Source organism: Perognathus longimembris, chromosome 28 (genome assembly GCF_023159225.1).
Source record: "Perognathus longimembris pacificus isolate PPM17 chromosome 28, ASM2315922v1, whole genome shotgun sequence".
Lineage (NCBI taxonomy): Eukaryota > Metazoa > Chordata > Mammalia > Rodentia > Heteromyidae > Perognathus > Perognathus longimembris.
Window position 1 is genome coordinate 40,816,383 of NC_063188.1, and position 72,089 is coordinate 40,888,471.

The following is a 72,089-nucleotide window of genomic DNA, read 5'->3' on the forward strand; positions in this document are numbered from 1 at the left end:
TAACTCATTATTTCCATCACATGATAGCATAATAGTGATACTGTAATGTTCTGGAAAAATCAGCTGAATGTTGTTTTTTTGAGAGCCAAATTAATATTTAGAATTACTTTCATTCTTACTGTCATATTTTGAGAATTTAACAACTATGTTTTACTTTGAAGTTTTATACATTCTGACTTTAGTATGAGTATTGCCTACCAAACAATTTTCTGTAATGGTAAGAAATCTAACTGCCCACATTCTGCTGAACACTCTGGAGTTTGCATGTATTTTCTCTGAAATTATCCTACTTTAGCTTAAAAATTACTCAAAATATTTCACTTAAGTTTTGTATAATTTTTGACTCATACCTAATATATACCTCATAGAGGAAGCACATCACACCCAGTTTATTTTGAAAATAAGAAATCAAAACAAAACAACATCAATATTTTTCGACATTATAAACAATGTCTGAATTCCTTTCTATTCTAGCATGACAACTTCAAGACTCAGTTCATTCCAAGAATAAACTTTCTTTAAGCTAAAATATTTCACTTGCTTTTGCTTGCTAGATCTTTGTCATATACTGGGAAATGGAAAGAACTTGTGTAGGTGTGTTGGGGCTGCTTTCTCTGACCCGGCTCAGAGGCTTATTTCTTTCTCTCTTATTACCCTCGTATCGTCCTCTCCCCTAACCCTCAGCCTGCAGGTCTGTCAGGGTGGGACGTAGGGGTGACTCCGGCCTGGCGTGCGCGCGACCCGCGTGGTAATGTGGCCGCTATCCTTCTCTGGGAGCTAGCGTACATAGACCACGAAGTAGGCTTCTGAGAGCGAACTAACTTTATTGAGAGAAGGACAAGGGGAGATGATTCCGAAGGAAGGGTGTTGGCCAGGATTCCGATAGGCCATGAGCTGTCACGTGACTCCCAAGGGGCTGGTCACTTGACCTCCAAGGGGCTACGTCACTCTGAGGGCGCCAAACCAGGGCGGGGCTGGTAGGCGCCAGGCTGGCTGCCAGCTAAGTCGGGGGTCTATTTGCCCAACCGGTTTCTCCGGATTCCAATGTAGAGAGGATGGAAGGGCTGCATTCCCCAGCTGGGGGAGGTGCATCAAGCCCCTTCCATCAAGGGGAGAAAGATGGACCCCAACATCTGCCTCTTTTATATTTTTTTCTCGAACAGCAGGAGGCACCCTACTCGAGAGCGCGCCATGTCTTAGGTTGCCCCCCCCCCAAGGGGAGTCTTACCCGTCTTGGGCTAACGCCCTAGCTCTTCAGGCTGACCTTCCTGCCGCGCTGGCGGGCCCGATGAGAGGCCTTGTGGAGAGTGGGATTGGCACTCGAAAGAGAGCCTGATAATTTTTTCCCATGCCGGCGGACCTTACTGAGCAGCGGGTCCTAGGGTTTGAGTGACGAGCCTCTTGGGGTTCTTATATGGCTAAAAGGCCAAAGGCCACTTGGTACCTAGACAGCTCTGGCCCATCGATTACAACAAGAGACCCAATGTAAACATAAGGTAAATGGGAGCATAAAGCAGACATGAGCATAAGCAATCGTAATACAAGGCAAATGCAAACATGAGCAACTGTAACACATGAGCGATTGTAACACATGAGTAATTACAATAACGCACAAGGCAATGGAGGGTCTCTTATCGGGGTCAGTCCACGGAAAACAGGAATTCTGCTCCAGTCTGGTGTCGCTCATGGCAGCGCAGATGGCTCTTCCTTCCCTCGATGGTGAGGTAGAGGGGCAGGTTCAAGTCCTGGTGATGTGGCAGCCAGGATGCTGGTAACTTAACAACTGAGGTTAGTAAACACTTCATAGTAAACATTGCAGCAAGGTGCCAATACCTTACTTATTATAAACATTTATAATAAAACATTAAAGTGTACAAGTCCTTTAGCTCCTATTTCCCCCCAATGGGGACCCCCGAGATAAGCAGCAAAAGGGGGGAGCGAAAGGGAGGGACAACCGTGCAAAATTTCCCTTTGGTCCTTGTGCAAGGCTGTGGGCCACGCTGCCACAGCAAACGTTACTCCAAAGGGCGTCAGGCAGGGTCCAGGGAAGAAACAGGGCCGACACTGGGTCCAGGTCCATCGCTGGTGCAGGCAGGCTTTCCAGTTTCTCCTTAGAAAATTCCACCTCGGTCTTTGCTTTCCTGAGAGGAAACAAGGGGAGATATCCCTCAAGGGCAGGTGCCCTTGGGTGGTCATTCTGTTGGACAATATTTTACATCTCTAGCTGGTATCCAGATTGGATTCAGTTCCCCAGTAGGGAAGACGCAGGCGAATCCCCTTCCTGCGCTGATAATTGGGTTGGGTCCACGCCACGCCCCTGTCAGAGAATCCTTCCACCGGGCCTCCACTTTTAAGTAGGGTGTTTGGCTTGACCAGTGTCTCTGGAAAGCCGACAGAGGTTGATCCTTAGAGAAATTTAAAATAGTCAATGTAAACATCGCTGTCCTCAGCTGGTCCTGGGGGCTTCCCCCCCCTTTTTGTTTTAATAATTGATCCTTTAGGGTCTTATTATGCCTCTCAATTATGGCTTGACCCTTTGGGTTATAAGGTATTCCAGTGGTATGTTTAATATTCCACATTTGGAAAAATGCCTGTAGAGGCTTACTGGTGAAACAAGGTCCATTATCTGTTTTAACCTGTAAAGGCAGCCCTAGGATAGCAAAACATTGTAAGAAGTGGCTTTCAGCATGCCGTGCTCTTTCACCGGTATGCAGAGAGGCCCAACATGCACCGGAGCATGTGTCAATGGACATAAATATATATTTTAGCCTTCCAAAGGGGGCTTAATGTGTCACATCAGTCTGCCAAATTAAATTAGGTCTTAAACTTCTGGGATTCACACCTGGAGATTGCAAAGGAGGGACTTGCACGAAAGGCATACATGATTTGCAAGTCCTTATAATCTTTTTTAAGTCTTTTATAGGAATTGAAGGAAATCTCTGATGTAACCCTCTCCAATTTAAGTGAGTACGCTCATGAAGCCCTTTGGCCATTTGGAGGTTTTGAGGTTGTACAATGGCCAGAGCTATGATGGTTCCATTAGTGGCCAGCTGGTCAGCCATACGATTACCTTGTGCCAGGTCCCCAGGCAGTCCTTGGTGTCCACGAAGGTGCTGTAAAAAAATAGGCTCACTCCGCTCTTTTAACAGAGACCTGACTTGGATCATCAGAGGAGTGATTGGGTTTCCATCCAACTTGATATGTGAACATACCAGGTTGGGTAGCAAGTTAACCACATATAGACTATCAGAGAACAAGTTCATTGGCTGTTTAACATGGGTCAGTGCCAAGGCGACTGCATACAACTCTTTAAATTGTGCAGAGCCAGTGACGGCTTCAAAGTAATGGGTGTTATCTTTCCCACCGGCAGGGGGCGAGGCGGAGCGCACCACTACGGCAGAGCCGGCTCGCCCACCATCTGTAAAGACATTGGCAGCCTTGACAAGAGGCTTGGTAGAGAAAAGCACAGGGGGTGTCCATTGTAGCCTGGAAAATGAGGTCACCCATCTTGAAGTGCCATAGTGGCAATCTATCTTACCCATAAAGCCCTCCAGGGCACTAGACACACGTGAATTATTTCTCCTGACCCATTCAAAATCTGACAACCGGTAGGGAATAGTTAGCACGTCAAGATCTCTTCCATAATGTCTCAGGGAAGTATCCCTGCCCTTAATGACCAAGTCAGCTAGCTGGTCTAACTGGGAATAAACCCTGGGAGCTCCTCCCACTGATGCGTGCACCCATTGAAGGGGCTCGCATGATTGCGTAATTGCAGCTGAAGAAAGTTCGGATCCGGGGAGGATCCAAAGGCAAAGTGGGCACTTAGGTTTGTAGCTTGCCAGCTGTGCCTTATTTAAGGCCAATTGGATTTTCTGGAAGGCTGTTTGGAGTGATGGAGTTATTGTAATAACATCAGTGGGCGCCTTGCCCTTTAAAGAGTCATGGAGGGGTAGTAACTCCTCTGTAGGCAGTTGAAGCCAGGATCTTAGCCAATTAATTTCACCTAACAGTATTTGCATCTCCACCAGCGTATAAGTTGCCTGGAAGGATAACTGGGGCTTGAGTGGGCATACAGAGTCTAGTTTAAGCTCTGCTCCCAAGATCTTGAAGGGGTATACTTTCTGAACCTTGTCACTTGCTATACGCAGCCCTCCTCTTTGAAGGAGTGTTTGGGCCTTGTTATAGGCCAAGTCTAGTACTTGGGCATCTACTGATCCAATAATAACGTTGTCCAATTAAATGCATGTGTTCCGATCTACTCCTGTATCAATTAAGAATCGGAACTTTTTTCCAAATATCATGATTACTGTCTCTGGCAATAGGGACTGCCCAGCAAGGGGCTTTAGGCTGTTTATTGCCTTGGTTGGTGGGAAATCTGAAAGTCAGGCTGTAAAGCAGATGTTTTGTCCAGGACGCGTTCGGCCTGCCTCTCTCAAGAACCATCCTCCTGGACTCATGAAAATCTGTAGTTTCAAGGCCTCTGAATTTAAAAGTGGCCAGGCCAGTTTTTTTGGTTTTTTTTTTTTTTTTTTTTTTTTTTTTGCTGCGGGGCTCCGCCGCCGAAGAAAAGCGGCTCAGGGCTGCCAAAATCTGCATATGTATAGAGTCAAGCTGAGTCTCACATGGGGGAGGGGTAGCAAGCCTGCGGCTGCTCTGCTCATCTCCTGCCGGCCGCGGCTTGGATTCCTGGGTACCGAACGAGCTTTCATCCCAGGGCTTCTCGGAGTAGGGCATCGGGGCCCGCTCCAGATAAAAATTCCCTCCGGCTTCCTTCTCCTGAATCCAGGGACTCCCCACCCGGGTCCCAAGAGAGGCAAGCCTTGAGAGTCTTAATGGCTCGCAGTGGGAATTTTCCCCATTGTGCTGTTTGTAAATCCCGCTCTAGTCGGTCCCAAGTTTCCCATGAGAGTGGGTTGGCTCCAGTTAGCCACGGGACCCTGTGGGTCAATTCCTCCCAAATTCGTATAGCGCAGGGCTCTGAGATGTTAATCCCCGCGTTTTGGAGGGTGAACTTTAGGATCTTAAGGGGCGAATTGTTTCGCCGACTCTGGACTTTTCCCATCCTCTTACCTGGGGTGGGAGGATCGCGAGTCTCAGGATTTCCAACCTGTTTCCGTCAGGGCCAGTCGGGAGCCTGGCTTTCTCGCGTGGATTCGTGCAACCCACGCTGGGCGCCACTATGTTGGGGCTGCTTTCTCTGATCCGGCTCAGAGGCTTATTTCTTTCTCTCTTATTACCCTCGTATCGTCCTCTCCCCTAACCCTCAGCCTGCAGGTCTGTCAGGGTGGGACGTAGGGGTGACTCCGGCCTGGCGTGTGCGCGCCCCGCGTGGTAATGTGGCCGCTATCCTTCTCTGGGAGCTAGCGTACATAGACCACGAAGTAGGCTTCTGAGAGCGAACTAACTTTATTGAGAGAAGGACAAGGGGAGATGATTCCGAAGGAAGGGTGTTGGCCAGGATTCCGATAGGCCATGAGCTGTCACGTGACTCCCAAGGGGCTGGTCACTTGACCTCCAAGGGGCTACGTCACTCTGAGGGCGCCAAACCAGGGCGGGGCTGGTAGGCGCCAGGCTGGCTGCCAGCTAAGTCGGGGGTCTATTTGCCCAACCGGTTTCTCCGGATTCCAATGTAGAGAGGATGGAAGGGCCGCATTCCCCAGCTGGGGGAGGTGCATCAAGCCCCTTCCATCAAGGGGAGAAAGACGGACCCATACCTAAAATATACCTCATAGAGGAAGCACATCACACCCAGTTTATTTTGAAAATAAGAAATCAAAACAAAACAACATCAATATTTTTCAACATTATAAACAATGTCTGAATTCCTTTCTATTCTAGCATGACAACTTCAAGACTCAGTTCATTCCAAGAATAAACTTTCTTTAAGCTAAAATATTTCATTTGGTTTTGCTTGTTAGATCTTTGTCATATACTGGGAAATGGAAAGAACTTGTGTAGGTGGACCATGGAGAGATTTGGATTAAAAATTAAGATATATTAAGAATTAGGTTCTTGGAGACACAAAATCAGTTAAAATGTCTTATAAGATTTTTTGAATTTTTTATTGTGTTTCAATGATTTTTACTAACCAAGGCTCTGAAGAGAAATAAATGAATATGCTGGATGAAAGTCTAAGTGAAAATACATTATCAGTGTGAACTAATTACATGCTATATACACTTATTATTGGTTTGGTGTTTGAGACAATTTTAAAATATCATGTTCCCCTAGGGGTAAGACCAGATTAGATTTTGTAATAGTTGTTTCTATCATTTATATGTCAAACAGATAGAAGATATGACTAAAACTTTATGAGTGAAATTATTCTATCACAGATAGGGATAAGATCCCATTGGAACTTGCAACATAGGTGGATTATCAGGATAGATGGAGACCTGGGAATAGCAAAACTTGAAATATAGACATGATGCTCCTAGACTTAGTGTACAATGACTCAGAAAAGAGTAGAGCACAGTGGAAGTATAGTCTGGATGATGTTAAACATAAATGAACAAATCATGTTTACCTATCAATTAAATATGCTCAAGCTTATTTTAATACAGAGAGGACAGGCAGAATGTAGAAATACATGGTCTTTGTATAAACAGCACAGCATAATTTTTAAGAGTGGACTTGGAGAAGTGGTGGTAGAAGAAACTTTTATAATATAGCAAAATACATTTTTAATTATTTTTAAGTTCAGTAGTCAGTAGTCTTATTCAATTAAGTCACAAGTATACTTTCAGTGTTCCTGGTAAATCAGAATCTAAGACTCAGTTATGATGGACATCATTTAAACCATCTCTAAATGTTAGAAGGATTCCGAAGCCAGGGATTTCTGCAAATTGTTAGATTTCCCATTTGTACTTTTGTACTGTTTTTTTCTCTATTTGGTCTTTGAGAAGCTGGTCATCCTGGGATACAGCACTACTACATTGGTTCCAATGAACCAACTCTCACTTATTCCTAAGCCATCAGTTCTTGGAGACTCCTTATATGGCTTGTTGTAACATTGAGGCTCTTATTTGACTTTCCATAAAACAAAGTGATACAATGATGATGGGAAATACCCTCTTGTAGGGTCATACCTGTTTTTAGCCAGTACTGGGGCTTGAACTTAAGGCCTAAGCACTGTCCCTGGTTTCTTTTTGCTCAAGGCTAACACTACCACTTGAGGCACAGCACAACTTTCAGCTTTTTCTGTCTATGTGGTGCTGAGGAATCAAATCCAGGGCTTCACGCATGCTAGGCAAGCACTCTACAACTGCGCCACATTCCCAGCCCTGATGATACAATTTTGCTCTTTAAGAATATTTATTATCAGGTTACTTTTCACAAAATTATTATACTGAGTTCTATACTAATAATTAATTACCACAGAAAGTCTCAAGACTAATGAGTTTTAGCATTTTGGCTTCATATACTTGAGGCTATTTTCTATTATGTATATCTATTTTGGTGATTTTCATTTTGCTATAATGAAAATCATGAGTTCCTAAATCAAACAGCACTTGTGAGATTGCCAGCTTTCTAAATTTCATTTTCTTCATCTTAATATTGAGAACAAATATTACCAGATTTGTGTTTTTGTTAAGAATATGGTGTGGTGGTATATACTTATACCTCTGGTCCCCTGGCCAGGGACCCTTAGACAAAATGTAAGTTATGAGCTACAAGAAAGAATAAATTTCGGAAATCATTCCCCAAACCACGACTTCATTTCTGGGTCAGCAGCACTACTAGGAAGGAAGAATTAGTCACATTGCTAAATTTTCAACACAGCCCTTATCAAACTATGAACAAAACTGTGGTGGTAGATAACTAGGACCTAACCAGCAAGCTACCAGATTTATACCTAGGACTCCAGAACAAGGCAAAAACATTTACTACGAGGTATATAAGAGGTATAAACTGCAGAAGAGATGAAACTGCTGAAAGTTTGTATAAATTCAGGGCTTCATACCCAACATCATTGTCCCACAGAATGAGAGAGTAGTAGTGAATCAGACACATTACAAGGCAGAAAATACAGCAGACAGTGAAGTGTGAGCAGAAAATGCAGTAGCAGAAAACCACTAATCAAAGACTCCAAGCTAACTGGTGGTGACCTTTGATTCCCTCTCCTAGAGGAAACACCTCAAACACAAAGCCAACAATCTAGAACAGAAGTTAGCTCCCCTGCCCAGAGTAAGCCCTTGAGGCACTTTCAAGTTGTTAACAAAGGGCCCAGCACAATCATTGCCACAGACAAACAAGAACAACTTGGCATTCTGAGTTAGTGGCCTAAGGTTAAGAGTAGACCTATTGATCAGCTATGGGATAGAGCCTACTTAATAAAGCACATCTTTACCCACTAGTGACCTAGCATAGTCACTGTCACTCTTTCCTGGTTGCTGCTATAAACACATGAAAATTCCCCAATACCATTAGAACTACTACAAAGGACATTTCCTCCAGAATAATTCTCCTAATGGAATCTCTGATACTTCACAAGACCTGTCACACAGTCCCATGCAGCCATTACTACTGGCTGTGACCAGTCAAGAAGTATGCAAATGAGATATCAAGAAACCCTAAACAGAGTTGATAACCTGGGAGAGAATACATCAGGAAACCCATAGATAAAACACAGAAGGCCAGAGACTGGAGAAAATAATCTGACTGATTACTGAATAAACACAACAGGAAAAACACTCCCTAAGTGCCAACTCTTATTTTGTTTGATATTGTGGTTTTTAATTTTTCATTTTATTTCACCGTTTTATTACTCATAAATTTTACTCTTTTTAATTTCCCAATTATATTATCTCCCTCACAGTAATTATATTGTATTTAACATGTTATTTTTTCACATTATCTCATCTGATATACTTTACTCTTCTCTTTAAATTTTCCTTTCTCCTTTCCTCAAAATCTACTTTTTAAGTTTCTTCACTCTTAAAGAATTAATCCTTTAATACCCATAATGTTAAGACTGACCAAGGAAATTAAAGATGACACATATAAATAGTTCAATAAGTTTAAAGAAAATACAAGTTAACAACTGAGTAAACTGAAATATAATCAATTAAAACTGAATGAAATAAGGAAAACAACTGAAGGATATAAAGGAAGAAATTAATAAAGGTATAGAAAAATAAGAAAATAGGTGTCAACGTTCTGGAAATAAAAAGAAACTCAACACAAATAAAAAACCAAGTGAGACCTTCATAAATGAAATAGATGAAGGTGAAGATACAATTAAAAGATAAACATTAAAGATGGGCATAGAAGAAGAAGAGGTGAAAGTTAAAGACTCAAAAAATATTCAGTAATGTAGTCCAAGGAATTTTCTCGAATATTGAGAAAGAAATGGTAAAATAAATAGTATAGACTTCCAAGACATCCAACTGGCAAGACCAGAAAAGAGCCTCTTCAACATATATTTGTATTGAAACATTAAATACACAGTATAATAAAGGAATAATATAATCAAATAAGAAGATCATTAAGATATCTGTAAAACAAATCACATAGAGTAACAAATTTCTTACTAAAACTAAGGTAGTCACAGAATAATGAAGGTCAAGCCCTGAAATAATGCTATCACCCTAGATTGTATTTTCCATAATTATTATCTACCCTTCATCACTGATGAAGAAATAAAAGAATATAAAAATTAGCAAAGTAATAACAACAAACCAAACTGCAGCGGGAGGTATTTAAAGGAATCCTAAACAGAGAAGAAATCACATAATGCAACAGGGATGTAAAAAATCTTATTAGACAAGTAGATAGCAAATGAGGATTCAGAAAGTTCCAACACTACAACAACAAAATTACTGGGTTTAATATATATCTTTAAATAATAACTGAATGTTAATGGTTTCAGATGTACAACCAAATGACAAAGCAAATGGTACATATGGATTACAAAACAGTGTTACTTTCTGTAGCCTATAAAAGCTTATTATACTGACAAAGACAAATTACAAGATTATATGAGTGTGAAAAATTGAACTCTAGTTTGCTGTTGGTGCGAATTTAAATTTGCTCAACGTCTCTAAAAATCAGAATGGAAGTACCTCAAAAAAATCCAGTAAACATAGAATTATTCTGTAATGTAACAATTTTATTCTAGCTAATTTATCCAAATTATTAGAAACTAGGATACAGTAATGCCACCATAATGGCCATGTTTCTTGCAGCACTCTTCACCATAGCCATTGTATGGAATCAGCCCAGATGACTCTCAATAGATGAACGGATCAAAAAAATGTTGTGTATATATACACAATGGAATTTTACTCATCCATTAGAAAGAATATTTTATAATTTTCAAAGAAATTATATAATGGGAAATGATGGAAAATATATTCTAAGAAAACAAAAGTCACTTTATTTTGAGGGAAGTCCATGTAAATGGTAAAACAATTGGAAATACAAACAGCATATATGGATGCCAAACTATGCAAGTTTATAAAACAAACACCAGTGAACATACAGACACAGATAAATTGCAAGATAAAATCGAACGTTACCTCATTACACATTCTGAGTAATATGTCATCTTGACAAAAAAAAAGCAAAGAAAATTCATAATTCATTAACATTATATAAAATGGAATAGACAATAGAAAATACAATCTAGAGTGATATTGACAATATTCAAAATTATTTTTTCTTTATGATAAAAGCTTTGAAGAGACTGGCAATAATAGGTGCATCATAAAAGCTATATATGGTAAATCTACAGCCAACATTTTATTACAACAGGATTAAAAAAATCTCTCGCTCTGTCTCATTAATGAGATAAAGTGTCCACTCTTTTCAGTAGTACTGAAAAATTGTGCCTGAATTTTTAGCAAGATTTCTCTGGCAAAAGAAAAAAGTGTAAATGATAAAATAGGAAAAGGAGAAGTAAAATAATCCAGGATAGTTATAACAAGATCCTATACTGAAAGAATCATAAGGACATCATCAAAAATTTAAGTGTGATAAACACTTCTGATAAAGTAGCAACATACAAAATTAACATATGAACATCAACAATTTTTCTATATTAACAACAAATGAGTTGAAAAAGAAATCAGGAAAAATTTCCATTCAAAATAACCTCAAAAATAAAATATTTATGTATAAATTTAATTAAGTTGTATAAGATATATACAATGAAAATGATAATATATCGAAGAAAAAAACTGAAAAAGACACTGGCAGATGGAAAGTACTTTCACATTCATTGTTAGAATCATTTGAAATAGTTAATCTGCTAAAAAGAAATATACAGATTAATGCAATTCTCATCAAAATCCCAGTATCATTCTTCACACAGAGTGAAAAATCCTTCCTAAAATTTGCATGGAAGCATTTAAGATGCGTAACAATCAAAACAATTATAAGCGGGCTGGGGATATAGCCTAGTGGCAAGAGTGCCTGCCTCGGATACACGAGGCCCTAGGTTCGATTCCCCAGCACCACATATACAGAAAACGGCCAGAAGCGGCGCTGTGGCTCAAGTGGCAGAGTGCTAGCCTTGAGCGGGAAGAAGCCAGGGACAGTGCTCAGGCCCTGAGTCCAAGGCCCACGACTGGCCAAAAAAAAAAAAAAAAAAACAATTATAAGCAAAAATATCAATGCTAGAGATATCATAGTACTTTACATTAAATTATACTACAAAATAAATGTAACAAAACCTGCATGGCACTATAACACAGACACACAAACTGACAGAATAAAATAGACCAAGAAATTAACATGCACAATTTGTCATCTAATCTTTGATAAAGTACCCTCAAAACATACATGAAGAAAATACAACCTTGTCAATTAATCTTTTTGAGCAAAACTGAATATCCACATGTATATGACTCAAACAAGACCTGTACCTCTTTAACTGTCCAAAAATAAACTCAAAATGCATCAAACATCTCAATGTAAGTCTTGAGTTCTTGAAACTATTATAAATGAAAACAAAGGGCAATTACTTTGTGAGTAGTACCACTATTCTTCAAGATGTAAGGCTAAAACTTAACAAATAGAAAGATACTAAATTAAAATACTCCTGCATATCAATGGAAACAATCACTAGAATGAACAGACAACTGACAATATGTGAGAAAAATCTCACTAAGCTATTCAAAGTGTTAGTATCCACCATATGTAAAGTAAAATTTATACTAGAAAAGATAAAATTAATTCAATATTTAAATGAGTAAAATAATTGAAAATACAGTTCTCCAACTATGAAGTACAATAGGCAAATAAATATTCACAGAAATGTAAAAGATTGTTATCTACAAGGGATGTTATCTACAAAGAACAGAAATATTCAAGACTGTTATGTATAATGGAAATATAAATCAAAATAGCATTATGGTTCCATCTCAACTAATCAAAATGATCAAGGAAAGAAACAATAATAATTACTAGTGAGATACCAGGGTCTCTGTTATGTAATGATTATTGCTGGAGGGACAGTAATGATCTTCATTTGGGAACTTACAAGCAAATGACATGATGAGCATTTGTATTTTATACTACCTTATTCATGTCTCAAGTCTATGGTTAAGAAAATTAACCCAGACTGGTTAAGAAATTAACCCAGTGGAGACAGGCAGCAGACAGACTCAGTTCACAGGAAGATCACGGACAGTCTGAAAAGAGAGAGGAAGCACGAGGACACCACAAAAGACATTTTCCCTCGTGCTGACACCCACAGAAGAGCATTTGGATGGTAGTCCTCCCCTCTGTGACAGTAGTGAAATGCCATCTTTCATTCTGGCATAGACCGGGCCAGACTGACAGGAAACGATGCGCTCCAGGGAAAAGCAAGGGCGAAAGATCCATCTTTCTGCTGCCTCCAAGAGCCACATCTTACCAGCAAACGCAAGCATATTCTAAGTGAAAGGATGGAATAAAATCTATCAAGAAAACAGCCCCCATAGCAGGCTGGTGTGGCAATCTTAGTATCAGATAAAATTGACTTCAAACTAAAAAGAATAAAAAGAGATAAAGAACATTACTACATACTAATGAAGAGATCTCTCCTACAGGAGGATATAACCATCCTAAACAACTATAAACCAAATACAGGACCACCCAGCTTCATTAAACACACACTACTGGCTCTAAAAAAACTCATAGATCCAAACACATTGATTGTTGGAGACTTTACCACACCACTGTCACCTCTGGAGAGATTAACACGCCAAAAACTGGGCAAAGATACCTCAGAACTGAACAACTGCATAGACCAATTAGACTGAACAGACATCCACAGAATATTACAACCAGCAGCAACATAATATTCATTCTTCTCAGCAGTACATGGAACATTTTCCAAAATAGATCACATTATAGGGCACAAAGCAAATTTGTACAAATTCAGAAATATTGAAATCATTACCTGCATTCTCTCAGAACACAAGGGAATAAAATTAGAGCTCAACTTAAAAAGCCACCACAGAAAATCCTACAACTGACTGAGATTGAACAACATGTTGCTGAACCACCAGTGGGTCATTGAAGAAATTAGAACAGAAATTCAAATGTTTATGTCATTAAACCAAGTTGAGCACACAAATTACCAGCTCCTTTGGCACACAGCAAAGGCAGTACTCAGAGGGAAATTTATAGTTCTGAGTACCTATATCAACAAATTGGAGAAATCTCAATTCAACAACATAAGAAAGAACCTTAAACTCCTTGAAAGAGAGCAACAAGCAAAACCCCAAGCCAACAGATGGAAGCAAATAATTAAAATTAAATCATAATTAAATGACTTAGATGCCTGAAACTGTAGAATCAACAAAACAGAGTTGGTTCTTTAAAAAAATTAACAAAATAGACAGATCCCTACAAAATCTGACCAAAAAACAAAGACACCACACCAAAATAAGCAAAATCGGAGACAAAACTAGAAACATCACCATAGAAACAGCCAAGACTCAGAATATAATAAAGGACTATTTTGCAAATCCATATGCTAACAAATTTGAGAATCTTGAAGAAATGGACAAATTCCTAGCAAAAACTGATATGCCCAAACTTAACCAATAAGATTTAAACCTACTAAACAGACCTTTATCCAGCAATGAAACAGAAACTCCAATAAGACATCTCCCATCCAAGAAAATCCAAGGACCATATGGATTCACTGCAGAAAGCACCAACATTCCACAAATTCTTCAACAAAATTGAAAGTGAAAGTATGCTACCAAACACATTCTATGTTGCCAGTATAACCCTTATCCCCAAACCATACAGGGACTCATGAAGAGAAGAGGATTTTAGACCCATTTCCTGGATGCACATTGAGGCAGAACTCCTCAACAAAATTCTGGCCAATCGACTTCAACAAGTAAAAAAAAAAAAAAATCATACACTGTGATCAAAGGGGATTCATTCCAGGGATGAAAGCTGGTTCAATATACACAAATCAAGTAATGTAATTCAACACATCAATAGGAGCAAAGTCAAGAATTGCATGATTATTTCTTTAGATGTGGAAAAAACATTTGATAAAATCCAGCACCCCTTTATAATAAAGGCTTTGCAAAAACTAGAATTTCAGGGAATATTCTTGAATATAATAGAGGCTGTCTATGACAAACCCACAGTGAGCATCATACTTAATGGCAAAAAATTAAAGCAACTTCCTTTAAACTCAGGAACAAGAAAAGGATGTCCTCCCTCTCATCTCCCTTTCAGCATAACCCTAGAATTCCTAGCCTGAGCAATAAGGTAAGAGGCAACACAAAATGGATCCAAACAGGAAAAGTTGAACTTAAACTCTCTTTCTTTGCAGATTACATGATCCTGTATCTAAAGAACCCCATAGACTCTACTCCCAAGGTACATGAGCTGATCCAAAATTTTGGCAAAGTAGCAGGATACAAAACAAATCCTCAAAAAGTAGTGGCTTTTCTATATGCCAAGAATGTGAAGAGCAAAGCAACTCTGTTGGGGTCCAGCCTTTGCAATTGACGGGGGATGGGCATTGGGAGCGCGCCCGAGATGCCGCCCTTCTCCCAGCCCTGGGGAATGCGGAAGCAGGCCACAATTCTCTGGGTCTGGAACCAGATGAACCGGCTTTGGGAACAGCCCCCAAACTTTCTCTCCAGCCCATGCGCCACCAGTCTTCTCCTGGCCTGGCACTTTCCGAGTGACGTTAGCTCATGAGGGGGTCATATGGCAAGCTCGTACCCTATCAGCGTCCTGGCCGATCCGCCCTCTCTCGTCCATTCCTACCATTAGCCCTTGCCCCTGCCTTAATAAATCAGATTGCTCCTGAAGCGTCTCCAAGGTCAGCATACGCTTGGCTTTCTTTAAGGGTAAGGAGGTGGGCAAGGCGATCTCATTTGGCCACACGCACTTGAGGTCTATGCTGAGCCCCCCACTCCACCCTGGCTTTACTTGCGGGTCAGGTGACCAGGGGAGAGGATGAGAAAAGGAGTTGTGAGAAGTGTAGCAGAGCCTTGATCCTCGCGCCAGGGGAGGCGACCCGAGCCTGGCACAACTCCTTTTGCAAAAGCCTCAAAAGACATAAAATACTTAGGAATAACCCTCACCACAGAAGCAAAAGACCTCTATGATGACAATGTTAAAAACATGAAAAAGGAAATTAAAGCAGAACTAAGAAAATGGGAAAATCTCCCATGCTCCTGGATTGGGAGTACTAATAATGTGAAAATGGCAACATTACCAAAGGTTATCTACAAATTTAATGCAATACCCATCAATATCCCAACACCATTCTTTAATGAAATAGAGCAAGCAATCCCGAAATTCATATGGAACAATAAAAGACCCCAAATAGCAAAAGCAAACCTAAGTAGAAATAGAAAGAACAGTGCAGGAAGAATTTCAATACCAAACTTCAAGTTGTATTACAAAGCTATAGTAATAAAAGCAGCTTTTTATTGGCACAACAATATACCTGAGGACCAATGGAATAGACCTGAAGACCCAGAAAAGAACCCACATACCTGTGGCTACTTGTTCTTTAATAAAGGAGCTAAAAGAATATGATTGAAGAAAGACAGCCTCTTCAACAAATGGTGCTGGCAAAACTGGTTCAACACCTGTTACAAACTAAAACTAGATTTTTATATATCACCCTGCACCAAAATGAATTTCAAATGGGTCAAAGACTTTGAAGTAAAATCAGATACCCTGAAAACACTACAAGAAGGGAAGGAGAAACAACTGGGCTCCTTGGCACAGGACAAAACTTTCTTACTAAAAGACCAGAAATGCAACAAACCAAAACAAGTTGAACAAATGGGACTGCATAAAAATACAGAGCTTCTGTACAGCAAAGGACATAGCTTCCAAGATTAATAGAAAGCCCATAGACTGGAAGAAGATTTTTACTGGCCACAGAACAAAGGCCTCATATCCAAAATAGATGTATAACTCAAAGAAATAAATACCTCCAAAAAATCCTCGAAACCAACAGCCCCTCAAGAAAATGGGCTAAAGACATAAAAAGAGACTTTGCTGAAGAGGCACATGAAAATGTATTCTATATCATTGGCCATAACTTGGCATAGACTGTCCTTCCCACTTGTGACCTGGTTAGATTTTTCTGCTTCAAGAAGTATTACTTTATTTCACTTAATGAAAACTAAATTCCAGCTAGACTGAACTTCCTCAACTATGTCATGTTGTTTTATATATTTTATCTTTGTAATTGTATACAATGCTTTTTACCCCTATGCTCAAGGCCTGCCTTACTGTCACCTCCTTGAGGGAGCCTTCTCAGATTTGCTCATGATGTTTTCTTTTTCTTTCCCTTTCTGACACCACACTAGACAATGCCCCTCTTATAGTATTTATAACTTAACATTCATCTGATTGTAGCTCATTTACTCACTGTATATATATCTAAAGTAGAAAACTTACTCAGTTTCTAACTCCAAAACTTCAGAATTACAAATGTTTATTAAATGAACAAATAGTAACTTATGTCCCAGACCTTAATGGATTTTGTTCTTTTATTCAGATTTAATACATTGAATGCACATAATTTTGTATTTCTAAGAAATATATAAATTAATAAAAATTATTTCCTTTTCTTGATTATTCACTTCTAAGCACAGTGATAGGGCAATGCTAATATAGTAAGAAAGCAAAAATTTAAAATAAACTATCCACACTAATTTTCTTCTATATTTTCCTCTTGGAATTTGCATTTTGTGAATAGAACACTTATCTACTTAGCTCATAACTTTTGTTTTAATTAATTAGTAAAATAATTGTCAATTTAGCTGTAGGGGTATGTTGGTATTATTGATATCATAATTAAATATAAAATGATTATTCTATTAAGGATGTAGTAATTGATTTCTACCAAATATTGCTGTGTATAGGTGATTGGTCAAACTCATGTGAGCTGAAACGTTTAATTACTTAACACTGAGTTGCATGTTTTATTGTTTCATAGAAGCTTTTTATTTTTTTCCTGAAAAATTAAGTGCTGTACTTTTTGTGTCCTTTTAATTTAGAACAAGGACAATACTCAGGAAAGGTTTTATATGTTGCTTGTACATATAATAGAATCAAGAGTTAATGTTAAGAAAGGAGACTGTAACTGTGAATAAGGGTTTCCTACTGCAAAACACTGCAAAATGCTATTGAACAGGTTAACTGTTTGGAGGGCCAGCAGCTGCTACAAAATTGATTTTTAAGTTGTTATGATACTAACTCAAATAGGAAATTGAAAACACTAAACAATTAATGCAAAATTTTTAACTATTATAAATCAAAATCATACGATTTTTTCTCTTTATGGCTTGTTTCTGTGATTACATGCATAAATAAATCTGATATATATTTTCATGTATATGTACTTTGTATAAACTAAATATGTAGCTCAGCAATAATTACCATGGCTGATATGCTGGTAAACATTTTTGAACTGTGAATTTAGTTCCTGTAAATATACATCAGCCATTAGGGCTTTCTGCTTGATTCTTGAATGTAAGCAAATATAGTCCTAGCTAAGCTTTAGATTAATCTATCATAATCTTAAAATTAAATTCAAGGCCAGGCATTGGTTGCTTATGATTTTAATCCTAGCTACTAAGGAGGGTGAAATATGAGGATTTTACTTTAAAGCCAACCCATGTAGGAAAGTCCATGAGATTCTTATCTCCAACGAACTATTCAAAAAAGCTGAAAGTGACACTGTGGTTCAAGTGGTAGAGTGCTAGCCTTGAAAAAAAGAAGCTCAGGGACAATACCCAGCACTAGAGTTCAAGCCCCAGCACAGGCTAAAATAAATAAACACATAAATAAATAAATTGAGACATAAAAGTGCAGCTCTGTGAACCCTGATGTAAAATGTGTATTTTCTCATTCTAGTAGCTGCTTGAATAGTCTTTGTAAATGCTGCTGGTCAAGTAGTGTATGAGACTTTCCTATATTTTAACAAGAAAAAGAATCTAATAAAGAAAATATTACAAAGGAAAAATATATTAATGTGCATTGGTTCTGTATTATTTGTGCTATCAGAGCATTATAGAGAACACTGTAGTGAAAATAGTGAGGACTAATATACCTCATAATATAGAATGTGTACAAAGATAAGGAAAAGAACATAGACTAACACAATGAGATTATAATTTAGGACTGGCTATGTAAACTTGTTTTATGAATGCCTAAATGTCAAGATGAAATTAATATTGACACAATGTATAATAAGTGTGGAACACATTTATTACATTGCTATCAATATTTTAAATTTTATTGTTATTATAAAGGTGATGCATAGAGCAATTACAGTTAAATATGTGAAGCAATGAGTACATTTCTTTTTGGACAATGTAACCCCTTCCCTCGCATTCTCCTAGTTTTTCCCTCCTATCCCCAAACAAATTACATAGTTCACTTTCAAAACAGTGTCCAGTGAGCACAACTGCTGTATTTGTTTACCCTTGTTCCTTTCATTTCTCTACAATGAAGAAACAAGATGAAAAGAAAAAACAATAACAAAGAAGAAAAACTTGGTTCCAATTCCTGGAATTTGTTTTGATAAATATTATTTTATATGGTTAAAGGCATATAAGCATTTTGCCCATGTACTCCTTATGTAAGAGTATGAGACTATCCTTCTTAGATCTCACTGCTAATGGATGACTAGAGTCCTATACAATTTATCATATCCCTGTGTATTTTAGATCTAGATTTTACATATGAACATGTGCTGTTTGTCTCACTGAGATTGGGTGAGCTCACTTAGCATAATTTGTTCTACATTCATCCATTTCCCCCCAAATAGCGTAATATTATTCTTTCTAATGACTGTGAAAACCCATTGTGCATAGATAGGTTCCACATTTTTAATCCATTCATCTCCTGTAGGGCATCTCGTCTGTTTCCATAACTTAGATAACAATGACTGCAATGCATGTGCAAATATCTTCATGGTACACTTCCTGATTTTCTTGTGGGCGCTGCAAAGTTGTTGTCCACAGGTGAGTTTAGGCAGGTTTTTGCCTACAGCTGAATGCTGAGCGGGGTCACTTTCTGTCCAAGGATATCACACAAGGGATGCACAGAAGCTTTCTACCAGTTAAAAACAAACCATGGCACTGTTGGCCATTGTTCATGACGGTTTCTGGGGTTGACTGGGTGTTGGTCCTCCGGTGCTGTGGGTAAGGATATCTCACAAGATTAAGCCTGGATGGGCTTTTGAGGGCCAGCTAAGTGAATAACCCAGGCAGTATGGTTCGGAACATCCCACCTGCAGATGCTTTGGATGGCTTTTGAGGCTGTCTGGGAGCAATCTTTGATTCTGTGTGCAGAGAATTTTCATGTGGGGGTGTTTGTGCAGGCTTCTATGTCTAGCTGGATGAAGATCCTCCTATACCAATGCTGTTGGACTCCAGCAGCAGCATCCTCAGAGGCAAGTTCCAGCTTGGGTGGGCACTATCCTCTGGTAATTTAGGTAGTCAGCGGCATCCCTCTTGGGAATGCAGAGACGGGCTAGGCTGTACACAGTCCTCCAACTGGGTGCTGGCAACTTCCCGATGTGGTTACACACATAGGCTTTTAAAGGCTGTATCCACTATCCAGTGTTCAAGGTCTCACCAAGGCATTTTTCAGGGCTAGAGGACTTGCTGTGTCCTCATTATTGTTAGAGACCATCTGTGATTATTTAGGCATTAAAAGATCTGCCAAGACCTTTCCTGGGGTTAGAGCGTCATTCTGTGTCTACTGGTGGCAATAGGGGCCTGAAGAGACTCTTCACAGAGTTAGGGCCTTCACTTAGAACAATTCTGGCATTAGAAGCCTTGCCTTTCACTTAGCTCTGGTAGCTGAGTTCCTGAGTAGAACTCTGAAACGGGGGCTTTCTGGCTGTGGGTTTTTTGTTCTGGGTACCACCAGCTGGGGTCATGTGTTTCACTTTGTCCTGAGAGCTGAGCTCTGGGGCGAGACTTTGGTTAGAAACAAGTCCTCCAGTCTCTATCAGTATGAGTTCCTGATGGTACCAGTTCCTGTCCATATTAGTGGTGGGCTAAGCTGGAAGCCTTTGCCAAAATCTTTGTCCCAGATAGGCAGGGCGTTAAATCTTCAGGCATGGAAGACTGGTGTGGCCTCTGAGTGGGAGTCTAAGGCTTTTTTCATTGTCCCAGGCTCACCCATTAAAAATCTCTGACCCAATGGACAGGAGGCTGAATTCTGTATTCCCTGGGGGTGAGACTAATGCCCTATCTGAGTACCAAGCACCAAAGTTTGTCGTTTGTTTCTAACTCACCCTTGCACCAATTCCTGACAGTCTGAAGAAGTTAAATCATCACTGGTGCAAGCAGTCCCTGCATTCTGAGCTCAGAATTTTGTGCCTTGTTTATACTCCTTTCCCCACCTTCCTATGTACCATGCCTGTTTCTGAGTCAGGGGTTATGCTCCACTGTGGCACTTCTCAACAGCTATTTGGAGGTGTTGAACATGTAACTCACCATGTTTTGTATTTGGGGGTTGCCTTGCTTATGAGTACACTGTTGCAATGCAGCTACAGTCTAGCCAGGCAGGATGATCTGAGCAAAAATCTGTGTTGAGTGAAGACAACATTTAAACAACAGGCATTTCTGATCTGGGGTATGCACTGAACTGAGGGCTATTAATCATGGCAGGTTCTCAAAAAAGAGGTCTATATGGTTTTGTTCTGAGTGGGGCTCTTCACAGTGTAGACAGCCATACTAAGCCAAGAACTGGACAGAGTTGTGGCCTGCAACCAGGTGACCTGTGAGGAGACCTGGTTACATGGACTTTTTGGGTTTTGGGTTACTTTTTCTCCTCTTTCTTTGTTATAAGTTTTGATGTTTCTTGATTGGCACTAGGCTCCGACAGCTTGCCTTTCCCTGTCATCCATTCTCGAACTGGCTTTCTAGATTAGAGCTTTATATGCATGATTGAGCAGACTGAGCTCTGCTCATGCCCTATCTCTATTCTTCCATCTTGGATAGTACTGCCCTCAATTTTTTATCATTGTCTACCTGTCTTCTCTTGATAGCACTCCAAGGTATTGAGTATTATCTATCAAAGGTTTCTTTAGTATGAGAGTTGGTGATGTTGGAGAACAGTCCTTTGCCACGTATCAGGGTTGTTTCATCTGGTAGTGCTAATATTCATGTAAAAACTGTTAGTGTCAGTTAGATTAATAGAGAACAAGTCAATATTAGAAAATAATATACATTTTATGCAGAGAATAATGTGATGACCATGTTCTAAATGAGGTCTTGATTAAAGAGTTTGCAAATGAAACTCTTGTTTTATATCCAGTAACACATAGGATTACTTCAAAGTCTACAAAACATCATAGAATATACTGAAATAAAAGATTATAAAAACCTAAAATGTAGTTTCTATCTTTGGTTATAATAATTATTTAGCAAAGTCTCTATCATTATTATAACAATTTTAAAGTATAAAAATACATTTAACATATTATCATCAAATCAAACATTAGATTTTCAGCAATTCCAATATTTTTTCAGTTTATTCTTCTAAATGGAAATATGCTTGCTAGGTTTTTACAGCTTAAATGACTTTTTCATCATCCTTTTAGCTTAGCATTTAGTTTTGCTCCAGGCATATCAATGAAACACTATCTACTGAAATATGAAATTTTGTTTATATGCATTCACAAGAGACTAGTTTGAAACACACTTGATTTGGCACACCATAAAATCAAATTGCTAGCAAAAAGGTTATGATCTTTTGTTTCTTCAAAAGCATAAACTGCTTGTTACTTTTGAATGTAGGCTAATTTTTCATAATGATCAATATAAAATGTTTATTTTAATTCAGATAACAATCTTTCTTAAAATGTAAAACTTACTTTCCAACTCAAGTTCAAGCATACTCTATTTTTGGAATGTTAATATAATCTGCTTAAATTTAGACTTAAGTACAAAAGAAATAGTTGAATTTATTCTCATACTAGAACCATCCAATAAAGTGCATTACAACTCACATTCACAGTGAGACACAGTCATAAAGGGATTGCTAGAAAAAAAACTTAAAAACATAAACAACTGTGCCAGTGACTCATGCATATAATTCTAGCTGTGCAGGTGTCTGAGATCTGAAGATCATAGTTTAAACCAGCACAGGAAGGAAAGTCCACGAGATTCTTATGTCCAACCAACTTCCAAAACACTGGAAGTAGATCTGTGGCTCCAGTGTTAGAGCAACAGCCTTGAGCAAAAAGAGTTAAGGGACAGCCTCCGAGCCTTGACTTCAAGCTCTTGGACGAGTATACACACACATACACACACACACACACACACACACACACACACACATACACACACATTAACATAAGCAGAATAAAGGCTTGAATAGCAATTATTGAGAAAATTGCTTAGCCAAATACTGCCAAGGATATTCTTTATAGAATGTAATTTACTTTTTATCATTTATTCTCATTCATTTCAGACTTATGTAATTTTGTTTTGTTGGTTCTTACCTGAATGATCACAATGGAAGAAAGATAATGGTGGCTAAAATTAAATATGGGTGTGCAATTTCCCAGACATTACTGTAATAATTTTGAAGTACTGAATTGTTTAATCTTTATACCAACCTTGTGAGATAAGATGGAATTAACATCCTAATTTTATAGGTATACAAACAGAGACACAGAAATTAGTCTGTTCCAATTGCTTTGACTTTGAATGCTTCAAATTAGCAAATATATAATTTCTTCTCTTCTGTGGGGTAATTAACTTCTCTGACCAGTGGAAAACTTAGCCTCATCAAAGTTACTCTGATGCCTTATTAGCATACTAATAGGTCCTTGGGAATATATTCCCAGTAAAGAGTTCCTTTGTGTTTAATGGCCAAAGGATGCCACCTTTTGTTATGAGAATCTCCCCTTCTGCCTTACAGAGTCTCCCTGAGGAGACTGGCTTGACCAGCTGCCTTTAGTGATAGATTCTCACTGTGGATAGGAAGTCTCTTCACAAGTCAATGGAGAAGTCAAGATCAAAGTTATTTAGTCTTGAGGAAATAGTAGCTAGGAGATCATTATAGTTCTGTCTTGACTGGTAATAATCCCTTGTTTTGATATCAACAATCTTTGTAGTAACTACTTTTGTATTAGTCTCCTTCCTCCCAGTAGTAACATCCTCCACTTTTGTGTTTGAGATGGATATCATGCTGTACTAATGTTTACCTTTGAAGTTGTGAAATTGATTTCTAACCCTATATAAACCCTGGCCCTCCTGAAATAAAGTGTGCATTGGTCCACTCACCTTGCATCCCCCGTGTCCTGACTACAGTTGCAGTTACCCGGGTCCAACACTCTTCATTTTTTTTTCTTTTTGGAAAAACTTTATGGTATTCACTCATGAAATTTTCTGGGTTTGTTTTATTTAAAAATGTTTAATTGAATGCTTATTTTTGAATGGTTAAAAATGAGGTGGATATAAAAATTAAATGTCAATATATTCATTAACTCAATCACTTTTTGGACTCTGAATCTTATAACACCAGATACTGGCTAATAGAACCTAATATTTTGGTAATTACATTGATCCAACTGGAGAGTTAAGATATATCAACAAGTACATACAGTAACATTTACTGCAAAAGGTATCGTGAGAACTTAAAGAGTGAGATGAACTAAAAGTAGAAAAGAAAAAAAAAGAATAAATTAAAAATAGATATCTGAGATGGGATTGATGGTAGGGGAAAAGAGAAAAAAGAGTTAAAGAGGACTGGAAGGATATTGTACATTGTATACATATTCATATATGTATATGTGTATCTATATATCCATCTATCTACTTCTACACCTGCACCTATATCTAAACTTATATAATACTGAAACTCACCAAACACTTTCCAAGAACAGGGAACAGTAGGGAATGAATGGAAGGTGGGCCATATAGGAATTATCACATGAAATCATGTCCTATCACAAACATATAGTAACTCAAAAATAAAATGAAAATGTAGATGTTATAAAAATTACCTTGTCTTATTTGAATTATTCTAGCAATGTTTTAGACACAGCTATAGGTATATATATTTTTAAACTCCCATGCTATAATTCATTTGTCTCTCTAGTGTTATGCATTCTGTAACAATCAAAAGTGCGTTGCATTGGGCCTTGGACAAACTAACACTTAAACATAAATCTTAGCTTAAATACCACTTTCAGATAGTAATCCCTTGTCACTGTCATTGCAGCTCAAGGAGCCAATATTAGGCTAAAGTCATTATTTGATTACCTATATTACTTTCCTTATAATACTAACACTATCTTGAACTATTTTAGTTATTGGTTTAGTGTCTACTGTTTTCCATTGGGACTTTGAGTTAGGGTTGTGTCTATTTTCTTTTTCTATATACATAAAACTAGGATATGCCTGACTGGTAAATATGTGTAATGTAATATGTAACACATTTTATACACTATAAAGTAGTTCATCTTATATCACTACATGGAATTTCAGTTGAACTCAAATTAATAATGTATCATTCACTTTCTGGTCATTTATTTTAACTCAACTCTTTTTTATATTATGTCCCATCATTTAGTCCTTCTTAATTTTTAATTTTGTTGTCAAGATGATGTACAGAGGGGTTCAATGTCCATACATGAGGTAATGAGTACATTTCTTGTTAAACTGGTTACCTGATCCCTCATTTTTCTTCCACATTCCCACCTCCTAAATCCCTCTCCCCTGAAGTTTTACAGTTATTTTTCAACATACAGTCTTGTAAATATTGCTGTTGCATTAGTTTGCCTTATACCCTTTGTCTCACCATTTTGATGTCCCCCTCCCGTTCCTAATTCAGACAAACATATATACAATACCCAGGGTACCAAAATCAAACACAGTGACAACAGGGGTTAAACCATAGGGAAGATAAGCAAAAGAAAAAAGAAACAATTTCACATAATATATTAAAACTAACAACAACAATTATAAACTGTTCATTTCCATATCTTGGAGTTCATTTTCACTTAGCATCATCTTATGTGATCATGCACAAATAGATACTGAGCTATCGTGTAAACTTGTTCAACCATTATGGAAAGCAGTATGGAAGTTACTCAAAAGGCTAAACATAGAGCTCCACTATTACTCAGAATACCACTTCTGGGCATTTACCCAAAGGATCACAAACAAGACCATATAAAACTACTAGCACAACCATGTTCATTGAAGCATTATTTACCATAGCTAAAATATGAAACCAACCCAGGTGCCCCTCAGTAGATGAATGCATCAAGAAATTGTGGTATATAGACACAGTGGAATTCTATGTTTCTATCAGAAAGAAAGTATTTCCCCAGTCATAAGGAAATGGATAGACTTAGAAAAAAAATCATACTAAGTGAAATGAGCCAGATCCAAAGAAACATAGACTCTATGGTTTCCCTCACTGGTAATATTTACCATATGTCTAGAATAGTCTAAGCAAATGATCACAATAGCTCTTAATACTTACTATAATTTTAGAATGTACTTTTCAAATTTATTGAATTATCATCACAAAATTAAAAATTTGTCCTTTTTAATTGTAAAGTTCAATATACCTCACAAATCATAAATTTGTATAAACTCCAAGCAAATTATTGCCCTTTGTAATCAATTGCACTTATTTACATATAGGTGAGATGTTAATAGATTTTCATCACTGTAGTATAAGTTTTCTCCTACAAATTCAAATATAATGTGGATAATTTTGTCTGACATCTTATTGTAATTATTTCTTGGACTAATATAATTGTACATGTTGGTCAATTTTTATTAATTTTTTAAAATGTATTTTTCATTGTCAGAGTGTTCTACAGAGAGGTTACAGTTTCATATGTAAGTAAGGCAGTGCATATATACCTTATCAAACTTGTTATCTCCTCCTTCATTTTTCCCATTGCCTTCCCCCTCCCCATTTTCCTTCCCTGCCATGAATTGTAAAGTTGGTTTACAGCATATAGTTTTGAAATTCTTGCTGTTGCATTAGTTTGTTTTTTACCGTTGTCTCTCCTTTTTTATATTCTCCGTCTCTTCCCTAGTTCCAATACACATATATATAATATCTAGGGTACCAAAATCATTCACAGTGATATCAGGGGTAAAACCATGGGGAAGAAAGACAAAAGAAAAAGGCATAATTTCACATGACATGTTGAAAATAACAACAATGATAAATTACATGTTTTCATAACTTGGAGCCCATTTTGCTTAGCATCATCTTGTGTGTTCATATGTACATAGCTCTTCTACTAGGATAATCCTAGATGTGTACTAATTATTCCCAGTGAGAGAAACCATATAGTCTATGTTTCCTTGTGTCTGGCTCATTTCACTTAGTATGTTGTTTTTTTTTTCCAAGTTCTTCCACTTCCTTATGAATGGGGCAATGCCATTCTTTCTGATAGAGGCATAGAATTCCATTAAGTATATATACCACATTTTCTTGATCCATTCATCTACTGAGGGGCATCTGGGTTGGTTCCATATTTTAGCGAGGACAAATTGTTCTGTACTTAACATAGTTGTGCTGGTGGCATTAGTATATTCCTTCTTGTAATCTTTTGGGCAGAGTGCATTAGATTCTTAATTTGCTATAATCCTATTTGTCCAATTAGTTTTGCTATCCATATTTTTTAAATCTTACCCAAACAAATCTTTAGATTTACTGATGTTTTCAAATCAATCTTTTATGTATTTTTAAAAATAATTTTAAATCCTAAAGATAAGTCTTTGGTTATTTGTGTTGTTTTTTTGTAGAGGGGCAAGGCAGGGATCAGATTTCAACCTTTTGCCGGTGAATGCAGAGATTTCCTAGCACCATTTATCAGCATATTTTTTATGGCAAAAACATCTATAATCTTTATTTCTAGCTTTGTGAAATGTGCAGCACATATAATAAACACACTGAATAATAATGTCCCAGAGTTCCTTGAACTTATGTGACTTTAACTTAATATTTATTGGCCACCCATTTTCCATCAAATCCCCATTTCTATCCTCAGTTTCTGATAACAAACATCTACTCTCAATTCTCAGACCAACTTTTAAAATTATATACATATGACTGATATAATTTTGTACTTTTCTGTAGTTGACTTATTTCAATTAAGATAATCTTAAAGTATTCCTCTCATAGATGACAAGATTTAATTCTTTTATGGCTCAATAGTATTAATTGTGCATGTGTACTACGTTTCAGTTATTCATTTATTAATCAATTAGCAATTTTTCTCCGTGTCTTCAGTATTGTAAATAGCAATTCAATGAAAATAGAGGTACATAAGTATCTTTAACTTATAATTTAATTTCTATTAGTTACACTTCTGGTATTAGTATGCTGAGTCCTGTGGTATCTCATGTTCAAAGAAAATTCTACACTACTTTGAAAAATGGACAATCTAGTTTACATTCCTATCAAGAGTGCAAGGGGTCCCTGTTTTGCCTTTGTCACTAGCACTTGTAACATTTAGTTTCTTGGGCATTAGCTTTTTAAAAATATTTATTTATTTATTTATTTAATTTATTTATTTTTGCCATTCCTGGGACTTGGACTTAGGGCTTGAGCACCGTCCCTGGTTGCCTTTTGCTCAAGGCTAGCACTCTGCCACTTGAGCCACAGCACCACTTCTGGCCATTTTCTATATATGTGGTGCTTGGGAATCGAACCCAGGACTTCATGTATATGAGGTAAGCACTCTTGCCACTAGGCCATATTCCTAGCCCAACATTAGCTTAAAAAAAAAAAAAAAACTGAAATGATGTATCTTTTTCTTTATGTACAAATTCCTAGTCATAAATGATGCTAACCACTTTTCATAACTATGCTGATCATTCTTGTTTTCTTTTGATAAATATTTATTACAATCTAGTGATCAGTTTTTGTTTTTGTTTTTGTTTTTGTTTTTGTTTTTGGCCAGTCATGGGGCTTGGACTCAGGGCCTGAGCACTGTCCCTGGCTTCTTCTTGCTCAAGGCTAGCGCTCTGCCACTTAAGCCACAGCGCCACTTCTGGCCATTTTCTGTATATGTGGTGCTGGGGAATCGAACCGAGGGCCTCATGTGTACGAGGCAAGCACTCTTGCCACTAGGCCATATCCCCAGCCCCTAGTGATCAGTTTTTAATCAGATTTATTTTTATTTTTTATTTTTACAGGACTGAAGATTGAACTCAGGGCCTTATACTTGCCAGGCAATGCCATTCCACTGAGCTAAAACCCCAACTCTAATCAGGTTAATTTTAAACATTTAGCTTCAGAGTTCTTTGTATACTGTCTTTTTATTTCTTGCAGGAGGAATGCATTACAAATATTTCCTCTCCTTCTGTGGGTTGTCACTGTAGTCTAATGAGTACTTCTTTTATTTTGTAAAATTTCTTTTTGTTTTATATAATTTCCTTATTTTAATTTTTTACCACTTGAAGTGGTAATGTCCAAAAGAATCCTGTCTAATTCAATGTTTTCAAGAATTCACCTAACAACTTTATATGCTACGACACAAAACTTTTTTCTACTAGAAAGTAGCATAATTATTTTTCTTTTGGAAGAATAGTAGCAGGAGGATGAAGAGTACAGTTACATAAGGGTAGATAGTTTAGATTGTGGTGATAATTAATTGAACATACATAAAAAATTACCAAATTGGGCACTCTAAACACATATGGTTTATTAAATGTCAATTATAATTCACCAGAGTTTTGTATAGTTATATAATAAGGCAGATTGTAAATGTACACTTCTGAAAATTCCTTTTTTGTTACAGCTCCATAGAGTTCTCTGTGACTCTACGCTCTTTATGAAACTGAGCATACGTACTCTACTTAAAGCTTTCTAGAGACTTCCGGGAAGACGGCGGAGGAGCAGTAGAGCCCTAGCTGAGCTCCCTCCGACATTGCAGTTTTCTCACCCCATAGAAACTTTTACTCCTAGAAAGACAGCCAGAGTAAGATCTAACAGTACAGGGATTCTGGCCAGGAAGGACAAATCCACTTTGCTCGTGTGAAAACACAGATTTGAGCTCCAAGTGGAGTCCCGCCGCCACGCCAGTGCCGGCGCTGGCACAGCGCCCAGCACAGCAACCTGCACTCCACACAGCTAAAGCACACAGCATAGACCAGGGAGAAATCCTCCAGACGGCGGCTGAGCACGGACAACCTGAAATTGCAGAGAAAGCATGAGTACCCCACGAAAGATATTCTCACTCGCGCCCACAGACCAGCTTCTGCAAGACAGCCCTTCCCCCACCGCCAGAGCAAAGCGCCATCTTTGCCACTGGCATAGGGTCAGACCAGATTGAAACTAAAGCAGGCCTGGGGAAAGCTAGGTCAAAGGAGCCATCTTCGAAAAGGGCAAGAGGGACCGACCTATGAGAGCCAGTTCCACCCAGGAGAACGCCCCCTGCCCTGGCGGGAGGCGTGTCCTGGGCCTCGGCTTAGCCCGAGGTGCCCCGCCCTGCCCACCAGAATTTCTAAATTTAAAGTGAAAGCAGCGAGCAGCTCCCGGCGGCACGGAAACACCAGACAGGGGAACAAACAGTTCCTGTGACAGCTAAACGGTCCTGTCACAGAGGAAGCCCAATTCCCACCCCATAACGGAGCTGCATTCCAGAGCCACCTCCTCCAAGGAGGCCGCCTCCCCCAGGCATGCAACTGTCAGCCGGGTAAAACAGCCCAGAGGCGCCCCACCCTGCTGAGTCCACAGCCAATTCAAAGCCAAGCATCAAAGGCAGCGGCCCCACAACAGACAGAGGAGTCACAGTTCCTGAGACTGCTCACTTCCCCATCTACTGAGGACGCCCAAGGCCTACCTGCAAGCTGTGCGAACCACAGAGACCCAGGGTTGTAACAACAGGGGAGAAGGGTCAGAACAGATCCACCCCTTGCAAACTGAAACCAAGTCAAACCAGCCAATTAGGAAAATAGACTGCAGACCATCACAAAGAAACCAGAGACTGGGGAAAGACTACCCAAACAAGGAGGACTCCATTATTTTTTTCTTTTCTAACATTTTTTAAACTTTTAAAAAAAAATTTCTTTTTAATTTTTTCACTTCTGAAACATCGTTGGTTTTTCTTTGTTTGTTTGTTTGTGTGCAGAGAAAAATTATTAAAAAATTATTTAAAAAATAAAAAGAAAAAAAAAACAGAAAAACGAACAACCAAAAAAAAAAAATGATAAAACAAACAGGTAAAAATGGAAAACAAAAAAAAAATGACATTTCAGAAGTGAAAAAATTTTTTAAAAATTTAAAAAATGTTTGAAAAGAAAAAAAATAGAGTCCTCCTTGTTTGGTTGGTCTTTCCCCAGTCTCTGGTTTCCTTGCCATGGTCTGCTGTCTATTTTCCTGATTGGCTGGTTTGACTTGCTTTCAATTTGCAGGGGGCGGATCTGTTCTGACCCTTCTCCCCTGTTGGTGCAATCCTGGGTCTCTGTGGTTCACACAGCTTGCAGGTAGGTGTTGGGCATCCTCTGTAGATGGGGACGTGAGCAGTCTCTGGAACTTTGGCTCCTCTGTCTGCTGTGGGGCTGTGGCCTTTTAACGCCTGGCTTTGAATAGGCTGTGTACTCAGCAGAGTGGGGCGCTTCTGGCCTGGTTTACCCAGCTGATAGTTGCTTGCCTTGGGGAGGTTCCTCCCTCCTGGGTGGGGAGGCTGCCTTGTGAAGTTGGCTATGGAATTCAGTTGCATTTAGGGCTGGGAATTGGGCTTCCTCTGTGAGAGGACATTGTATCTGTCTTGAGAACTGTTTATTCTTCCTTCTGGTTGTTCCTTACCACTGGTAGCTGCTCAATGCTTTTGCTTTAAATTTAGAAATTCTGGTGGGAAGGGTGGGGCACCTCTGGCTATGCTGCGGCCCAGGATGAGCCTCCTGCCTGGGCAGGGGCCATTCTCCTGGGCGGAGCTGGCTCTCACTGGTCGGTCCCTCTTGCCCTTTTCAAAGATGGCTCCTTTGTCCTCGCTTTCCCCAGGTCCGCTTTTGTTCTAGTCTGGTCTGACCCTATGCCAGTGTCAAAGATTGCGCTTTGTTCTGGTGGTAGGGGAAGGGCTACCTTCCAGAAGCTACTCTGTGGGTGCGAGTGAGAATATGTTTCATAGGGTACTCATGCTTTCTCTGTGATTTCAGCCCTTCCTGTGCTCAGCCACCATCTGGAGGATTTCTCCCTGGTCTATGCTGTGTGCTTTAGCTGCATGGAGTGCTGGTCACTGTGCTGTGCACTGTGCTGGCACTGGAGCAGCAGCGGGATGCTGCTTGGAGCTCAAATCTATATTTTCAGATGAGCAAAGTCGAATTTTCCTTCCTGGATAGAATCCCTGTACTGTTAGAATTTACTCTGGCTGCCTTTCTAGGAGTAAAAGTTTCTATGGGGTGTGAAAACTGCGATGTCGGAGGGAGCTCAGCTAGGGCTCTGCTGCTCCTTTGCTGTCTTCCCAGAAGTTTTTCTGTTGAAAATATTTTTATCATTGAAAAAATTTTGAAACTTTGTAGAAAAAAATCTGTTTGTACTTCTTTTACTTGACTCCCTATTGTTCTCCTTTGATATGTGTGATAAATTTTGCACTAATACTGTGCAGTCCAGATTAAAAACCTATATAAATTTTGAAATCTCACAATATTAAGATATTTTTTCTTTGTGTTGTTCACTATTGTATTTACTTTGATTTTTAATAACCATTTTAGAAAATCTTAACTATAACCACAAAAATTTTACTTGGAATTTGATAGGAATGGGAATAAGTTTGGGAATCATTTACATTTTTCACAATGCTAAATCTCCAAATCATTAACGCAGTTCATCTCTTCAACCACATGAAAATTCTTTGCTATCTTTTACAACCACATAATTATCAGGGAATAAATCTTGTTCACATTTTGCTAACACAACTCCTAGTAATCATTTTATTTTTTCAGCAACTAGAAATAAGACTGCAATTTTAATTCAATTGGCTCCAATGCGTATATTATTAGTATAAAAATATAAAATTCATTAAAAATTATATTTTATTATGTGAATTGTCTGAGGTTACTAGACTTAAGAAATCAAGTTTTTATATTCTTCAGGACATTTTTATGTAGTGAATTATGTCATGTGAAAATAGAGATGGTTTCATTTCATGTTTTCTATTTGTTTGTAAAACCTTTTAGCAATATGTGGACTGGAAATTGAAATCTACCATGCTTACCATGCTATTACAATAACCTTGGGTGAAAACATTCAATCTTTCACAACTAAATATAGCACTAGTTGTATGGATTGTGTGGGGTGTGTGTGTGTGAGAGAGAGAGAGACAGAGAGACAGAGAATGTGTATGCTGCAATTCATCTTCCTAGATAACTACTCATACCCTCCTATCCTTTTCTCTTTGCCTTAGTCCCCTTTCCCTGTCTTATTACTCCCTCTTCTAAATTTAGATAATCATATTATCTTTGAAATTCTATATGTGAGAAAAACATGTGTGCTAGCTTTTTCCTTTGCTTATTTTTCTTAAAATGCTAGCCTCCAGTTATTTTGTTGTAAATCACATGACATCATTCTCTTCTGTGCATGTTTCCATATTTCTTTCCTTCTTTCCTTCTTTCTTTCTTTCCTTCCTTCCTTCCTTCATTCCTTTCGCTCTTTCTCTCTTTTTTCTCTTTCTCTTTCTCTCTTTCTCTCCCTCCCTCTCCCCCTCCCTTCCTTTCTTCCCTCCCTCCCTCTCTCCTTCCTTCCTCCCCTCCTCCCTTCCTTCCTCCCTCCCTCTTTCTTTCTCCCTCTTTCTTTCTTTCCTTCTTTCTCTCTCTCTTTCTTTCTTTCTTCCTTCCTTCCTTCCTTCCTTCCTTCCTTCCTTCCTTCCTTCCTCCCTTCCTCCCTTCCTTTCCTTCCTTCCTTCCTTCCTTCCTTCCTTCCTTCCTTCCTGCCTGCCTTCCTTCCTGCCTTCCTTCCTTCCTGCCTTCCTTCCTTCCTGCCTTCCTTCCTTCCTGCCTTCCTTCCTTGTTTGCTTGCCAGTCATGAGGTGTATATTCAGGGCTTGAGCACTGTCCTTGGCCTCTTTTTTGCTCAAGGCTACCACTCTACTACCTCGTGAGCCACAGTGCCAGTTCTGGCTTTTTTATTTGAGTGGTGCTGAAGAATTGAACCCAGCACTTTGTGCATGCTGGGAAAGCACTCTACTGCTATGCCACATTCCCAGCCATTTCCTATTTTCTTTATCCTGTAGTCTAAGGACTGGCATCTATGCTGACTCCATAACTTGGCTATAGTGTACCTTACCACAATTAACACATATATGCATGTATTTGTTGTGGGTGTTTACTTCATTTTATTTGTTCCATTTGTGCTTCGATTTTTAGTTCTTGTATTTGTATGTTTGTTCATTTATTCTCCTAGATGAATAATTGAAAGTATTTTCCACTTATTCTTGTATAGATAGTTTTGTTTTGTCAGTTGTGATTCTTGAATCTCTAATTCTTTAGTTTGTCTATTCATGTTATATATTGTTTTGTGTACATAAGCTTTTAATTTTAATGTATTCTTAGTCATTATTATTTTCTTTTATTACCTCATCTTTGTCTTTTCCAGGAAAACTCTGCCGTGTTAGTAACTTTAAACTGTGTTCCATCCACATGCTTTACTGTAGTTCACTCAAAGTTTCAGCTGTAACACTAAAGTCTGATCATTGGAAGTTGTAACTTTTGTGTAGTGATAGATGATGATATAATTTTAATTTTCAGCATTCTATGGATGCACAGTTTCCACATGACACTTGAGGAGTCTGCCTTTTCTTCAAAGTTTTTTTTTTAACAATTTAAGTGGGAATTACAGGGCTCTAGATGTAAGGGTTTGTTTCTGATCCTCTATTTGTTGCTATTTTTGTGACAATTTTATTTTGATTTGTTATTCCATCTTTGTATCCTCGTCTATCTTTCTTAATTCTTTAAGATTTTTATTTTTATCCTCATTGAATATTTTAAAGAAGAGTTATTTGAATTCTTTGTCTAGTGGTTCATCCACTTTGATATCTCAGGAGTAAATTTATAGTTAGTAACATTGGAGGAGTCATGTTGCCTTGCTTTAGCACATTTCTTACTTTTCTATGTTGAAATTTCTTAATATTTTTTGTGGTTATGTACTTCAGAAGCAGTCTTCCTTCAACTTTTAAGTAAGGGCCTTCTTTAAGAAGTAGTTTTCTTTTGATGACATGACAAAAGAAAGAGAAGACACAATCCAAAAAAAATTTAAAAATAAGAAAAATAATAAACCACAGAAAAGAACAACAAAGGGAGATAAATGTTCTACTTAAAGATTATTTTTTGAGGTGCAGATGCGAGGATTATGATTCATGACCAGTATTGGCAATAAATTAGCAGCCAGGCATGGTAATCAAGTCCTGAATTTCCAGCCACTTGAGAAGTAAATGTAGAGGTATCACAAAAAAAAAAAAAAAAGGCAACATCGTGTCACAAATTGTGACCAAATTTTCTTGTCAAAATTATAGTACAGTTTTTTATTCCAAGGAAATCAATTGTGGGTGTAAATAAAAGTACACTGAAAAGAACATTTTATATGATGTCTTTGAAGAAAGCATAGACTATATGCAATCAACCATTTTCTTTGTGTTACTTATCTAGCTTCCAGCGCAAAATGTAGACCTCCTAACCTGCTGGAAACATGAGGCCAGATTATAAGACTGCCTGTGTAAACCTTGCATTTATCCCAATTTATACTGATTATTTTTTCTATATCCTTCTAGGACAATATTGATGCTGGTTTCACAGCAAAGATTCATATCTGGATAATTTTGTGATGTTTGCTGTCAGGGAAGAGGCAGGAAAAAGCTATAGAATTGCTATCATATGCTGAAGAGTACAGTTATCAGCACATCCTACTTGTAAGTTACTTTCTGTGACACTGGTCTTCTAAAACTCAGCTCCTGTATATAAAAATTCACAGCTGCTTATTTCATCTTTCCTCACAGTTTTAGTATCTGACTTTCCATTTCCTAAAGGAAGAGTGATCTTCATTCCCTGATGGGTCACAACCTGGAGGGTGACTTACCAATTTTTATTCAAAGATCTTCCTCCATAGCAAAATTAAATCTCAAGGCATATCCATACTGGATCAGTAGGTAACATTTGCTTCAGTCCTCCAGAGGCAGGAAAATATAGGGATTTTGACTCTAAAAGCAGTAATTTCAGACAAGACATTTTCAAAGAGGTTCCACTCTACTACGCTGTCATTAAATACCATGAAGAAAAGAAAATTTTCCCAGATGAATTTCTCCCGTCCCTGTCTGTTTAGATTGCATGTGTGCATGGTTCTTAAACCTGTACTAACTGTTTTTCTGGATCGCTCCATCTTTTTTTAACCTCTATTCTAGCCAAATATATGGCATATGTTTTGTGTTTGAGTACTCCATGAACCCTCTGTGTCTGTTTTTCAATGACTTTGGATTTTTTTTTAATTTTCTATATATTCACAAGTAAATTCAGAACCTTCCCACAGTCAACTACCTCAAAGAATAGCTGGTCATTTTTGTCTATTTTGATTCTGTCTCCTAGGAAAGCTGGTGATTATTTTGTGTTTCTAGTCTGGCATCTTACAATTAATCATATAATTTTTTTATACAAACTATCCTGGTGAAAGCGTACTTCTTTATTCCCAGGTAGATATGTTTTTATAACAAATGGGTATTGAATTTTGTCAAATACTTTCTCACATCTACTTGTAAAATCATATGATTTTTCTTCTTACCCAGTTTATATGGTAGATATCGTGATTAATTTACAAATGATGAGTCAGCTTTGCATACATGATGTGGATGGCATATTATTCATTTATTCACTGATAAAATTGGTTGATTACTATTTTACTTTATTTCCTAAAGTTTCCAAGATATACTAATCTTCAATTTTCTTGTTTTGATTGCCAGCTTTATTTGGTTTTACTGACCTTAAATGTATTGTAGGGTTTCTCTTATTTTTGGCAAACATGTGTAACATTGCATTGGTACTATAGATATTTGGTAAAAACCCTCCAGTGAATTTATCTATTCCTAGAGGTTTTCTTTATGGAATATTTTCACTTACAAATATACTTTCTTGAAAGTTTATAAAACAGTTTTCATGTGAATTAAACTGAGCATTGCTAGTTTGACTTTTAAGAACTTAATCCCAATTCTCTATAGTGTCCACAATATGTACATTGCACTCTTCATGGTATTTCCTAGAATTCTTTCAATGCCTTCAGCATCTGTAGTGATAGCCTTTATTCTATTTTTGATTAGTGACTTCTGTCTTCTTTCTTTTGGTCTTTGTCATGTTAGATGTTTATCCATTCCACTTTGCTTGCTTGCTTTCCTTTCCCTTCTTTTTTTTTTTTATAAAACCAGTAATTTCTATATAATTTCTCTTCTTTTTCTTTATTGAAATATATTTTATTATTACTATAGAGGCAATGTACAGAGGGGTTATAGTTACTTAAGTCAGATAATGAGTCGATTTCTTTTCTTTTTTTTGTCAGTCCTGGGGCATGAACTCAGGGACTGGGCACTGTTCCTGTGCTTCTTTTGTTCAAGGCCTGTGCTCTACCACTTGAGTCACAGCCCCATATCTTTCTTTTTTAGTAATTTATTGGTGATCAGAGTCTCACAGAGTTTTGTGAACCAGGATGGGTTTAAATCACAAATCTCAGATCTCAGTCTGAGATAATTGCTTTCATTTTTATGTTGGTTTGCTGATGAATGTATTTTGTTCCTCCTTTCATCATTGGTATCTTAATGATGCACAAGTACCTAACCTTGGTCTCTTTTCATAAAGAGACCCTGCAACAACAAATGATCACAATAAAATGATAACCTTGAAAAATGTATCCTTCATTGAAAGGTGACCTTTGTTCTTCATTTTGAAGACCCATGATATCCATTCAAGGTAAGAGATTCAAAAAAAGAGTTTATCCTGAGCTATTTCACCCAGTACAAAAACACTGTCAAATCCCCAGTGCAACCACCATTTCATTTTCAAAGAGCTTAGTGATATCTTGTTCTACATAATTTTGCATCCAGTGAGGCTGCAAAATACATGCGTTCCAGTTAAATACACATTAAGTCTTATTCTGCTGTCTGATGGGCAACTGGGTAATATGTTTTTGGCCTTAGGTTAAGGTCTTACTCTCTTCTAATAATGAGAATATTATCTGTAAAATTCTGATTATGCACTAAATTCCTCTAAAGTTTTTCAGCCAAGATTACAGTCAATTTTTAATTAGACCAGTTTAGCATAAGGAAAACAATGCTATCTTAAAACTATCTGTAGTGGCAGGGATTACTAATTCAAATGTTACTAAAGAAATAAAAAAACTTGGATCATTACCTTGGAAACTTTTGTGAGTGTGAATGTATGTGTGGTGGGGGTGGTGGTGTTATTCGTGTGCATGCAAAAAAGTACAAGTCCTCTTTGATCCCAGTAATGCAATCAAAATGGGAGGAAATCAAAGAGCATTCAAAAGAACTGCGTGTTTACTTGTTTTTAATTTTTACGTAATTTTTTTGTGCTAATACAGGGACTTGAAATCTGGGCCTGGTTGCTATCCCTTGGCTTTTTCACTTAAGGCTGGAACTCTACCATTGGAGCTACTACTCTACCTCTGGCTTTTTGATGGCTAATTGGAACTAAGAATATCACGGACTTTTCTGCCCATGCTGGGTTCAAACCACAATCCTCAGATCTCAGTCTCCTGAGTAGCTGGAATTACAGGCATGAGCCACCAGCACTCAGCTTATTTTTAATAATAAAAATTGAAGGCAGGCATCAGTGGCTCATGTCTGTAATCCTAGCTATGCAGAAGGCTAAGATCTGAGGGTCATGGTTCAAAGCTAGCCCAGGCAGGAAAATCTATAAGACCCATATCACCAATTAGCTACTCAAAAAAAGCCAAAAGTAGAGCTATGTTTTGGTGGTAGGGCACCTGTCTTGGGAAAGAAGCTAAGGGACAGCACCCAGACTCTGGGCTCAAACAAACTGCCTGCTAGAAAGACTTCTTGGAAAAGAAAATGTAGAAAGCATTATAAGGATGAGAAATTTGCTCAAGTAGAAATTGTTACCGGGGGAATGGATGCAGTATAGAAACAGAGGCAGAAGAAAGAACTGAAGGCATCAACACATTGACTTTTAAACTGAAGAACATCCTTTATAAAGGAAATCAGTAAATGGACGGGGAAAAAAAACAAGACAAATTCCTGTGGACTTTTGTGTATATGTATAAGATCTTGTATATTCTTTTATATTAGCTCAACAAAGGTAAGAGTTTGTGTTTCAGCCTGTAGTATGTGCCCCAAATTTCAAATTTATGTGCTAAGGAGATAACAATGTACTTTTTGGCTTATGCAAAAGCATAATGTGGATATAGAACAAAGTATTTGCACATAAACTCTTAACACTTGACTTCATATTCTAGAATTTTAAAAGAATGAATTTTTTATAATACATCGGCCAAGGTTACATTTCCTGGTCCCTGTGACATACCTTCAAAAATTAATTATATGCACACTGGGGATCAAATCTAGGACTTCACATGTCCTAGATAAGCATTATACCACTCAAGCCATGTAGCTAGCCATTCTGATTTGTATTTTGTTTTTGAGTTAGAGTATCTCAAAGTTAAAACGGTTTCAGGAAAGTAGATGAAGGTAAAGATATCTAGATTTAAAATATATAGAGATAGGGAAGGATCCCCTTGAGAACACTTTTTATTCCAGGCTGTATATCCACGCGCTTTTCAACACTCACTTTTATCACTCAACATTTATAGACTTCTTATCTACCAACTCCATCAATGAAAACAATCCAAATCTGATTAATCCAATTAAAAGCCTCTTGATTGGAAGCATTTTGCCGGCTTCCTATTCTCCAACCTTATTAACTCCCCAAACATTCAAATTATAACCATGCCTACAATCGTTAAATTTGCAGCCCTATCAGTAACCATGCTAGGATTTATTACTGCAATAGAATTAAACATTATGTCATCGTACCTAAAACTATATCCTAAATCTTATTCATTTAATTTCTCTAACATACTAGGATTCTTCCCAACCATCATTCACCAACTTATCCCTAGTGCAAGTTTCATCTTTAGCCAAAAACTAGCAACATCAACTATAGACTATATGTGAACTGAAAAGACTATTCCTAAAGCATTAGCCTCTATCGGTACAAACGCCTCTAGCTCCACATAGAACCATCAAGGCTTATTAAAAATTTATTTTTTATCATTTATCTTGTCAGTCTCACCCATACTGATCTTTATTAATCAGGCACCACGAGTAATCTCAATAATAAGATATACAGCCATAAATAAAGTTCAACCACCTACTACCATAATTCAATTCCCATAACTGTAAATAGCTGCTGTACCAAGATTCCTCTCGAACTAACAACACATCATCTTCACCAAACGCCAAGATATTATCTAAATTATGCAACTCAACTAAATCTTCCAGTCCCTCAAAATGTAAAGCAGTAATTACTAAGACCACTTCCAGTAAAATTCCTGACAATAATAAAAATCCCAGTCATAGCTGGATCCTCAAGTCTCAGGGTAGTCATCAGTTGCCTTTGCAGTTGTGTAACTGAATACTACTAGTATTCCACCTAAATAAATCAAAAATACTATCATTCCAATATAGGAATTGCCATTTAAAATTATTAAACCACACCCAACAGCCCCACTAATAAGTAAAACAACTCCTGCAAAAATAGTTGAGGGTTTAACAGCCACCCCAATAAAACCTAAAACCATTAAGATTATCATTAGATAAAGCAAGTTTGTCATAATTTTTACATGGACTTAAACCATGACTAATGACATGAAAAATCATTGTTGTCAATTCAATTATAAAAATTCAACATAATGACAATCATATGAAAATCACATCCACTAATTAAAATAGTAAATCACACTTTCATTGACCTACCTACCCCCTCCAATATCTCAGGATGATGGAACTTCGGATCCCTCCTTGGAGTATGCTTAATTACCCAAATTTCTACTGGTTTGTTACTATCAATACATTATACATCAGATACTCTTACAGCATTCTCTTCCGTCTCCCATATTTGCCGAGATGTAAACTATAGTTGGTTAATCCACTATGTACACACCAATGGAGCATCACTATTTTTTATCTGTCTTTATATACACATTGGGCGAGGCGTCTATTACATTTCTTACCTCTACAAAGAAACCTGGAACATTGGAATTATTCTTTTATTTTTAGTTATAGCCACCGCCTTCATAGGATACGTCCTCCCATGAGGACAAATATCATTTTGAGGCGCCACAGTAATTACTAATCTGTTATCTGCCATCCCTTATATCGGCTCAGACTTAGTAGAATGAATCTGAGGTGGGTTTTCAGTTGATAAGGCCACTCTAACTCGCTTCTTCGCATTCCATTTTATTCTACCATTCATTATTGCGACCATAGCCATAGTCCACCTCTTATTTCTTCATGAAACAGGATCCAACAATCTACTAGGCATTCCATCAGACTCAGACAAAATCCCATTCCACCCCTATTACTCGTTCAAAGATCTATTAGGAGGTGCAGCATTGCTAGCCTTCTTCTTTACTATTGTTTTATTCTTCCCCAACGCGCTAGGAGACCCAGATAACTATACCCCAGGCAATCCACTTAATACACCCCCTCATATTAAACCAGAATGATATTTCCTATTTGCCTATGCCATCTTACGCTCTATCCCAAATAAACTAGGCGGAGTAATCGCCCTAGTACGATCAATTTTAGTTCTAGCTATATTTCCACTCCTCCACACATCCAATCAGCGAGGACTAATATTCCGTCCCATTAGCCAAATCCTATTTTGAACCCTAGTCTCAGACTTATTTAATTCAACTTAAATCGGAGGCCAACCAGTAGAACTACCCTTCATCATTATTGGCCAAATCGCATCAATCCTCTACTTTACCATCATCCTCCTACTCTTCCCAATCACCAGATTAAATGAAAACAAAATACTTAAATGAAGATTGCTTTAATAGTATAGATTATATATGTGGGTCTTGTAAACCTAAGACGAAGAGCCTGTCTTCTTAAAGCACTCAGGGAAAGAACATAATCCTACCTCCAGCCCCCAAAGCTGGAATTCTTAGTTAAACTATTCCCTGTAGTTGGGACATTTAACAAATCTGAACTACCATTCCAGGATAAAATTTTGACCTTTAAAAACAAAATTCCTATGCATATTATGATTTATCATTCATTAACCATAAAATGCATACTCCCCATTAAAGCATAACCCCATGCTTATAAAAATGTACTAATTACCCATAAAGAACATTTACATTACATGTATAATCCACATTAAATGCAATACAGTATGCATATTGTACCGTACAAAATATTAATGCTAATCAACAATAATACCTCAATCCACATTAGTCCATTAAGTTTTGTCAGTCCTTGTACACATGGATATCCCCTGCTATTTGTTGTCCCTTAATCTACCATCCTCTGTGAAACCATCAACCCGCTCAGTCGACCTGCCCTTCTCGCTCTGGGCCCATAAAACTATACCTGACATCTGGTTCTTACCTCAGGGCCATATAACTAAGATCGCCCACACGTTCCCCTTAAATAAGACATCTCGATGGATATATGTCTAATCAGCCCATGATCAACATAACTGCACTGTGATACCCCTGGTATTTTTTTATTTTCGGTATGCTGTGACTCAGCTAAGCCGTCAAGGCATGGATGCAGCCAATTGATCTGTAGCTGGACTTATTAACTAAGATTCTCGTACCTTATAATTACCATAACAGTGACATTAATAAATGCTCGAGGACATGAAAAAATTTAATACTAAAATACCACCCTAAATTATTTTTGAAATAAAATTTATTTTCCCCCCTTAGGAGATTAGCACTTTGCTAACATTTATTCCCCTAAATATTAACAAAGGTGAATATTTATATAGCCCTAATCTGAACTTACTAAAAACTTGGTACTCAACCTCCTAAGGCCCCCAGGGGTTAATGTAGCTTATACATAAAGCAAGGCACTGAAAATGCCTAGAAGAATTATCTAATTCCATGAACACAAAGGTTTGGTCCTGGCCTTTTTATTTGCTGTCAGTAAAATTATACATGCAAATATCCGTATACCGGTGAGTCTTACCCTAAAATTCAAAAAGAATAGAGGGAGTAGGCCTTAAGCTCTCAATATAACAATTGAAGCTGACAATGCCAAGTCTAACCACACCCCCACGGGCTACAGCAGTAATAAAAATTAAGCTATAAACGAAAGTTTGACTAAGTTATACTGACACAGGGTTGGTAAACTTCGTGCCAGCCACCGTGGTCATACGAATGACCCAAGTAAAAAAAATCCAGCGTGAAAGGTATTGAATTGACTAAATAGTAAAGTTAAAATCAAGCTAATCTGTACAAAGTCCTAGCTTATGTGAAAGACAATGTCGAAAGAGACTTTATACAATTAAAATACTAAAGCTATAACACAAACTGGGATTAGATACCCCACTATGTATAGCCATAAACATAAATAGGTTTAAAACAAGCTTATTTGCCCGAGGACCACTAGCCACAGCTTAAAACTCAAAGGACTTGGCGGTGCTTTATATCCATCTAGAGGAGCCTGTTCTGTAATCAATAAACCCCGATATACCTTACCATTTCTTGCTAATTCAGTTTATATACCGCCATCTTCAGCAAACCCTAAAAAGGCCCACAAGTAAGCCCAATTATATTATATAAAAAAGTTAGGTCAAGGTGTAACTTGTGAAATGGTATGAAATGGGCTACAATTTCTGATTCAGAGTATACGAAACCCTATCTGAAATCGATAGGATAAAGGAGGATTTAGCAGTAAACTAAAAGTAGAGTGTTTAGTTGAATAGAGCAATGAAGCACACACACACCGCCCGTCACCCTCCTCAATATTTAATAAAAATAAGTACCTAACCCCGCACTAAGAAAATTAAGAGGAGATAAGTCGTAACAAGGAAAGCGTACTAGAAAGTGCGCTTGGATTAATCAAAGTGTAGCTTAAATAAAGCATCTGACTTACATTCAGAAGATTTCAAAATAATTGAATGCTTTGAACTATTGCTAGCCTAACCAATCACAAACTAAATTATTCTCAACATATTAATTAAATCATTTACCACTAAACTAGTATAGGAGATAGAAAATTTATTTATTAGAGCTATAGAAATAGTACAACAAGGGAAAGATGAAAGAACCTATTAAAGTAAAACAAAGCAAAGATAAGACCTTTTACCTTTTACATAATGGGTTAACTAGAATAAATTTGGCAAAGAGCATCTTAGCCAAGCACCCCGAAATCAGATGAGCTACCTTTGAATAGCCAAACAGAGCCAACTCTTCTATGTACCAAAATAGTGAGAAAATTTAGAGGTAGAGGTGAAAAGCCTACCGAGCCTGATGATAGCTGGTTGCCCAGCAAAGAATTTTAGTTCAACTTAAAACTTACCCAAAATATAAATAAATTAAATGTAAGTTTTATTGTTAATCTAAAGAGGTACAGCTCTTAAGAATTAGGATCCAACCTTTTCTAGTGAATAATTGGTTAATAAATCATAGTTGGCTTAAAAGCAGCCACCAATTAAGAAAGCGTTCAAGCTCAACACTAGCTAAATACAAGTATTGCTAGAATCTACAACAAATTCCTAGAAACACACTGGGCCAATTTAATTTTTATTAAATGCACTAATGTTAATATAAGTAATAAGAATAAATTCTCCTGACATAAGTGTATACCCGCCCAAATAAATCACTGGTAGTTAACACTAACATTTTAAAGACTCCTAATTAATCTAAAATGCATAAAACCAATGTTAATCCAACACTGGTATGTCATTAAGGAAAGATTTAAAAATGTAAAAGGAACTTGGCAAACTCAAGCCCCGCCTGTTTACCAAAAACATCACCTCTAGCATCACAAGTATTAGAGGCACCGCCTGCCCAGTGTCTAACATTAAATGGCCGCGGTATCCTGACCTTGCAAAGGTAGCATAATCATTTGTCCCTTAATTAGGGACTTGTATGAATGGCATGACGAGGGCTTAACTGTCTCTTACATATAATCCATGAAATTGACCTTTCCGTGAAGAGGCGGAAATTAAACAATAAGACGAGAAGACCCTATGTAGCTTAAATTAACTTTCTACTTTATACTAAAGCCTACCCTGGTGGGATAAACAACAGCAAGCTAGAAAGAAGATTTTGGTTGGGGTGACCTCGGAAAAAAAATAATCCTCCGAAAGACCCAGACCCAGACCCACAAGTCAAAGTTAACGCATGTCATCTTTGATCCAGAAATTCTGATCAATGGACCAAGTTACCCTAGGGATAACAGCGCAATCTCATTAAAGAGTCCATATCGATAATGGGGTTTACGACCTTGATGTTGGATCAGGACATCCAAATGGTGCAGCAGCTATTAAAGGTTCGTTTGTTCAACGATTAAAGTCCTACGTGATCTGAGTTCAGACCGGAGCAATCCAGGTCGATTTCTATCTATTTAATATTTCTCCTAGTAGGAAAGGACCAGAGAAATAAGGCCAACTTTACCGAAGTGCCTTAATGCTTAATTAATGAATTAATTCTCAAATAAGTTAGCATGTACAAAAGAAACTCCAAGATAAGGAGCTGTTAAGATGGCAGAGCAGGTAATTGCATAAGACTTAAAACCTTATTATCAGTGGTTCAACTCCTCTTCTTAACAACATGTTTATCCTAAATTTCCTTATATTTTTTTTTATTATTATTATTATTTTTTTTGCCAGTCCTGGGCCTTGGACTCAGGGCCTGAGCACTGTCCCTGGCTTCTTCCCGCTCAAGGCTAGCACTCTGCCGCTTGAGCCACAGCGCCGCTTCTGGCTGTTTTCTGTATATGTGGTGCTGGGGAATCGAACCTAGGGCCTCGTGTATCCGAGGCAGGCACTCTTGCCACTAGGCCATATCCCCAGCCCCTCCTTATATTTATTATTCCAATTTTATTAGCAATAGCCTTCCTAACCCTGCTAGAATGCAAGATTCTAGGCTATATGCAACTACGAAAAGGACCAAACATCGTAGGTCCGTACGGTATTTTTCAACCATTCGCTGATGCTATTAAACTATTTATTAAATAACCTGTACGCCCAGCCACTTCCTCCTTAAGTTCTATTTTCAATCTCCCCTATCCTAGCCTTAACACTAGTCTTGTCCCTATGAATTCCCCTTCCAATGCCTCACTCCTTAGTTATTTATCCTAGCAGCATCAAGCATAGTGGTGTATTCAATTTTGTGATCAGGCTGAGCATCAAATTCTAAATACGCAATATTTGGAGCACTATGAGCTACAGCCCAAACCATCTCATATGAAGTGAGCCTAGCAATTATCCTCCTGTCAACAATACTATTAGCCGGACCATTCTCAATACTCTCTCTACCCATATCTCAAGAATTTATCTGAATAATTATTCCAGCATGACCCTTAGCCATGATATGATTCATCTCCTCCCTAGCTGAAACAAACCGAGCTCCTTTCGACCTAACTGAAGGTGAATCCGTATTAGTCTCAGGTTTCAATGTTGAATATACTACAGGACAATTCGCTTTGTTCTTCATAGCAGAATATATAAACATCATCTTAACAAACACTCTTACCACTATTTTATTTTTTGGCCCAACCTATACAATTCTTAACCCAGAAATATTATCTTCAAACCTAATCGTAAAGATTTTAATCTTAACAATTTTGTTCTTATTATTTCGAGCATCATACCCACGATTTCGATACGTTCAACTTATGCACCTCCTATGAAAGAATTTTCTTCCTCTAACCCTGGCCCTATGCATGTGATACATTTCCCTTCCTATATGTACGGCGAGCATGCCACCGCTTATATAGAAATATGTCTGATAAAAGAGTTACTTTGATAGAGTAAATCATAAAGGTTATAGCCCTTTTATTTCTAGAATTATAGGACTTGAACCCAACCTAAGAATTCAAAATACTTCGTGCTACCTATTACACTAAATTCTAGTAAGGTAAGCTAATTAAAGCTCTCAGGCCCATACTCCGAAAATGTTGGTTTAACCCTTCCCATACTAATTAATATTATTGTATGCATACTCATTTTATTCACCATACATACAGGGACACTGGTAGTCCTAACAACCTCTCACTGAATGTACATATGAGTAGGGCTAGAAATTAGTATACTAGCTGTCATCCCTCTAATAATATACAACAACAACCCATGCTCTACAGAAGCCGCCACAAAATATTTTCTAACTCAAGCAACCGCATCCATAATTCTTATATACTATATCTTAAATAACCTTGATTCATCTGGCCAATGAATCATAACTAACCAAAAAGACAATATGTGTCAATATCTCCTGCCTGTTGCCCTAGCAATAAAACTGGGTCTAGCTCTGTTCCACCTCTGAGTACCAGAAGCTACCCAAGGAGTCCCTCTATTATCTGGAATAATTTTATTAACATGACAAAAACTAGCCCCCATCTCAACTATATATCAAATAGACAATAACCTAAACACAGACATAATAATTTTTACTTACGATTAGTATATTCATCCGCCCTTACATTGTTTCCTTTACCAAACAACAATAAATTTATATGACGAATAAATAACTACAAAAGTCTTATGCCTATCCCAACTCTTCTTTTTTTAATCTTCATTCTCACTACCGCTACCCCCACTATTCTATTCCCTACTTTAGAAATTTAGGTTAACAAAGACCAAGGGCCTTCAAAGCACTAAGTAAACCCTCAAGTTTAATTTCTGTACTTAAGGACTGTAAGACTAATTTTACATCTTCTGGACGCAAACCAACAGCTTTTCTTAAGCTACGTCCTCATTAGATTGGCAGGAATCAAACCTGCGAAATTTAGTTAACAGCTAAATACCCCAAACCATCTGGCTTCAATCTACTTCTCCCTCCGGAAAAAAAAAATAATAATAAGGAGGGAGAAGTCCCTGCAGGATTGAAGCTGCTCCTTTGAATTTGCAATTCAATGTGACCTCAAGACCCTGATAGAAAGGGGGCCCACCCCTGTAATTAGATTTACAGTACAATGCTTTGCTCAGCCATTTTATTCTACTTATGTTTGTCAATCTTTGATTATTTGCAAATAATCATAAAGACATTGGGACCCTGTACCTTATATTTGGAGCATGAGCAGGAATAGTAGGCACAGGCCTAAGCATCCTCATCCGCGCTGAACTGGGTCAACCTGGAGCTTTATTAGGGGATGATCAAATTTGTAATGTAGTTGTAACCGCCCATGCATTTGTTATAATTTTCTTTATGGTAATGCCTATTATAATCGGGGGTTTCAGAAATTGATTAGTACCATTAATGATCGAGCGCCTGACATAGCATTTCCTCGGATGAATAATATGAGCTTCTGGTTATTACCACTATCTTTTCTGCTTCTTCTAGCATCCTCAATAGTTGAAGCCGGGCCGGAACAGGTTGAACAGTCTACCCGCCACTTGCGGGGAATCTGGCTCATGCAGGAGCATCCTTAGATCTTACTATCCTCTCCTTGCACCTTGCAGGGGTATCTTCGATCCTAGGTGCTATCAATTTTATTACTACTATTATCAACATAAAACCTCCAGCAGTCTCTCAATACCAAACACCATTATTCGTATCATCTGTGCTCATTACGGCAGTTCTCCTACTTCTATCCTTGCCAGTTCTAGCCGCTGGCATCACTATACTCCTTACAGACCGAAACCTAAATATGACGCTTTTTGACCCTGCCGGAGGCTGGGACCCCATTCTATATCAATACCTGTTCTGATTCTTCGGCCACCCTGAAGTATATATTCTTATCTTACCAGGATTTGGAATTATTTCACACATTGTGACCTATTACTCTGGCAAGAAAGAGCCTTTTGGCTACATAGGTATAGTTTGAGCCATGATGTCTATTGGGTTTTTAGGCTTTATCGTGTGAGCCCATCATATATTTAGTGTCAGAATAGACGTTGACACACGAGCCTACTTCACCTCTGCTACCATAATTATTGCCATTCCTACGGGGGTGAAAGTATTCAGCTGATTAGCCACCCTTCATGGTGGTAATAGCAAATGGTCCCTCGCTATATTATGAGCTCTAGGCTTTATTTTCTTATTAACAGTTGGAGGTCTAACGGGGATTGTTCTACCAAACTCTTCTTTAGACATTGTTCTTCACGATACCTACTATGTAGTAGCCCATTTCCATTATGTGTTATCAATGGGAGCTGTTTTTGCTATTATAGGGGGATTCGTTCACTGGTTTCCTTTATTTATAGGCTACACTTTAAATGATATATGGGCTAAAATCCACTTTACAATCATATTCATAGGGGTTAACCTAACATTCTTCCCTCAACATTTTCTTGGGCTGGCAGGCATACCACGACGATATTCAGACTACCCAGATGCTTATACAACATGAAACACCATGTCATCAATAGGCTCATTTATTTCTTTGACTGCAGTAATTCTTATAGTTTTTATGATCTGGGAAGCCTTCGCATCTAAGCATGAGGTAAAACTTGTTGAACTGACTTCAACTAATCTAGAATGAATTCACAGGTGCCCTCCACCCTTTCACACATTTGAAGAGCCAGCTTTTGTAAAATCTTCACACTAAGAAAGGAAGGACTCGAACCCCCTAAAACTGGTTTCAAGCCAGCCTCATACACCAATATGTCTTTCTCAATGAAGATATTAGTAAAAAAAAAAAAATGACATAACGTTGTCAAGGTTAAATTATAAGTGAAACTCTTATATATCTTACATGGCATACCCTCTTCAACTCGGCCTTCAGGATGTCACCTCCCCTATTATAGAGGAACTAACTAGCTTTCATGACCACACACTAATAATTGTTTTTCTTATTAGTACGCTAGTATTATATATTATCTCTCTGATACTCACAACTAAATTAACCCACACTAGCACAATAGACGCTCAAGAGGTCGAGACAATCTGAACTATTCTTCCAGCCATTATCCTAATCATAATTGCCCTCCCTTCATTACGTGTACTCTATATAATAGACGAAATTAATAACCCGGCTAGGACAGTAAAAACTATAGGTCACCAGTGATATGATGCTATGAATATACAGATTATGAGGATTTAACATTTGACTCATATATAATTAATACATCGGACCTAAAGCCAGGCGATCTCTGCCTGCTGGAAGTTGACAACCGAGATGTTCTTCCTATGGAACTACCAATCCGGATATTAATTTCATCTGAAGACGTCTTGCACTCTTGGGCAGTGCCGTCCTTAGGCTTAAAAACAGATGCTATCCCCGGACGTCTTAACCAGGCAACTGTTTCATCTTCCCTACCTGGCCTATTTTACGGACAATGTTCAGAAATTTGTGGGTCTAACCACAGCTTCATGCCCATTGTCTTAGAAATAGTCCCACTAAAATGCTTTGAAGCCTGGTCCGCATCAATATAGCCACTATTGTGAAGCTATATTAGCATTAACCTTTTAAGTTAAAGATAGAATTATATAATTCCACATGATTATATTTCTAGATGCAGAAAAAGTATTTAATAAAATCCTGCACCCATTTATGATAAAAGTTATGGAGAAACTAGGATTCCAGGGAACATTCCTGAATATAATCAAGGCAGTTTATGACAAACCAACAGCAAGCATAACTCTAAATGGTGAAAAACTAAAGCCATTCCCTTTTAAATCAGGAACAAGTCAGGGATGTCCACTCTCTCCCCTGCTCTTTAACATAGTACTAGAATTGCTAGCCAGAGCAATAAGGCAAGAGGAAGACATAAAGGAGATCCAAATAGGAAAAGAAGAAGTAAAACACTCACTCCTTGCAGATGACATAATCCTGTATCTAAACAAACCCATTGACTCTACTCCCAAGTTACTTGAGATGATCCAAAACTTTGGCAAAGTAGAAGGATATAAAATAAAACCTCAAAATCAATCGCTTTTCTATATGCCAATGACCCAAAGACTGAGGCCGAAATCAGGAAAGCAACTCCTTTTGCAATAGCCTCAACAAACATTAAATACCTAGGGATAACCTTAACCAAAGAAGTGAAAGACCTCTACGATGAGAACTTTAAAAACATAAAAAACGTAATTAAGGTAGAACTAAGGAAATGGAAAACCCTCCCATGCTCCTGGATTGGGAGGATTAATGTTGTCAAAATGGCAATATTGCCAAAGGCTATCTACAAATTCAATGCAATACCCATAAATATCCCAACACCATTTTTTTTATGAAATAAAGGAAGCAATCCAGAAATTCATATGGAACAATAAAAGACTCTGAATAGCAAAAACAATCCTAAGTAGAAAGAACAGTGCTGTAGGAATTACAGTATCAAAATTCAAGCTGTACTACAAAGCTATATTAATACAAAAAAAAAAAAAAACAGCTTGTTATTGGCACAAGAAAAGGCCTGAGGACCAATGGAAAAGAACTAAAAACCCCAAAAAGCACCCACAGAACTGTACCTACTAAATCTTTGATAAAGGAGCTAAAAAAAGTAGGATGGACGAAAGATAGACTCTTCTACAAATGATGCTAGCAAAACTGGTTCAACACCTGCAACAAATAAAAAATAGAACCTTATATATCACCCTGTACCAAAATCAGTTCCAAATGGATCAAAGACCTCGAAATTAAAACAGATACCCTGAAAACCCTACAAGAATGAATAAGAGAAACACTTAGGATCCTTGGCACAGGATGAAACTTCCTTAACAAAGGCCCAGAATTGCAACAAATCAAAGAAACGTTGGAAAAATGTGACTGCATCAAACTGCAGAGCTTCTGCAGGGCAAAGGACATAGTTTGCAAGATAAACAGAAAGCCCACAAATTGGCTGAAGATGTTTACTGCCCATAAAAGAGGCAAAGGCCTCATATCTAAAATTTATGCAGAACTAAAAAATTTAAATTCCTCCAAAACAAAATCTCAAAGAACAAACAATCCCCTCAACAAGTGAGCTAAAGACCTAAAAAGAGATTTCTCTAAAGAGGAAATGAGAATGGCCAAGAGACACATAAACAAGTGCTCTGAATCACTGGCCAGAAAGGAAACGCAAATCAATATAACACTGATATTCAGCCTAACCCAGTAAGAATGTCCATTATCAGGAGAACTAACAATAACAAATTCTGGAAGGAATGTGACTAAAGGGAACCCTACTACATTGTTTGTGGGAGTGTAAACTTATTTACCCACTGTGGAAAATGGTGTGGGGGTTCCTCAGAAGGCTAAACATAGAGCTCCCCTATGACCCTGCAGCCCTACTCTTGAGCATCTAACCAAAACATTATAAGCAATACCACACTAAAGCCACCAGCACAACTATGTTCATCCCAGCACAATTTGTCATTGATAAAATATGGAACCCACCCAGATGTTCCTCAGTAGATGAGTGGATCAGGAAAATGTACATATACACAATGGAATTCTATGCCTCTATCAGAAAGAACGACACTGCCCCATTCATAAGGAAATGGATGGACTTTGAAAAACCTCATACTAAGTGAAGTGAGCCAGACCCAAAGAAACATAGATTCTATGGTTTCCAGAGTGGTTGAACAAGATTGTGTTACCACCAACAATGCAGTAAGGTTCCTTTTTGGCCTCATTCTGTTCAGCATTCGTTATTATTGGTTTTCCTGAAAATAGACATTCTTATTGGGTTAGGCTGAATATCAGTGTTATTTTGATTTGATGGCCAGTGACATAGAGCACGTTTTCATATGCCTCTTTGCCATACTCATTTCCTCTCAGAGAAGTATCTTTTTAAGTCTTTAGCCCATTTGTTGAGGGGGCTGTTGGTTCTCTGATTATTTGTTTTGGGGCAATTTAACTTTTTTAGTTCTGCATATCCTTTAGATATGAGGCCTTTGTCCATTGTATGGCCAGTAAAGATTTTCGCCCAATCTGTGGGATTTTTGTTTATCTTGTAAGATGTGTCTTTTGCTTTGCAAAAGCTCGGCAGTTTGATACATTCCCTTTGTCCAACCTTTCTTTGATTTGTTGCATTTCCGTGCCTTTGTTAAGAAAGTTTCGTCCAGTGCCAAGGAATCCAAGAGTTTCTCCTATTCCTTCCTGCAGTGTATTCAGGGTATCTGATTTTATTTCCAGGTCTTTGATCCATTTAGAATTGATTTTGGTGCAGGGTGATAAATAGGGATCTAGTTTTAGTTATTACAGCTGTTGACTCAGTATTGCCAACACCATTTGTTGAACAGGCTGTCTTTCTTCCATCCTATCTTTTTAGATCCTTTGTCAAAGATCAGGTATCCCATAGGTCTGTGGGTTCTTTTCTGGGTCTTCAGTTCTGTTCCACTGGTCCTCAGGCCTGCTCTTGTGCAAATACTAAGCTGTTTTTTTTTTTTTTACTACAGCTTCGTAATACAGCTTGAAGTTTGGTATTGATATTCCTCTGCCAAGTTCTTTCTCGTAAGAATTGTCTTTGCTATTCAGGGATTTTTATTGTTCCCTATGAATTTCTGGATTGCTTCCTCTATTTCATTGAAGAATTTGCAGAGAACCTTTGGCAATATTGCCATTTTGACAATAATAATCCTCCCAATCCAGGAGGATGAGAGCTTCATCCATTTTTTAAGTTCCACCTTTATTTCCCTTTTCAGGTTTTTGAAGGTCTCATCATAGAGATCTTTCACTTCTTTGGTTAAGGTTATTCCTAGGTATTTTATGTTTTTTGAGGCTATTGCAAAATGTGTTGCGTTTCTGATTTCAGCCTCATTCCTCAGGTTGTTAGCTTATATAAAAGCCATTGATTTTTTAGTATTTATTTTATATCCTTCTACTTTGCCAAAGTTATGGATCAGCCCTCATAAATTGGGAGTAGTGTCTGTGGGGTTCGTTAGATACAGGATTATGTCGTCTGCAACGAGAGAAAGTTTAACTTCATCTTTTCCTATTTGGATCCCCTTTATGTGTTCCTCTTGCCTAATTTCTCTGGCTAGGAATTCTGGTCTTATGGTGAATAGGAGAGGAGAGAGTGGACAACCTTGTCTTGTTCCTGATTTTAAAAGAAATTGCTTTAGCTTTTCACCGTTTAGTATAATACTAGCTGGGAGTTTGTCATAGGCAGCCTTTATTATATTTAGGCATGTTGCTTGGAATGCTAGTTTCTCCAAGACTTTTATTATAAATGGGTGCTAGATTTGTTAAATGCTTTTTCTGCATCTAGGGATATAATCATGTGTTTCTTGCCCTTGCTCCAATTGATGTGGTAGATAGCTTTGCATCCATGGAATGATTCCAGTTTGATTGTAGTGTATAATTTTTTTAGATGACTTGTTGAAGTCGGTTGGCCAGAATTTTGTTGAAAAACTTTGTGTCAATTTCATAAAGAAAATGAGTCTAAAGTTCTCTTTCCTTGAAGGGTCCCTGTCTACTTTTGTGGTAAGTGTTATACTTCCTTCACAGAATGTGTTTGGTAGTGAACTTTAACAATTTCATTGAAGAGTTTGAGAGAGTTGGTGTGAGATCTGTTCTGATGGTCTTATATAATACTGCTGTGAATGTCTCTAGAGTTGGGCTTTTCTTGGATGGGCGATCGCTTATTTGTGTTTCTATTTCATTGCTGGATATGGGTCTGTTTAGAAGGTTTATATCTTCTTGGTTAAGTTTAGGCATATCAATTTTGCTAGGCATTTGTCCATTTATTCCAGTTTCTCAAATTTGTTGGCATATAGGTTTGCAAAATAGTACCTTATTATATTCTAGATCTTAGTTGTTTCTGGGGTGATGTTTCCTGTTTCATCTCTGATCTTGTTTATTTGGGTGTAGTGTCTTCATTTTTTGGTCAGATTTTCTAGAGGTCTGTCTAACTTGTCAATTTTTTCAAAGAACCAAGTCTTTGTTTTGTTGATTCTTTCTATGTTTTTTGGACTCTAAGTCATTTAATTCTGATTTAATTTTAATTACTTGCTTCCATCTTTTCAATTGGGGTTTGGCTTGTTGTTCTCTTTCAAGGAGTGTAAGGTGTTTTGTTAAGTTGTTGAATTGACATTTCTCCAATTTGTTGATGTAGGTGCTCAGAGCTATGAAACTTCCTCTGAGTACTGGCTTTGCTGTATCCCAGAGGAGCTGGTAATTTGTGTGTTCATCTTGGATTAATTCCCTAATCATTTGAAATTCTGTTCTGATTTTCTCAATGATCCATTGGTGGTTCAGCAATGTGTTGTTCAGTCTCCATGAGTTGTGGGGTTTTCTTTGGTGGCATTTGGAGTTGAGCTCTTGTTTTATACCATTGTGTTCTGAGACAATGCAAGGACTGATTTCAATGTTTCTGAATTTGTATAGATTTGGTTTGTGTGCTAAAATGTAATCTATCATGGAGAATGTTCCATGTGCTGCTGAAAAGAATGTATATTATCTTGCTGCTAGATGGAATATTCTGTAGATGTTGGTTCAGTGTAGTTGGTCTATGCATTTGTTTAGTTCTGATGTATCTTTGCTTAGTTTTTAGCATGGTCATTTGTTCAAAGGTGACAGTAGTGTGTTAAAGTCTCCAACAATCAATGTGTTTGGATCTATAAGTGTTTTAGAGTCAGTAGTGTTTGTTTAATGAAGTTTGGTGTTCTTGTATTTGGTGTATAGATGTTTAGGATAGTTATGTCCTCCTTTAGGAGAGGTCCCTTTACTAGTATGCAGTAACCTTCTTTAGTTTTACTGCTTTTAATTTGAAGTCAATTTTATCTGATACTAAGATTGAAACACTGGCCTACTTATGGAGGCCATTTGCTTGATCAATTTTATTCCAGGCTTTCACTTTTAGAATATGTTTGCTTTTGCTGGCAAGGTGAGTCTCTTGGGGTCAAAAGAAAGATAGATCTCGTTTTTTGGATCCCACTTGTCAATCTATGTCCTTTAATTGGAGAGTTAAGTCCATGAATATTGAAAGTTAGAATTCAGAGGTCATTGCTTGTTCCTTTCATTATATCTATCTTTGTAGTGGCTGTGTCTTCCCTTTTTTGTTCTAATAATCTATACTTCTGTTTAGGGATCCCTTCTGTCTTGATCGTGGTATTGGTGATTTTCAATTTGGATGACATCTTTGAGGATATTCTGTAACGCTGGTTTGGTGGAGATATATTGTTTCAATGTTTCCTTGCTATGGAAGTTTTTATTTGACCTTTGGCTTTGAATGAGAGTTTAGCTGGGTACAGAATTCTTTATAGATAGTTATATGTCTTTAGGGTGTTTCATTCCTCATTCCTGGCTCTCCTTGCTTTCATGGTCTCTGCTGAAAAATCTGGAGCCATTGTGATTGTTTTTCTTTTATATGTGATTGTTCTCCTTTCCCTAGCAGCTTTAAGGATTCTTTCTTTGGTGTCTATTGATCCTGTTTTGAATACAATGTGACAATGGAAGTCCTATTCTGGTCTAGTCTCTTTGGGGTCCTAAATGCCTCATATTTGGATGGGCCTCTCCTTCTTGATGTTTGCCAAGGTCTCAGCTAGTATTCTGTTAAAAAAAAAAAAAAGCCTATTACATTGAATTCCTTCTCTACTTTTTCTTCAGTACCTCTTAGTCTTTTATGGGGCTTTGTGATTGTACCTTGGAGCTCCTAAAATGATGTCTTGCTTTTCGGATTGATAGTGTATTATTTTTTCTTGTCTATGAAATCTAGGCTGTACTCAATTCCTGAACTTTGATCCTCTGCAAAATCCAGTCTGTTCCTTAAACTTTCAAATCGGTTTTGTGTCTCCCTTTCTTTTTTTTTTTAACTTTCAACATAGTATTTTATTATTTATTTATTTATTTGTTTGTTTGTTTGTTTATTTATTTATTTATTTATTCTTATTTGTTGTCAAACTGATGGACAACGAGGAAACAGTTTCATACTTTAGGCATTGGATACATTTCTTATCCTGTTTGTTACCTCTTCCCTCATGCCCCCTTCCCCCTTTCCCCTTTCTCTCTCGCCCCATGAGTTGTTCAGTTGGATTAAACCAAACAGTTTTGTAAATATTGCTTTTGTAGTCGTTTGTCTTTTTATCCTGTGTCTCTCGATTTTGGTATTCCCTTTCACTTTCCTAGTTCTAATACCAGTGTACACAGTTTCCAATGTAGTCAGATAAGATACAGTGATACTGCAGGTACAACCACAGGTAGGGTATACAAGAGGATCCTCAACAATAGAAGCTACGGTTTCACATGGCATATGGAAAGTAATTACAACAGTGATATATCACTCGTTTCCATAACATGGAGTTCATTTCACTTAGTATTATCTTATGCATTCATAGGGGCATAGCTACTAGGCTCTTGTGATCCTCTGCTGTGACTAGCCTAAACCTGTGCGAATTATTCCCTATGAGAGAGACCACAGAGTCCATGTTTCTTTGGGTCTGACTCACTTCACTTAGTATAATTTTTTCCAAGTCCTTCCACTTCCTTACGAATGGGGTAATGATATTCTTTCTGATCGAGGCATAAAATTCCAATGTATATATGTACCATATTTTCCTGATTCATTCGTCTACTGAGGGGGTCCTGGGTTGGTTGCAAATTCTACCTATGACTAACTGTGCTGTGATGAACATTGTTGTGCTGGAGGCTTTAGTGTGTTCTTGTTTGTGGTCTTTTGGCTAGATGCCCAAAAGTGGGGCTTCTGGATCATAGGCGAGCTCTGTGCTTAGCCTTCTGAGGAATCTCCATACTGCTTTCCAGAGTGGCTGAACCAGTTTGCATTCCCACCAACAATGAAGTAGGGGTCCCTTTTGGCCACATCCCCTCCAACATTTGTTATTGTTAGTTTTCTTCATATACGACATTCTTACTGGGGTGAGGTGGAATCTAAATGTTGTTTTGCGTTGCATTTCTTTTATGGTCAGTGATGTGGTCAGCACTTTTTCATATGTCTCTTAGCCATTCTCATTTCCTCATCAAAGAATTCTCTTTTTACGTCTTTAGCCCACTTGTTAAGGGGGCTGTTGGTTCTTTGCGGTTTTGTTTTGGAGGAATTTATTTTTAGTTCCCCATATATTTTAGACGTGAGGCCTTTGTCCATTGTATGGTCGGTAAAGATATTTTCCCAATCTGTGGGCTTTCTGTTTATCTTGTGAGCTATGTCCTTTGCCCTGCCGAAGCTCTGCACTTTTATACAGTCCCATTTGTCCATCCTTGCCTTGATTTGTAGCACTTCTGGGTCTTTGTTAAGGAAGTTCCATCCTGTGCCAAGGAGGCCAAGTGTTTCTCCTACTCTTTCTTGCAGTAATTTCCGGGTATGTGTTTTAATTTTGAGTTCTTTGATCCACTTGTAGTTGATTTTGGTGCAGGGTGATATATAAGGATCTACTTTTAGTTTGTAGCAGGGTTGGAACCAGTTTTGCCATCAGCATTTGTGAAAATGGCTATCTTTCTTCCATCCTATTTTTCTAGATCTTAATCAAAGATTAAGTGGGCATAGTTCTGTATGTTCATTTCTGGGTCTTCAATTCTGTTCCATTGGTCTTCCGGCCTGTTCCTGTGCCAATACCAAAATGTTTTTTATTACTATAGCTTTATAATACAGCTTAAAGTTTGGTATTGTAATTCTTCCAGCACTGTACTTTCTGCTTAAGATTGTATTTGCTAATCGGGGTCTTTTATTGTTCCATATGTATTTCTGGACAGCTTCCTCTATTTCATTAAAAAAAATGGTGTTAGGATATTAGGGGGTATTTCATTGAATTTGTAGATAGCCTTTGACAATATTGCCATTTTGACAAAATTAATCCTTCCAATTCAGGAGCATGGCAGGTTTTAACATTTCCTTAGTTCTGCTTTAATTTTGTTTTGATGTTCTTAAAGTTCTCATCATATAGGTCTTTCAGTTCTTTGGTTAAGGTTATTTCTAGGTATTTTATGTTTCTTGAGGTTATTGCAAAAGTAGTTAATTTCCTGATTTCTGCCTTGTTCTTTGCGTCATTAGCATATAGAAAGACTGTTCATTTTTGAGGGTTTATTTTTATCCTGCTACTTTGCCAAAGTTTTGGATCAGCTCTTTTACCTTGTCAGTAGAGTCTTGGGGTTCTTTAAGTATAGGACCATGACATTGCATAGACAGAAAGTTTCATTTCATCTTTATCTATTTGGATCCCTGTTATGTTTTCTTCTTGCCTAATTGCTCTGGTTAAGAATTCTAGTACTATGTTGAAGAGGAGGGGAGAGAGCAGACATCCCTGTCTTGCTCCCGATTTTTAAGGGAATGGCTTTATCTTTTCACCCTTTAGAATTCTGGTTGCTGTTGGTGTGCCATAGACTGCCTTTATTATATTCAGGAGTTTTCCCTGGAATCCCAATTTTTCCAGGGCTTTTATCATGAAGGGGTCCTATATTTTATTGAATGTCTTTTCTGCATCTAGGGATATAAACATGTGATTCTTTATCATGCTCCAGTTGATGTGGTGGATTACATTAATTAATTTGCGTATATTGAACCATCTTTGCATTCCTGGGATGAACCCAGTTTGATCAAGGCGTATGCTTTTTTTAATGACCTGTTGAAGTCGATTGGCAAGAATTTTGTTGAGAATTTTTGCATCAATGTTCATCAGCGGAATCGATCTGTAGTTTTCTTTCCGTGATGGTTTTGGGATGAGGGTTATACTGGCATCATAGAATGTGTTTGGGATGAGGGTTATACTGGCATCATAGAATGTGTTTGGTAGTGAGCTTTCTCTTTCAATTTCAATGAAGTATTTCAGAAATATTGGTGTGAGGTTTGTTTTGAAGGCCTTGTAGAACTCTGCTGTGAAACCGTATGGACCTGGGCTTATTTTGGATGGGAGAGTACTTACTGCCATTTCTATCTAATTGCTGGATATGGGTCTGTTTACATTGTTTAAATCTTCATAGTTTAGTTTGGGGATATTAATTTTTTCCTAGCAAATCATCCATTTCTTCTAGGTTCTCGAATTTGTTGGCATAAAGGTTTGCAAAATAGTCTTTTATTGTGTTCTGAATTTTGGTTGTATCTGTGGTGATGTTATCTGTTTATCTCTGATCTTGTTTATTTGGGTGTGCTGCCTTCAATTTTTGGTCAACTTTGCTAGGGGTCTGCTCATCTTGTTAAATTTTTCAAAGAACCAACTCTGTTTTGTTGATTATTTTGATGGCTTTTTTTGTCTCTAATTCATTTAATTCAGATTTGATTTTAATTATTTCCTTCTGTCTATTGACTTGGGGTTTGGCTTGTTGTTCTCTTTCAAGGAGATTAAGGTGCTTCCTTAAGTTGTTGAGTTGCTGTTTCTCCAATTTGTTGGAGTGGGGACTCAGAGATATAAATTTCCTGTGAGTACTGCCTTTGCTGTGTCCAAAGGAGCTGGTACTTTGTGTGCTCATCTTGGTTGAATTCCATAAACATTTGAATTTCAGTTCTAATTTCTTCAGTGACCCACTGATGGTTTAGCAGTGTATTGTTTATTCTCCATGTATTGTAGGATTTTCTGTGGTGGCTGTTTGAGTTGAGCTCTATTTTTATTCCTTTGTGATCTGAGAGAATGCAGGGAAAGATTTTGATACTTCTGAATTTTTACTGATTTTCTTTGTGTCTTAAGATGTGATCTATTTAGGAGAATGTTCCATGTGCTGCCGAAAAGAATGTGTATTCTGGTGTGGTTGAATGAAATATTCTGTAGATATTGGATATGTCTAGTTGGTCTATGCAGTTGTTTCGTTCTGTGCTTTCTTTGCTCAGTATTTGGTGTGTTGATCTGTCCAAAGGTGACAGTCAAGTGTTAACATCTCCAACTATCAATGTGTTTGGGTCTGTGAGTGTTTTCAAAGTCAGTAGTGTTTGTTTGATGAAGTTGTGTGCTCCTGTATTTGGTGTGTAGATATTTAGGATGGTTACCTCCTCCTGTAGGAGAGATCCCTTTACTAGTATGTAGTAACCTTCTTGGTGTCTTCTTACCTTTTTTAATTTGAAGTCAATTTCATTTGATACTAGGATTGCAACGCCAGCCTGCTTATGGGGGCCATTTGCTTGGTAGATTTTATTCTACCCTTTTACTTTTAGAAGATGTGTCTCTTGGAGGCAGCAGAAAGATGGATCTTGAGTTTTGATCCAACTTGTGAGCCTATGTCATTTGATTGGAGAATTAAGTCCATTAATGTTGAGAGTTAGGATTGAGAGATTATCCTTTGTTCCTTTCATTATAGCTTTCTTGTTAAAAGCTATGTCTTCCCAATTCTTGATCTAAGATTCTGGTTTTCTATTTAGGGTTCATTTCTCTGTCTGTATTGGCATCTTGACTTTTTTCCTTGTATAGTACATCTTTGAGGATGTTCTGTAAAGCTTGTTTGGTGGAGATATATGGTTTCAATTTTTCCTTATTGTGGAATACTTTTATTTGACCTTCGGCTATGAATGAGAGTTTAGCTGGGTACAGTATTCTTGGTTGATAGTTATTTTTATTTAGGGTGTGGCATACATCATTCCAGGCTCCTTTTACTTTCATGGTCTCTGCTGAGAAGTCTGGGGGGTTTCTTGTTGGTTTTCCTTTATATGTGATTATTTTCTTCTCCCTAACAGGTTTAAGTATTATTTCCTTGGACTCTAATGATCCTGTTTTGATCACAATGTGTTGGTGGGATATCCTGTTCTGGTCTGCTCATTTTGCGCTTCTGAATGCTTTTTGTATCTGTATAGGCCTATCCTTCTGGATATTTGGGAAGTTCTTGGCTAATATTCTGTTAAATAGGGTACCTACTCCATTAACTTCTTTATGTTTTCCTCAATACCTATTAGCCTGCAATTGGACTTCCTGATTGTGTCTTGGAGCTCTTGGAGTGATCTGTTTTGCAATTGGATTGGTTTTGTATTTATTTTTTATCTTTCTCCATAGATTCTAGGGAATCTTCAGCTCCTGATATTTGACCCTCTGCTTCATCTAGTCGGGACTGTGGGCTAGCTACTTGACTTCGAATCTATTTTCCTTGTGACTGGTCTTTCCTGATGATTTCCATGTCTTTGCTATAATTTCCTCTTAGGTCCTGCATGGAATTCTTCAGTTAATTAGTATGGTTTTGAGTGCTGTCTCTCAAATCTTTTAGCTGGGTAGCTATCTTTTCATTTGACTCTTTTTTTTTTTTTTTTGCCAGTCCTGGGCCTTGGACTCAGGGCCTGAGCACTGTCCCTGGCTTCTTCCCGCTCAAGGCTAGCACTCTGCCACTTGAGCCACAGCGCCACTTCTGGCCATTTTCTGTATATGTGGTGCTGGGGAATCGAACCTAGGGCCTCGTGTATCCGAGGCAGGCACTCTTGCCACTAGGCTATATCCCCAGCCCTTCATTTGACTCTTGATGTTCATTTATCTTTGTATTTGTCGAGGCCATGAAATCATCTATTACTTTATGAAAGGATTGATGTACTGATTTGAATCTTTCATTTAACATTTTATCAGTAGACTTTGTAGAGCATTTTGAAGGTTCTCTTCTATGTCTTTGATTGACTGCTCTGCCTCCTGCTTGTTTTGAGTGGGAGATGAGACTCCATTGTTTGCCATCTTTCTTGTGCTTCTTCTGACCATTTGGATTGGGAATGCCAATCTACAAGCACCTGTGAGCACCGTTTGAGATCCAAAGCAGACCTTACCAAGCACTGTTGCATAGATCTTTGAAGTTCACAATTATATACAGATACCTTGTATTCCTGTATAGAAAATTCGATTTGGTATTCTTAAAGAATACAATTTCAATATAACAACCAATCCTGAGTCCTGTATTCAGTAGTTACTTATTTATTGTTACAACCCTATGAGCAATTTTTGTTCTTATATTAAGTTCTTTGTGGACTGGCTGGATTTCTCCATGAATCCCCTTGATTCACTCAGATTGAACAGGGATACCCTCTATCCAATAACCAGAGGTCAATGGAGTCTGGAGGTCCTGGAAGTAAATCAGGACGGTGAATTAGAGGTAGTGAAGGGAATAGAGTAAAATGTATGGGGGGAGGGGTGTGATGATTTTGGTTTAGTTCAGTGATGTAGAAATGTGGAGAAGAGTAGAATCAGTAGAAAGTACAAGGTTAAAATGATAGACTATGGAGAGTCAGCAGAAAAGAGTGAAGGTGTTAGGCATAGGAAAGTAATTTTAAAGAAAGGGAATGTGAAGAGAGAAACAAAGAAAAAATACTGGAAAACAAATGCACAAAACGCAAAAAAATTATCAAATAAAACCCCAGAAAAACAAAACAAAACAAAAAAACCAATAAAAAACAAATAAAAATGGAAAACAATAAAACAAATGATGATAAAACAAATGAAAAGTAGAAAATACCAAGGTTTGTTTAAAAAATGGAGTCTTCCTTGTTTTGGTGGGCTTTTTACAGTCTCTGGTTTCCTTGTGATGGTCTGTAGTCTATTTTCCTGCTGCTTGGCTGGTCTGACTTGCTTCAAGTTTGCAGGGGCTGGATCTGCTTTGACCCCCTCCCCTGTTAGTGAAATCCTGGCGCTCTGTGGTTTACACAACTTGCAGGTTCGATTTGCGTGTCCTTTGTAGATGGGGAACATGAACAGTGTTGGGGACTGTGTCTCCTCACATCTGCTGTGGTTTGCTGCCTTTACCGCCTGGCTCTGAATAGGCTGTAGAGTCAGCCGAGCGGGGGGCACCTCTGTCCTGGTTTACCTGGCTGAGAGTCGCTTGCCTGGGGGAGGTTCCTCCCTTCTGGGAGGGGCGGCCTCCTGGGCAGAGCTGGCTATGGAATTCAGTTCCAGTTCCAGCTGGGAATTGGGCTTCCTCTGTGATAGGACAGTGTATCTGTCTTGAGAACTCTTTATTCTCCCTTCTGGTTGTTCCTTACCACCGGTAGCTGCTCAACACTTTCGGTTTTAATTTACAAATTCTGGCGGGCAGGGTGGGGCACCTCTGGCTGAGTTCACCTGAGTGTGTGAGCAGTGCTGGGGACATGCCTTCCACCTGGGCAGGGCTTGTTCTCCTGGGCGGTGCTGGCTCTCACTGGTTAGTCCCTCTTGCCCTTTTCAAAGATGGCCCCTTTGTCCTCACTTTCCCCAGGCCTGCTTTAGTTCCAGTCTGGTCTGACCCTATGCCAATGTCAATGATAGTGCTTTACTCTGGCAGTGGGGGAAGGGTTAGCTTCCAGAAGCTGCTCTATGGACACGAGTGGGAATGTCTTTTGTGGGGTACTCACGTTTTCTCTGCGATTTTAGCCAGTCTGTTCGCAGCCTGCAATCCACATCTGTCTGTTGCCGTCTGGAGGATTTCTTCCTGGTCGCCGCTCTGTGCTTTAGATACATGGAATGCCGGGCACTGTGCCAGTGCCAGTACTGGTGTGGTGGCGGGACGCCACCCAGAGCTCAGATCTGTTTACAGGCCAGCAAAGTCGATTTTTTTTCTTCCTGGCCAGAATCCCTGTACTGTTATAACTTACTTGGGTTGTCTTTCTAAGAGTAAAAGTTTCTCTGGAGTGGTAAAACTGGGATGTCAGAGGGAGTTAGCTTGGGATCTGCTGTTCCCCCGCCATCATCCCAGAAGTTTCTTTTCTCCCTTTCTTCTGATTGATTTCTCTTAATAGCTTCCATGTCTCTGCTGTAGTTTTCTCCTAGATCCTGTATGGACTTTCATTAGTTTGGTTCTGGATGCTGTTTCTAAGCTCTTTTATTTGAGTAGCTATCTTTTCATAGGACTCTTTTTCCTTCTGTTGGACCTGGTAAATCTTTCTGTCTGTGGAGGCTATGAAATATTCTATTCATTTAAAGTTGGATTCATGTGTTCACATATTATTCTTTGGCTCGCCTCTTCACGCCTGTAGAGACTCAAACTTTTCATTTATCACTTTTATAGCAATGTTTGTAGAGCCTTTTGAGAGCTCTGTGCTAGGACTTAGACTGAGTGATCTGTTTCCTGTATTTCTGAGTGGGAGATGAGTTCCCTGTCTTGCCCAACTTTTTGTGTTTCTTCTGCCCATTTGGACTTGGAATTCTAGTTGGCTAGCCCCTTTGGCATTGTTTAGGAAATGAACTAAACCTTATGAAGTCCTGTTGTACTAATCTTAAAGCTACACAATCATAGATAGGTGAATTCCCTCTCCTTTTTTTGTATATAGCAGCAGATTTATAATCCTCACAGATTACAATTTGAAAGTAAAAGCCAACCCTGACCCCTGTCTTTAGTAGCTAGCTTATATACAGTTATAATCATGGACGTGTTTGTTCTTGCTCTTAGTTCTTTTTTGTTTGTTTTTTTGTTTTTTTGTTGCCAGTCCTGGGGCTTGGACTCAGGGCCTGAGCACTGTCCCTGGCTTCTTTTTGCTCAAGGCTAGCACTCTGCCACTTGAGCCACAGCACCACTTCTGGCCATTTTCTGTATATGTGGTGCTGGGGAACCAAACCCAGGGCCTCATGTATATGAGGCAGGCACTCTTGCCACTAGGCCATATCCCCAGCCCTCTTAGTTCTTTTTTGGCTGCTACAACTGCTCTGTGAATCCCTTTGACTCACTCAGATTGACCAAAGGTGCCTTGTATTTTGCCTGCCAATAGCCCAGGATCAATGGAGTCTGGAAGTCTTGGGATTGTATTGGGGGGGGGGGGGGAGTTGGGAGGAGTGAAGTGAAGGGAATAACAGGAGTGGAGGTTGAAGATTTTGATTTAATTTCAGTGAGATGGAAAGTGAGGAAGTGTGAAATAGAAAGAGGAAATAGGATTAAATTGAAAAACAGCTGAGGGTCAGCAAGAAAACAGAAAAGACAATAATCAAAAGGGTGTGATTTAAAAGAGAAAATATAGAGAAAGAGAAATAATTAAAATGGAAGCAACAAAAAACAGTAAAAATATAATCAAAGAGATTAGAAGAAAATAATTTCAATGTCTATGAATCAAACAGGGAGAAATGAGGTCATCCTTGAATAATCAGAAGGGATTTATTTTAAAAAGAAAATATATATATATATATATATATATATATATAGAGAGAGAGAGAGAGAGAGAGAGAGAGAGAGAGAGAGAGAGAGAGAGAAAACTAGAAATGGAAACGGTAAAAAGAAAAACAAACAAAAACAGTAAAAATAAAATCAAAGAGATTAGAAGACAATAACTTCAATATCTATCAATCCCATGGGGAGAAATGAAGTGTTCCTTGTTTGGTTGGTTTTGTTTCTGTCTTGTGACACTGACAAGGTTCCTCAAACCTGGGTGGATAGACATTCTCTTAGGCAGTGGTGGCTGTGTGGTTCTCTGTAGATTGCTGGTTGAAATTGGGTGCCCTCAGTAATTGGAGGACTGTGGTCCGTCTGTGGAACCAGTCTGTTGCTGCCAAGGCATTGGCGTAGGTTGTGTTATGTGTTGGCAGGGTCTGTGGCACCTGGCTGGGGCCTCTGAGCTGCTGGAGGTGACAGCAGCCGTAGTGGCATGTACTGGTGGCTAGGGCCACCAGGGCTGCCAGTGGCGGCAGTGGCGGGTACCAGCTGGGCCCTCTGAGGTGTGCAGGTGGATGCTGATTGGTGCAGAGGAGGTACAGGATGCAGCTGAAAGTTGCACACCCCAGGGAGTTTCTTCCCGCCAGGTTGGGCCGACCTTCTCCTGGGAGGAGCTGGTTGTGTGTTTCGCTGGGGTTTGTGGGTAGAGGCTAGGTGCCCCCAATCACTGGTGGACAGTGCTTGGACTTGGGAACCAGTTTGTTGTTTCATAGGCAACAGGGACAGTGAAGGCAACCTGGGATGTGCCTCTTGTGTTTACCAGTGGTAAGAGTCCGCTTGCCCCTAGGCAGGTTGCTCCCACCTGTGCTGGGAGATTTTCCCCTAGGCAGAGCTGCTTCTCACTTACTACTCAGTCACCTTTGCCCTTTTCAAAGATAGCCCCTTTGACCTCGCTTTCCCCTAGCATGCTTTATTTCCAGTCTGGTATGATCCAGTCTATGCCAGAATTAAAGATGGCGTTTCCTTATGGCACAGGAGTGGGTGGGGGAGAGGACTCCTTTCCAAATGGCCTTCTGTGGGTGCAAGCACATGTTCGATTCTTTTGTGGCATACTCATGCTTCCTCTGATTTTTCGAACCTTCCATGATCTACTTGCGAACCATGTCTGTCTGCTGCCTGTCTGGTGGATTTCTCTCTGGTTTGCAGGTGCGTGCTGGAGGTGAGTGTGGATTTGGTTCCGCTGGAGCAAGTGGCCTCCTGGGGATACCATCGCCTGGGGTTGAAATCTGGATTCTTAGACCTGCTGTTTTGCTGTTCCCCTCCAGGCTTGAATGTCTATACTCTTATAGTTAATTGGGCTAACTTTCTAAGATTAGAAGTTTTTCTGTAGTAGTAAAACTGGGTCCTTGGAGAGCGCTTAGATAAGGATCTGCTACTTCTCTGCCGTCTTCCTCTGGATCCAAGTTTTAAATTTTAAATGTGTGGGTTACAAAAGCTATACCCTGTGAATGGCACTTTGAAAAATAAGTAACTGAATGAATATCCCTTGTATCCTGTGAACGTATGTACCAATGAAAACACATATCTTGACCACATAGAATGTTCTGATCTCTCATTTCCACTTCTGTAAAAAATAATTAAAAATAGCTGTTTCAAAGTGATTGCAAAGATTAAAATGATAATTTATTGTAAACACCTACCATAGAACTTAACACATACCAAGAAGTGAAATTTGAGCAATTTCTGTGTTTGTCACTGACTTGAACAGTCCTTCCTTTGGTATTTTTATTTCATTTTGTAAAAGTTGTGGAGAGGTAATGCAGTGTGAACCCCATGCCTTCTGTTTGCTATCCAAGTGCTGTACCATTTGAGGCACGCCCCTGGTCCTACTGTTGTTTTTACCACCCATACTGCTGCACAGATATTACTATTATCACTAGTATAAACTTATTTGTGCTGGTGGTGCTTATCTTACTTCTGTATTATCACGACCACACAGTAATCAATAAATATCAATTCAAAGAATCCTAATTAGTTTTCTGTAGACAATTCATAGATTTCAGAACCAACTGATTTCAAATTGCAGTCTCTACATAAAGGTGTCAATCTGCCTTTTTCCCTGTAGGAGGCTGATTGTGTTCTTTTCTTCTCTGGAACAACTTGAGCTTTCTTCCTCTGCCATACTGTCAGCAGAAACCATACAATGACATGGTAGACAGGTGGCAAGTCAAGCAGGAATCTGAAAGGGCACATAAGTTAACTAAAACAGCAACAACAAATATTCAAAAGTGTCTGCCTTCTTTCTATACTATCAAAGGCACAAAGGATACTGTGTTTAGCTTTGTGAGAAAGCCACACATGTAACCATGAAATTCAGATTTTTCAGTCAAATAAACCCTTTTCATCAGCATTCTGAGGAGCATGCTGCAAACCTATAGACACAGTTGACTTTTCAGAAGTGAGTGAATGTTTTATTCTCTTGTTTTGACAATGATATTGGAATCTCCCAGGTGAACAACTCTTCCTAATAAAACTTACTTTCTTAAAAGATGCTGGAGGAAAGGAACAGTGTGAGCCTGTTGTTAGTAAAGAAATGTGAATCAACTTTGGCATAGTTGGACCACAATGAAAGAAACTTTGTGCTTATTTTCAGTTCTTTTACCATTTGCATTAATTGTCCCTTAAAATTTGCATTTGAATAGGCAAATGGAGAATGAATCCTAGTTAACCATTTGTTAGGAAGCTTAAACAGATAGAGGTAAAAGTTTAGAGATGTCAAACTTTTGTGGCTTAAGTTCTTATTCTATAAAATGAAATATTCATAACATTTAGCATCCATATATAATGTGGCTGATATGACTATTTAGGTAATTTAATGGGCTTTGAGATACTTGATTAGAAGCAATGATGCAAGTGAACATATTGAACATAATTACATTATTGAACAAGCAAACTCTCAACTCTTTTATGTACAATAACCCTACTATGTCAACCAGAATTTCAAAGGAAGGTGTAATGGTATGCTTACCAAATTTCATGTACATGTGTTATGCCCTCAGAAGCAAGTAATTGTATATACAAAATGGATAATTGCATACAGAATTGCCCATTTGTGTGTGCAATTACCCATTTTATGCATATAAGTGCTTGTTTGGAAATCTGGCCTGAAAATTCTGTCTGTATAGGAAAAATCAGCCTGTACACATGGTTTCTGAAACAGAAATTATGATTTGCCTTGACTGTATAAATGCTGTCAAATATTTAAGCTGTCTTCTTTTCTGAGTTGATCCAGAATGTATTTTCAGGCTGCATTATAAGACAGTAGTACAAAACATATTTTTAAAGACAAAATGGAAACTTTTATCTAGATGCCACTAAAGATGTTGATATAGCTTCTAACGCCATCAGAAAATGATGAAGACAGTGTAATCACTGATAGGTATAACAGACTTTTGTACAAAGTGGAGGAAACTGGAATCATATTCTGTCAAACTGTGAAACACTGTATTTGAGACTCCCTATTTCTTTCCATAGCATAGGATTACTGAAAATAGCACCTTAAATATTGATCTCGGAAACGTAGTCTGCTTTTATCCTAATTGTTGATGAAGATCTGGCATTTATATAACTTGGTAACTCTGTGAAAGAATTACCCATAACCCAAATACACACCATCTATAGGAAGAAAATCAGATTGATATAGTGAGTGTTTTAAATTAGCTTATACACTTATACCATGCTTTGTAAACTTTATATTAATTTCTTTGTAAAGAATAGCCTTCTTTTTAAAGAAATTAATTTCCAAAATTCCTATCAGAGTGCTTGTTATTTCTTGGTGTATTGCTATTTTCTTAAGGCCTAATTTACCCTCTTTTTCATTGTACTTTTTTCTCCTTTCAATTTTGTCAAACACTCATTTCCTTTCTTTCCTTTCTTGTTTCTGAACTTAGTTCATGTCATTTCTTTTACCCAGTTTTCCAAACTTTAAATTTATGTATTACTAAGAAAAATATATTATCCCAACCCTGGCTAACAGCCTTCTCAAAAGTCTGTATTTTGTCACTTAACTTCTTCATTTAAAAAGGACTGAGGTGACAACTATCCCTCTCTCACCTGTTGAACATATGCTTTAGATCACACAAAAAATAAAAATTATAATTTATGTAGCCTACATAATCATAGATTTTTCCTCTTATGTAAATAATATCTGTTTCTATCATATTAAAGTGAAAAGGGGAAACTGTTGATGGAGAAGAAAACTAATACAACCACTCTAGAAAGCAGTATGAAGTTCTTCATAAAGCTCCTCTACAATACAGCAATCACAAGGGCATTTACCCAAATGTACACAAACTAGGTCATACTAAAGTTACCAGCACAATCATATTCATTGCAGCATCTTTTACCATAACAAAGATATGGAACCAAACTGCATACCCCTCAATAAATGAATGTATCAAGAAGATGTGGTACATATATACAATGGAGTTCTATGCCTCCATCAGAAAAATGGCATTGCCACCATTCATAAGGAAATGTAAAGACTTGGAAAATTGTATTAAGTGAAGTACGCCCTACCAAAAGAAAAGCAGGATGCATGGTTCCCCTCATATGAAAAAACTAGAATGTGTCTATGATAGCCTCAACAAGGGATCTCAACAAACCAATTGCTTAATACATGGGACCATATATGATGAAGAGTACCAACATGAACTCCTAGATATGGAAACAATAGTTTCTTATTATGTACTGTACATATGTGCTTTTGTTTTTAATCTTATTTTTTCTTTCATGTTTCTAAATTTTCTGGACCTTGTATCTTGTATATAAGATTATTTGACCAGGGAAAGGGATCACAGAAACAGCAGAACAAAGGATGAACTAACCCAACAATGATACTCACTTAACAATAGATTGGATATCAACCTTAAAACTTTGGGGGCAGGGGAATAGGTAGGGGTAAGTGGAAGAAAATGAAGCATGGGGTGGCATTCTATAAAATGAAATGCAATCATTAGTATACATGTGTAACTATAACCCCCTGGTCCTCATCATTTCAATAAGACAAAATTTAAAATTAAAAAAAAATTAAAGGAAATTTTCTTTAAAGAGAGATGAGGAGATAGGTTGACTTAGAATGATACATTGAATGATGCAAATTCCTCATCTAAGAAAAAATATTGACTTAATATCCTTTAGCTGTTTGTAGTAAACTTCTAAATATATCACCCCATTAATTTTTCTTGTCAACTACAATGGTGAGTGGATGAAATAATGTTAACATAATTTTTAGAGATGGCAAACTGAGTCCTAGCATTATTCTGAAAAGAATATGGTTTACTAGTTAGGCTGTGATTCCAAAACAGATTTATAAAGTACAAGTCAAGGTTCTTCTTCAAAATGCTACCAACAATTCAGTAACTGCATATTTACAGAATTCAAAAGACATTAGCTTCTTACTAGCTTCTATCAGAATTACCACAAACCTCTGATAAATAAAATTTCTAAACTTATGGACTACAATGAACTGAATGAAGATTCAGTCTTTTAAAGATATTTTTTCTGCCAATTGAAGACTTTTATACTAGTGAAAATCAGAATTTAGTGTCTCTAGGTTCTTTCCTTCTCAAAATATAATTTTTTCCCAAAGTTAGAAAGCAGATCTCCAACATCTCTGCAAGTAATCTTCTATGAAACCAGAAATCATATGTTCACTTAATGGTTTGATTTTCTTCTTAACTTCAATTGTAGCTCAAATGATATTTAAAAATAGTTAAAATTTATTCTTGAGGAACTAGAACTCCAATGTTTATATATGTAGTAGAGAAACACACATACATATATGAAGATGAACAAAAGATGGAATGAATACAATACAAATAAAGAAGTTCATATTATTCTCAAGTGATGTTTACACCCTCAAATGCTAGCAACAATAGAAAATAGATGCTTGGGTATTTATGGGAAATTATGATTTAGATAGAAAAATATTAGCATATGAATTATAACTAAGTGAATGCATCAGCAATTTTTAAAATTTTTATAAACAGGATAGTTTTAAAATTTACATAGTTTTTAACTCAGATTTAATATGCATAACACAGTGAATATTAGAATCATTTGTGACAACATGTTATATTTTCTTTGGAAAATATTCAGTGAACATCTTTTTAAAGAAACAAACATTTATTAAATAATTATTATTTTAATTTTCTCATGTTTTTCTTTGAATTATCTGCCTTTATATCTTTCTTGTAATGGGGGAATACTTGAGTAAATAAATAGTTCCAGTGAGTAACATACACACACAAAGATAAGTTAATGCTGTGATTTGCTGAACAATTACCTGAGGTCAATTTTAAAGTCTGCTAGCAATGAAAAATCACTATGAATTACATTTAATTGAGTCAATATATAAAATATCACACTTAGAATATTTGCAGCCTAAATTCATCTCTTTTCACATGATACCAACTAATCCAAGAGAAAACTAGATGAAATCAACCTTTGGCTAAGAAAGTAATCTATATGAGCCTACTGAAACACTAGTCACTTTTATTTGGGGAGTTATAGTAGGAAATCCAGCAGATCAACTGTAAGTCAGAATCATTTGATAAACATTTGAAGTCCTATTTTAATTAAAAACATAATT

General features: G+C 37.8%; 2 long non-coding RNA genes across 2 annotated transcripts; both read right to left on the reverse strand.

Moving 5' to 3' along the window:
• Positions 1-20,956: 20,956 nt before the first annotated feature.
• On the reverse strand, positions 20,957-42,167 carry LOC125343647. Its single transcript, XR_007209360.1, has 4 exons — positions 42,042-42,167; positions 40,080-40,085; positions 32,035-32,039; positions 20,957-20,968 (listed from the first exon to the last, which is right to left on the reverse strand). It is a non-coding gene; the product is annotated as an uncharacterized LOC125343647 (long non-coding RNA).
• Positions 42,168-42,958: 791 nt separating this feature from the next.
• On the reverse strand, positions 42,959-49,475 carry LOC125343646. The gene is made up of 3 exons (XR_007209359.1): positions 49,465-49,475; positions 46,159-46,166; positions 42,959-43,979 (listed from the first exon to the last, which is right to left on the reverse strand). It is a non-coding gene; the product is annotated as an uncharacterized LOC125343646 (long non-coding RNA).
• Between the last annotated feature and the right edge of the window lie 22,614 nt (positions 49,476-72,089).